Below are 72,089 nucleotides of genomic sequence, written 5' to 3'. Positions count from 1 at the left end.
AACAACCCTAGAGTTCGTACTAGAATAACACCTTAAGACACAAATCAACCAAAACCCTAATGTCACCTAGATACTCCAATGTCACCTCAAGTATCCGTGGGTATGATTATACAATATGCATCACACAATCTTAGATTCATCTATGCAACCAACACATAGAACCTCAAAGAGTGCCCCAAAGTTTCTACCGGAGGATCACGACGAAAACGTGTGCCAACCCCTATGCATAGGTTCATGGGCGGAACCCGCAAGTTGATCACCAAAACATACATCAAGTGAATCACATGGTATCCCATTGTCACCACAGATACGCACGACAATACATACATCAATTGTTCTCAAATCTTTAAAGACTCAATCCGATAAGATAACTTCAAAGGGAAAACTCAATGCATTACAAGAGAGAAGAGGGGGGAAGAAACATCATAGGATCCAACTATAATAGCAAAGCTCGCGATACATCAAGATCGTATCACCTCAAGAACACAAGAGAGAGAGAGAGAGATCAAACAAATAGCTACTTCTACATACCCTCAGCCCCGAGGGAGAACTACTCCCTCCTCGTCATGGAGATCACCGGGATGATGAAGATGGCCACCGGAGAGGGATTCCCCCTCCGGCAGGGTGCCGGAATGGGTCTAGATTGGCTTTCGGTGGCTACGGAGGCTTCTAGCGGTGGAACTCCCGATCTATTGTGCTCCCCCATCTTTTTAGGGTATATGGAGATATATATAGGCGGAAGAAGTACGTCAGGGGAGCCATGCGGGGCACACGAGGGTGAAGGGCACGCCCAAGGGGGGTGGGCACGCCCCCCTACCTCGTGGCCTCCTTGAAGCTTCCCTTATGTGGACTCCAAGTCTTCTGGGCTTCTTCTGATCCAAAAATAAGTTTCGTGAAGTTTCAGGTCAATTGGACTCACTTTGATTTTCTTTTTCTGCGATACTCTAAAACAAGGAAAAAATAAGAAACTGGCACTGGGCTCTGGGTCAATAGGTTAGTCCCAAAAATCATATAAAATAGCATATTATAAAACATCCAAGGTTGATAATATAATAGCATGGAACAATAAAAAATTAGAGATACATTGGAGACGTATCAGCATCCCAAAGCTTAATTCCTGCTCGTCCTCGAGTAGGTAAATGATAAAAACAGAATTTTTGATATGGAATGCAACCTAACATAATTTTAATGTAATTCTTCTTAATTGTGGCAAGAATATTCAGATCCATAAGATTCAAGACAAAAGTTTAATATTGACATAAGAATAATAATACTTCAAGCATACTAACAAAGCAATCATGTCTTCTCAAAATAACATGGCCAAAGAAAGCTATCCGTACAAAACCATATAGTCTGGCTATGCTCCATCTTCACCACACAAAATATTTAAATCATGCATAACCCTGATGACAAGCCAAGCAATTGTTTCATACTTTTGATGTTCTCAAACTTTTTCAATCTTCATGCAATACATGAGCGTGAGCCATGGACATAGCACTATAGGTGGAATAGAATGGTGGTTGTGGAGAAGACAAAAAGGAGAAGATAGTCTCACATCAACTAGGCATATCAATGGTCTATGGAGATGCCCATCAATAGATATCAATGTGAGTGAGTAGGGATTGCCATGCAACGGATGCACTAGAGGTATAAATGTATGAAAGCTCAACAAAAGAAACTAGTGGGTGTGCATCCAACTCGCTTGCTCACGAAGACCTAGGGCATTTTGAGGAAGCCCATGTTCTATAATGAAAGATTCCCACTAGTATATGAAAGTGACAACATAGGAGACTCTCTATCATGAAGATCATGGTGCTACTTTGAAGCACAAGTGTGGTAAAAGGATAGTAGCATTGCCCCTTCTCTCTTTTTCTCTCATCATTTTTTTATTTGGGCCTTCTTATTTTTATGGCCTCTTTTTTCTCTCTTTTTTATTTGGGCTTCTTTGGCCTCTTTTATTTTTCGTCCGGAGTCTCATCCCGACTTGTGGGGGAATCATAGTCTCCATCATCCTTTCCTCACTGGGACAATGCTCTAATAATGATGATCATCACACTTTTATTTTTCTTACAACTCCGCAATTACAACTCGATACTTAGAACAAGATATGACTCTATATGAATGCCTCCGGCGGTGTACCGGGATATGCAATGATGCATGAGTGACACGTATGAAATAATTATGAATGGTGGTTTTGCCACAAATACGATGTCAACTACATGATCATGCAAAGCAATATGACAATGATGGAGCGTGTCATAATAAATGGAACGGTGGTATGATAGGTAGGTATGGTGGCTGTTTTGAGGAAGGTATATGGTGGGTTTATGGTACCGATGAAAGTTGCGCGGTACTAGAGAGGCTAGCAATGGTGGAAGGGTGAGAGTGCGTATAATCCATGTACTCAACATTAGTCATAAAGAACTCACATACTTATTGCAAAAATCTATTAGTTATCAAAACAAATTACTACGCGCATGCTCCTAGGGGGATAGATTGGTAGGAAAAGACCAACGCTCGTCCCCGACCGCCACTCATAAGGAGGACAATCAATAAATACATCATGCTCCGACTTCTTAACATAACGGTTCACCATACGTGCATGCTACGGGAATCATAAACTTCAACACAAGCATTTCTCAAATTCACAACTACTCAACTAGCATTACTTTAATATCACCATCTTCATATCTCAAAACAATCATCAAGTATCATACTTCTCATAGTCTTCAATGCACTTTATATGAAAGTTTTTATTATATCCCTCTTGGATGCCCATCATATTAGGACTAGTTTCACAACCAGAGCAAACTACCATGCTGTTCTAAAGACTCTCAAAATAATATAATTGAAGCATGATAGATCTATTATTTCTATAAAATAAAACCATCACCGTGCTCTAAAAAGATATAAGTGAAGCACTAGAGCAAATGACAAACTACTCCGAAAGATATAAGTGAAGATTAATGAGTAGTCAAATAATTATGCAACTATGTGAAGACTCTCTAACATTTAAGAATTTCATATCTTGGTATTTTATTCAAACAGCAAGCAAAACAAAAGTAAATAAAATGACGCTCCAAGCAAAACACATATCATGTGGTAAATAAAAATATAGCTCCAAGTAAAGTTACCGATGAACGAAGATGAAAGAGGGGATGCCTTCCGGGGAATTCCCAAGCTTAGTCTCTTGGTTGTACTTGAATATTACCTTGGGGTGCCTTTGGAATCCCCAAGCTTAGGCTCTTGTCACTCCTTATTCCATAGTCCATCGAATGTTTACCCAAAACTTGAAAACTTCACAACACAAAACTTAACAGAAAACTCGTAAGCTCCGTTAGCGAAAGAAAACAAAGCACCACTTCAAGTTACTGTAATGAACTCATTCTTTATTTATATTGGTCTTAAACCTACTGTATTCCAACTTGTCTATGGTTTATAAACTATTTTACTAGCCATAGATTCATCAAAATGAGCAAACAACACACGGAAAATAGAATCTGTCAAAAACAGAACAATCTGTAGTAATCTGGATCAAACGTATACATCTGGAACTCATAAAATTATCAAATAAATTTCTGGACGTGAGTAATTTATCTATTAATCATCTTCAAAAAGAATTAACTAAATATCACTCTCCAATAAAAAATGGCAGCAATTCTCGTGAGCGCTAAAGTTTCTGTTTTTACAGCATGATCGCAAAGACTTTCCCCAAGTCTTCCCAAATGTTCTACTTGGCACAAACACTAATTAAAAGGATAAAACCACATCTAAACAGAGGCTAGATGAATTATTTATTACTAAACACGAGCAAAAAGCAAGGGACAAAAATAAAATTGGGTTGCCTCCCAACAAGCGCTATCGTTTAACGCCCCTAGCTAGGCATGATGATTTCAATGATGCTCACATAAAAGATAAGAATTGAAACATAAAGAGAGCTTCATGAAGAATATGACTATCACATTTAAGTCTAACCCACTTCCTATGCATAGGGATTTTGTGAGCAAACAACTTATGGGAACAATAATCAACTAGCATAGGAAGGTAAAACAAGCATAACTTCAAAACTTTAAGCACATAGAGAGGAAACTTGATATTATTGCAGTTCCTACAAACATATGTTCCTCCCTCATAATAATTTTCAGTAGCATCATGAATGAATTCAAGAATATAACCATCATCTAAAGCATTCTTTTCATGATCTACAAGCATAGAATTTTTATTAATCTCCACATAAGCAAATTTCTTCTCATGAATAATAGTGGGAATATCATAAGAAACTCGAATACTATAAATTGTTTCTACATTAAAAGAGTAATGTTCAGAAAAGGGGTAACCATAATCATGACAAGTTTTATAAATATAATCACTACTTTTTATAGCATAGTATCATCACAATAATCATCATAAGTAGGAGGCATGCTATCATCATTATAAATTTGCATATCAAAACTTGGGAGACTAAAAATATCATCTTCATTAAACATAGCCCCCAAGCTTGGGACTGACATTAATTGCAGCAAATACATTCTCAAAAACATCATCTTCATCAAACATAAAATCCCCAAGCTTGGGTCTTTTCATATCATAAACATAATCACTCTCATAATTAATAGTATGGATAGCACCAATAGTATAGCAATTATCATACTCTTCCAAGCAAGTGCCAAAAAGATTTTTTCAAGATCATAAGAAGTATCATTATCTTCCACAATTATATTTTCATGAGGCACAATAGTAATAGGAGCAGCATTATTTGGGGGAGATATCTTCTTACCTCTCTCCCTTTTTCTTTTCTTCTTCTTCACCACATCATGTGTGGGTTCAATCCTCTTTTTGGAGCTCCTTATTAATGAGATTGGTTGAATAGGAGTCTCCTCCTCGTTACCTGACTCATCATAATAAATAATAGGAGGGTATTGGGAAGTCTCTTCCCTTTCATTAGTATTCTCTTCATCTTCTATTTGTTTTCTTTTCTTTATGTAATTGGCAATATAAAGGTTTTCAATGCAATTCACCGCGCAATACATATAAATTTCCTCTAGATCAAAGCCAAGAAATGTATAACGGGCAAATTCTGGGAGATCCCCAGTTATGTGTTTCATTTCTTCGCAACCCATAAGCAAGATAAGTTCATTATAATGTGCAAGGGAAATCAAATCATCACAATTTTTGGATAGGATTAGATCGTGAAACAATTTGCATCGGATAGCTAAATGACCACTTTCATTGCAAAGTCCACAAGTACGGCTAAGAAAACTTAAATTTTCAGCACAATCATCTAGTATTTCTTGCAACAATTTAGTTTCTATGTACTTATGCTTCTTGCAATATCTATCTTCCCTTTTTGGTGTGTACTTACAAACCCAATGCACTCCACAAAAATTGACATGTTTATAAGAGACATTTTCATCATAACTAGTGCAATCATCATTAGTATCATGGATATTCAAAGAATTCGTACTAACAACATTGCAATCATGCTCATCATTCAAATATTTAGTGCCAAACATTTTAATGCATTCTTCTTCTAACATTTTGGAACAATTTTCCTTTCCATCATACTCACGAAAGACATTAAAAAGATGAAGCGTATGAGACAAACTCAATTCCATTTTTTCTATAGTTTTCTTTTATAAACTAAACTAGTATTAAAACAAGAAACTAAAAGACTCGGTTGCAAGATCTAAAGATATGCCTTCAAGCGCTAACCTCCCCGGCAATGGCGCCGGAAAAGAGCTTGATGTCTACTACAGAACCTTCTTCTTGTAGACGTTGTTGGGCCTCCAAGTGCAGAGGTTTATAGGACAGTAGCAAATTTCCCTCAGGTGGATGTCCTAAGGTTTATCAATCCGTAGGAGGCGTAGGATGAAGATGGTCTCTCTCAAGCAACCCTGCAACCAAATAACAAAGAGTCTCTTGTGTCCCCAACACACCCAATACAATGGTAAATTGTATAGGTGCACTAGTTCGGCGAAGAGATGGTGATACAAGTGGTATATGGATGGTAGATAATAGCTTTTGTAATCTGAAAATATAAAAACAGCAAGGTAACGAATGGTAAAAGTGAGCGTAAACGGTATTGCAATGCTAGGAAACAAGGCCTAGGGTTCATACTTTCACTAGTGCAAGTCCTCTCAACAATAATAACATAATTGGATCACATAACTATCCCTCAACATGCAACAAAGAGACACTCCAAAGTCACTAATAGCGGAGAACAAACGAAGAGATTATGGTAGGGTACGAAACCACCTCAAAGTTATTCTTTCCAATCAATCCGTTGGGCAATTCCTATAAGTGTCACAAAAAGCCCTAGAGTTCGTACTAGAATAACACCTTAAGACACAAATCAACCAAAACCCTAATGTCACCTAGATACTCCAATGTCACCTCAAGTATCCATGGGTATGATTATACAATATGCATCACACAATCTTAGATTCATCTATTCAACCAACACATAGAACCTCAGAGAGTGCCCCAAAGTTTCTACTGGAGAATCACGACGAAAACGTGTGCCAAACCCTATGCATAGGTTCATGGGTGGAACCCACAAGTTGACCACCAAAACATACATCAAGTGAATCACGTGGTATCCCATTGTCACCACAGATACGCACGACAAGACATACATCAAGTGTTCTCAAATCTTTAAAGACTCAATCCGATAAGATAACTTCTAAGGGAAAACTCAATCCATTACAAGAGAGTAGAGGGGGAAGAAACATCATAGGATTCAACTATAATAGCAAAGCTCACGATACATCAAGATCGTATCACCTCAAGAACACGAGAGAGAGAGAGAGATCAAACACATAGCTACTGGTACATACCCTCAGCCCCGAGGGAGAACTACTCCCTCCTCATCATGGAGAGCACCGGGATGATGAAGATGGCTGCCGGAGAGGGATTCCCCCTCCGGCAGGGTGCCGGAACGGGTCTAGATGGGCTTTCGGTGGCTATGAAGGCTTCTGGCGACGGAACTCCCGATCTATTGTGCTCCCTGATCTTTTTAGGGTATATGGAGATACATAGGTGGAAGAAGTACGTCAGGGGAGCCACGAGGGGCCCACGAGGGTGGAGGGCGCGCCCCCCCTACCTTGTGGCCTCCTTGAAGCTTCCCTTATGTGGACTCCAAGTCTTCTGGGCTTGTTCTGATCCAAAAATAAGTTCCGTGAAGTTTCAGGTCAATTGGACTCCGTTTGATTTTCTTTTTCTACAATACTCTAAAACAAGGAAAAAACAGAAACTCGCACTGGGCTCTGGGTTAATAGGTTAGTCCCAAAAATCATATAAAATAGCATATAAATGCATATAAAACATCCAAGGTTGATAATATAATAGCATGGAACAATAAAAAATTATAGATACGTTGGAGACTTATCATGGACTATTCACTTTGATGATCCAAGCAGTTGGAGGGCTCGGGGGCTGGAGTTGTTTTGACATCCCGATGAGGTGATAAATTTTGTTATGTTTTAAGGTCGATGTTCCCTTGTAATAACAATGCAGCTGAGTATGAAGCCTTACTCCATGGTCTTCATATGGCTAAAGAGATGAATCTAAGCCGGGTGAGGTGTTTTGGTGACTCAGATTTGGTGGCTCAGCAAGTTTCACGCACTTGGGATTCTAAGGATCCACTCATGAAGGCTTACCGCCGCGAGGTTGATGCTATTGCTGGTCATTTCAAAGGTTACCAAGTGGAACATGTTGATCATAGGAAGAATGAGGCGGCTGATGCTTTGAGCTGGTTAGGGTCCCAGCGTAAGCCGGTGCCACCTAACATTTTCCTTGATATTCTGCATAACCCTTCAGTCAAATTTCCTACGGAGGAAGATCTTGCTATTCCCGACCCGGAGGCACAATTGGTGGCGGCTCTTCATGCCATTCCTAACTAGATAGTTCCATATTTGGCTTCTATGACCCGGGGCGAGTTACCTGAAAATGAAACTTTAGCTAGGCAGATAACCCAGCGATCTAAGTCAATGACTGTTGTCAATGGAGAGTTGCATCATTGTAGTGCCTCAGGGGCGTTTCAATGTTGTGTTTCTCCTGAAGAAGGCCATGAGATCCTATGGGAGATTCATGAAGGAGATTGTGGTCATCATGTCGGCTCTAAGTCTCTTGTAGCCAAGGCTTTCCGTCATGGGTTTTATTGGCTGGCAGCTCATGCTGATGCGATGGACTTGGTCAGTAAATGTGATGGCTATCAGAAATTTTCAAGGCGAGCTCATGTGCCGGCTCAAGAATTGAGGATGATTCCAATTACTTGGCCGTTTGCAGTCTGGGGGCTAGATACGGTTGGACCTTTCGAAATATCCAAAGACAAAAAGACTCACCTTTTGGTGGTGGTTGAAAAATTCACAAAGTGTGTTGAGGCAGAGCCGGTCAGTAAGTGTGACTCCATAACATCGGTTCAGTTCATCAAAAAAGTGATTTTTCGATTTGGCTTTCCTCACAACATTATAACTGATAATGGCACTAATCTGTCCAAGGGTGTTATGAAAGAATTTTGTCAACGAGAGCATATTCGTCTTGATGTCTCATCAGTGGCTCACCCCCAGTCCAATGGTCAAGCTAAAAGAGCCAATCAAGAAATTTTGAGAGGCATCAAGCCCCGGCTTATGGTTCCTTTGCAGAGGACGCCGGGTTGTTTGGTGGAGGAATTGCCCTTAGTGCTATGGAGTATCAATACTAACCCAACAGATCTATGGGTTAGACGCCTTTCTTCATGGTTTACGGAGGAGAGGCGGTTCTCCCTAGTGACATCCGTCATGATTCGCCCCGTGTGGCGGATTATGTTGAAGATAATAATGAAATAGCACGTTAGGATGCTCTTGACCTGTTGGATGAGGAGTGCGATTATTCGGCGGCTCGTTCATCAATTTACTAGCAAGATTTGTGTCGTTATCATAGTTGCCAGGTTAAAACCAGGACCTTTCAAGAAGGAGATATGGTGCTCCGGCTCATCCAGGATCAAACTAACATGCACAAGCTATCCCCACCTTGGGAAGGGCCCTTTGTGGTCAGCAAAAATATGAACAATGGGTCATACTACCTTATCGATGTTTGAGACCACAAGGACTCACACACGTAGGAGGAGGAGACCCACATGCCATGGAATATTGCTCATCTTCGGCCTTATTACACCTGAGCCACCGACTCTTGTGATGTACATACTTTGTCCATGTATATATTATGACGAATATAATAAAGCCGACATCCTTGAGAATTCAAGGCCTCTGTCGTCTCATCTTTGAGAATATGAGTCTTTATTGCCCCTTCATACGATCACTTGGGGGCTTCCTGCTTATTGAGCATAGCTATGACTACCCTCTTAATCCGGCTTGTACGCCATAATTACAAAATATTTGGGGGTTTCCTGCTCATTGAGCATAGCTATGATTACCCTATGATCCAGCTTATACGCCTGGAATGAAATATTACTTGTGGGATCCTTGTTAATGAATAGAGCTTTGTTGTCCCAGGTAATAGGCTTGGACGCCAGGTGTATTCACCAAAAAAAATTTGGGTTATTCTACCTTTGTTTGCCTGCCACTCCGACCAGGTAATCCTGGAATGACTCATCGTACTCTTGACAATCAATCTTATACAGACCCTAAAATTGTCAAAGTTAAAATGGTGATTGGTCATGTGAGGTCCGGTTTAGGGGTTTTAATTAAGGTTTAACTCAGCAGCTGCATGGCCCTATGAATGCCTTGGTTTTTGTTTTTTCTGATTTATATTTGATTTGAACATTTTTTGACATTGATCTTTTGTACCGTGTTGATACAAGGTCGAAAACTGATAAAGGCCATGTTGCCTTATGGTTCATATATGAATCTATCAGGAAAAAGAGCTTGATGTCTACTACGGAACCTTCTTCTTGTAGACGTTGTTGGGCCTCCAAGTGCAGAGGTTTATAGGACAGTAGCAAATTTCCCTCAGGTGGATGACCTAAGGTTTATCAATCCGTAGGAGGCGTAGGATGAAGATGGTCTCTCTCAAGCAACCCTGCAACCAAATAACAAAGAGTCTCTTGTGTCCCCAACACACCCAATACAATGGTAAATTGTATAGGTGCACTAGTTTGGCTAAGAGATGGTGATACAAGTGGTATATGGATGGTAGATAATAGCTTTTGTAATCTGAAAATATAAAAACAGCAAGGTAACGAATGGTAAAAGTGAGCGTAAACGGTATTGCAATGCTAAGAAACAAGGCCTAGGGTTCATACTTTCACTAGTGCAAGTCCTCTCAACAATAATAACATAATTGGATCACATAACTATCCCTCAACATGCAACAAAGAGACACTCCAAAGTCACTAATAGCGGAGAACAAACGAAGAGATTATGGTAGGGTACGAAACCACCTCAAAGTTATTCTTTCCAATCAATCCGTTGGGCAATTCCTATAAGTGTCACAAAAAGCCCTAGAGTTCGTACTAGAATAACACCTTAAGACACAAATCAACCAAAACCCTAATGTCACCTAGATACTCCAATGTCACCTCAAGTATCCATGGGTATGATTATACGATATGCATCACACAATCTTAGATTCATCTATTCAACCAACACATAGAACCTCAGAGAGTGCCCCAAAGTTTCTACCGGAGAATCACGACGAAAACGTGTGCGAAACCCTATGCATAGGTTCATGGGTGGAACCCACAAGTTGACCACCAAAACATACATCAAGTGAATCACGTGGTATCCCATTGTCACCACAGATACGCACGACAAGACATACAACAAGTGTTCTCAAATCTTTAAAGACTCAATCCGATAAGATAACTTCTAAGGGAAAACTGAATCCATTACAAGAGAGTAGAGGGGGGAAGAAACATCATAGGATTCAACTATAATAGCAAAGCTCACGATACATCAAGATCGTATCACCTCAAGAACACGAGAGAGAGAGAGAGAGATCAAACACATAGCTACTGGTACATACCCTCAGCCCCGAGGGAGAACTACTCCCTCCTCATCATGGATAGCACCGGGATGATGAAGATGGCCGCCAGAGAGGGATTCCCCCTCCGGCAGGGTGCCAGAACGGGTCTAGATGGGCTTTCGGTGGCTACGAAGGCTTCTGGCGACAGAACTCCGATCTATTGTGCTCCCTGATCTTTTTAGGGTATATGGAGATATATAGGTGGAAGAAGTACGTCAGGGGAGCCACGAGGGGCCCACGAGGGTGGAGGGCGCGCCCCCCCCTACCTTGTGGCCTCCTTGAAGCTTCCCTTATGTGGGCTCCAAGTCTTCTGGGCTTGTTCTGATCCAAAAATAAGTTCCGTGAAGTTTCAGGTCAATTGGACTCCGTTTGATTTTCTTTTTCTACAATACTCTAAAACAAGGAAAAAACAGAAACTCGCACTGGGCTCTAGGTTAATAGGTTAGTCCCAAAAATCATATAAAATAGCATATAAATGCATATAAAACATCCAAGGTTGATAATATAATAGCATGGAACAATAAAAAATTATAGATACGTTGGAGACTTATCATGGACTATTCACTTTGATGATCCAAGCAGTTGGAGGGCTCGGGGGCTGGAGTTGTTTTGACATCCCGACGAGGTGATAAATTTTGTTATGTTTTAAGGTCGATGTTCCCTTGTAATAACAATGCAGCTGAGTATGAAGCCTTACTCCATGGTCTTCATATGGCTAAAGAGATGAATCTAAGCCGGGTGAGGTGTTTTGGTGACTCAGATTTGGTGGCTCAGCAAGTTTCACGCACTTGGGATTCTAAGGATCCACTCATGAAGGCTTACCGCCACGAGGTTGATGCTATTGCTGGTCATTTCAAAGGTTACCAAGTGGAACATGTTGATCATAGGAAGAATGAGGCGGCTGATGCTTTGAGCTGGTTAGGGTCCCAGCGTAAGCCGGTGCCACCTAACATTTTCCTTGATATTCTGCATAACCCTTCAGTCAAATTGCCTACGGAGGAAGATCTTGCTATTCCCGACCCGGAGGCACAATTGGTGGCGGCTCTTCATGCCATTCCTAACTAGATAGTTCCATATTTGGCTTCTATGACCCGGGGCGAGTTACCTGAAAATGAAACTTTAGCTAGGCAGATAACCCAGCGATCTAAGTCAATGACTGTTGTCAATGGAGAGTTGCATCATTGTAGTGTCTCAGGGGCGTTTCAATGTTGTGTTTCTCCTGAAGAAGGCCATGAGATCCTATGGGAGATTCATGAAGGAGATTGTGGTCATCATGTCGGCTCTAAGTCTCTTGTAGCCAAGGCTTTCCGTCATGGGTTTTATTGGCTGACCGCTCATGCTGATGCGATGGACTTGGTCAGTAAATGTGATGGCTATCAGAAATTTCCAAGGCGAGCTCATGTGCCGGCTCAAGAATTGAGGATGATTCCAATTACTTGGCTGTTTGCAGTCTGGGGGCTAGATATGGTTGGACCTTTCGAAAGATCCAAAGACAAAAAGACTCGCCTTTTGGTGGTGGTTGAAAAATTCACAAAGTGTGTTGAGGCAGAGCCAGTCAATAAGTGTGACGCCATAACATCGGTTCAGTTCATCAAAAAAGTGATTTTCCGGTTTGGCTTTCCTCACAACATTATAACTGATAATGGCACTAATCTGTCCAAGGGTGTTATGAAAGAATTTTGTCAACGAGAGCATATTCGTCTTGACGTCTCATCAGTGGCTCACCCCCAGTCCAATGGTCAAGCTAAAAGAGCCAATCAAGAAATCTTGAGAGGCATCAAGCCCCGGCTTATGGTTCCTTTGCAGAGGACACCGGGTTGTTTGGTGGAGGAATTGCCCTCAGTGCTATGGAGTATCAATACTAACCCAACAGATCTATGGGTTAGACGCCTTTCTTCATGGTTTACGGAGCAGAGGCGGTTCTCCCTAGTGACATCCGTCATGATTCGCCCCGTGTGGCGGCTTATGTTGAAGATAATAATGAAATAGCATGTTAGGATGCTCTTGACCTGTTGGATGAGGAGTGCGATTGTTCGGCGGCTCGTTCATCGATTTACTAGCAAGATTTGTGTCGTTATCATAGCCGCCAGGTTAAAACCAGGACCTTTCAAGAAGGAGATATGGTGCTCCGACTCATCCAGGATCAAACTAACATGCACAAGCTATCCCCACCTTGGGAAGGGCCCTTTGTGGTCAGCAAAAATATGAACAATGGGTCATACTACCTTATCGATGTTTGAGACCACAAGGACTCACACACGTCGGAGGAGGAGACCCACATGCCATGGAATATTGCTCATCTTCGGCCTTATTACACCTGAGCCACCGGCTCTTGTGATGTACATACTTTGTCCATGTATATATTATGACGAATATAATAAAGCCGACGTCCCTGAGAATTCAAGGCCTCTGTCGTTTCATCTTTGAGAATATGAGTCTTTATTGCCCCTTCATACGATCACTTGGGGGCTTCCTGCTTATTGAGCATAGCTATGACTACCCTCTTAATCCAGCTTGTACGCCATAATTACAAAATATTTGGGGGTTTCCTGCTCATTGAGCAAAGCTATGATTACCCTATGATCCGGCTTATACGCCTGGAATGAAATATCACTTGGGGGATCCTTGTTAATGAATAGAGCTTTGTTGTCCCAGGTAATAGGCTTGGACGCCAGGTGTATTCACCAAAAAAATTTGGGTTATTCTACCTTTGTTTGCCTGGCACTCCGACCAGGTAATCCTGGAATGACTCATCGTACTCTTGACAATCAATCTTATACAGACCCTAAAATTGTCAAAGTTAAAATGGTGATTGGTCATGTGAGGTCCGGTTTAGGGGTTTTAATTAAGGTTTAACTCAGCAGCTGCATGGCCCTATGAATGCCTTGGTTTTTTTTCTGATTTATATTTGATTTGAACATTTTTTGACATTGATCTTTTGTACCGTGTTGATACAAGGTCTAAAACTGATAAAGGCCATGTTGCCTTATGGTTCATATAGGAATCTATCAGGAGTTTTGTTAACCCGGCATGGCTTTGGACTTTAAGTCGCCAGTGTATGATGATTATGTGCTTGGAGTTCTGGCTCTAAGCTTTGGGATGTTACCCCTTGTTGCATATGGCGTGAGAAGCCGGCGGTATGAATAAAGTTAAGAGGGCGTTGTGCCCTCATCTTTGGCATGTAACCCTTACTACACGGTGTATGATAAGCCGGCAGTATGAAACAAATATCACATGTATGATATTTATTTTGTTATGATTATATGAGGTTTTGATAAACCGACCCTAGTTATGGACTATTTATTCATCAGTGGTTTTCATATGGGGTATTGTGACCCGCCTTGGGGTAAGCATGGTCTGCATAATTGATGATATTAATCAGCATAAGTGGTAGATCTTCAAATGATGGATCGACAGTGTTATGCAAATAAAGCATGCACGATGGTACACCAGATCCTTGTTTTTTGGCTAGCCTATTACAAGGCATCTGACGGCCCAAAGGATAACTGTTTTCGAAAACATAGCATCCATATGCTATGGCTGGTAAACCGGCTCATGAATTAAGATTTCTATTCCTGGCGGGTTGAAACTTCTGGATCATCCTGCGTTTCTTCTTCTTCAGCTCCTTGATTATCCATTGGCTGGAAGTCAGGTGTAGCATAGTTGATACTGGTCACAGCTCTAAATAAAGCTTCATCATCAATAAGGTTGGATGGATCAATGTCAGGAGCGAAGGTGTGCTTACACGTTGGTGGGATGAGGTCCACTTCTTAATGAACCAGCGCCTTCATCTTCTTGTTCACAGCATCATAAGTCACCTTGTATTGGGATAGATTTGTCTCTTCAACCAGCTTGCTCGCTAACAGACGCATTTCTCTTGCTATTTCTGCAAATTCATCAACGCTAAAGGGAGACCTGTCTTCTTTTACACTCGGGCAACCATTAGCCAAGTCTTCTGGATCAAGATCTGCTTGCCACGCCTTTCCCCGGCTTAAGGCCATCAAGGCGCCGGCTCGGGCAGGTGCTCGCTTTAAATCATCAATCCTTTGGGGCAGCACTGATAATATCTCCAATGTTTCCTTGATGCGGGTGGGCGGATGTTTCTTATGAATAGCAGCAGCAATGGTTCATTGAGTGCCAGTGTATAGTTGTTCTACAAGGGTATAGATAGCCTTAAGCTTGATGCGCATATCTGAGCCCAACTTGACGCTCCGGGAGCGTCTATCAGTAAAGTTATTGATAAACCGACACATGATTATGATATTCCTGCTGGGGTAAAGGAGTCATTTTTACTACTTACCGAAGATGGCTGATGTCATCATGCTATTGATCTGATGCTTTAAACCAGACAACTCGTCAGTCACCGGTTTAAGAGCTGCCTCAGCATCCTCTACTCTCTTTAATAGAGCCGCTTTCTCTGTCTCCCAGCTGATTTTATCAGCGCTGAAGCTTTGTTTGAACTGCTCAATGTTTTCCAATGCTATCTTCAGTTCTGACTTGGCCTTGGACATCTCAGATTGCTAAGTTTTAATATTGGCCCTCAGATCGTTGATTTGTGAATCCTTCTTAGTTAATTCAGCCTGCAACATGAACAAGCATGGAAGGTATTATGATCATGATTATTTTTGATGTCCCAAGCACAATACAAGTATTTTCCTTGGCACTTGGGGGCTAATGCCTATTGCTCTTTTCAAGACAAGTTTATCTGATGACCCAGACAAAATGATATGATCCGGTTTATAAAGGCTACATATTGGGATATTGGTTTCAACCATGGTGATAAGTCCCGGTTTATTCATACTGATTAAGCCAACCCTTGGGGGCTATAGATGCAAAGTTGATCACTGCTAATTGAAGTCCTGGCTTAGCTTGATAGTTTAATCCGGCCCTTGGGGGCTACTAGTGATGATGTTCATCTATTTGTGGCTATCTGAAAGTCTATAGTATATTCGATTCTATCATATTCTATAGACTTGGCAGCTGATAGTAATATATTTATGAAGAGGATCGTGCTGGATTACATTGAATCACTCCTTCATCAAGTTGACCAAGCCGGCTTTGAAATCACGGCTGGTGTGAAGGCGGTTTAGATAACCAGAGTGAATCTCTTGAGCGCTAAATTGAGAATAGCCTTCCAAATCAACCTTCCATTTGTCTTTGTCAACATTAGAGAACTCCTCCTTGGCGTTGTGTTTCGACGGGGCAATGGGATTGCCTGGGGCTTGATAAGCCATCCCAGTAATCATTATATCATCATATTAATGAGCTGGTTGAGCAGGACTGGCTGGCTTATCATTTTTTGGATCAGTGTACATGGCGTCTTAAGTGACGTGATGATCTTCTGGAGGGGGATCATCCATACTAGCTTCTGATTCTTGATGCAAGGTCTCAGTGGTGGCATATTGTGCCAGTTCCACAGTCTTGGGCTCTTCAACTGGTTTTGGCCATAGCACTGAAAAGGAAGCATGAGACAGAGTTAGTATGACAATTAAGTGCATAATTCAAAAGTGGGTAAGATTTAATGTTCTCACCCAGGCACAGTTTTGAAGGCCGGTTTTTGAGTCCCAGTTGAGTCACGGGAGGGGGAATGGATCGTTCCTCGATAGTTTGAATCAGACAGGTTAAGATGGTGTTGAAAAAGACACGCCTTTGGATAAGATATGTCAGAAATGGTTGAAACCTCTGGTCATCGTTTGCGAGGTGCTGGGGTGTTCGGTAAGCCGGAGGATAAAACCGCACCGCCACTGTTCCGGGTTGTGCGGTGAGATTCATGTTGCTGCTTCTTCAAAAGAAAGTTGGGATCCAAGTAAGCTAAAGGATGAGAAAATCTTACTTTTTGGCTTGCTTGCCGGGTTTTCTGTGTTGGCAGAGGGTCTGAGCCGGAGGAAAGAGTAATCACCTCTTCATCATCTGCACGACTGGCCTCCATGTCATCCTAATAATGGTCATTGTCAATAAGATGTACAAAGAATGACACAAGGGAATCAAGTTCTACCTCCGAATCATCATCTTCATGATCGTCCAAGTTAAATAACTCGGCAGGGTTGGCTTTCTTCTTGGCAGCTTTTTGATAGCCTTGCTCTTTGTCTGGGTCTTCTTGACCGCTTTATCCTACAGCTTCTTGGTCCAAAAAGGTGAATCGGCCTGCAAAATTGAATGGGTGTGAAAAGGCAGTATAAGTGAAAAACATGATTCAAGTGTGAACCTCATTAAGAGCTTACAGCTGGCGGTTTGTTCAGAACACAGAGAGGACTTAATCCAACTTTACTACAATCTTCCAAGCTCTCATTTAACAGAGACTTGGTCATCTCATTGTTGTCTTCATCAGTCTATTCAATTTGATAGTGGCGTTGAGGATCTGATAACTCGCCAGTATATTCATGCATTAAACTGGGATGGTGGCTTAGAGGTAATACTCTCCAGGCGACCCAACATCGAACCATATCAATTCCAGTCATGCCATTGGCCATCAAGGCTTGGATCTTTGAAAAATCGTCATGTACTTCTTTCGTGTTGCTGTACTGATGCGATCTAGAATGGGATGCCTGTTGCTAAGTCGGTTGGGGCGATAACCCGACAGAGGATTTTCCTCTTCGTGAGAAGTGTCCTTGCAATAAAACTAATTCTGGTTCCAGTCTTTGGGATGACTGGCCAAGGTGGTGGATGGGAAAGTGGCTTATTTTCGTCGCTGTATGGAAATGCAGCCTAGCTCTAGGCTAGGCCCATCCATGAATTAGTTGTGCCAGATTAAATAATAAAACTCCCTGAATAATTCTATGGTGGGCTCCTGTTGAAGGTAGAACTCGCAGAATACTTGGAAGTTGCAAATGTTTGAAACGAAGTTTGGGCCGATATCTTGTGGATGGATCTTGAAGAAATGCAACACATCACAAAAGAATTTTGAGCCAGGAGGGCTGAAGCCCTGAAGCATATGATCAATAAAGACAACTACCTCCCCATCCTTGGGCTCAGGAGGAGTTTCGGTGCCTGGGACCCTCCAATGGATGACATCCTTTTTTGCCAGGACACTTGTCTGAATATATTCGTTCAAGTCTTCCTCGGTGACCTGGGAAATGACCCAATTGCAAGCAGTGAAAGTTTTGCCCATTTGGAGATTGAAAGCCTAAAAGAAAAAACATTACCGATTTAAAACTGTATTGTCAAACTGGACCATAAAATCAAAGGTAAGGTGCTATAAATGACTGACATGTTAAGCCGGACGATGAACATTGAAGTACGCGGATATTCATATTGGCGGCTTAAAAGGGGACTAATGGTACCTACCGGGTTAAGTTTTCTACTGTTAAGCCGGAGAAAGTTTAAAAATCAAATGTGTTGTGTAGAGCCAAATTATGAGGATAAATAAGCAAGCATGGTTAAACCGGAGAAGTATTTCCATTTTATGAAGCTATGAAGCATATGATGGCTATGAAGCATATGATGGCGGTTCAAACAGGGCTTAGTGTTGCATGGTGGGTAACAGTTTATGATATAAGCCATCATGGCAGTTATGGTACTTCAAATCTATCAGTGAAAATTTTACTAAGTGCTGGACAAATAGATATCATAGATGGAGGCTATGATTTTGGATCTATTGCCATTCAGAAAAGACAGTAAAATTCTAAAGCCTAAGGTGGCAACAATAGGAAGTTTGGGTGCTCCGATGAGATCTTCTATGGAAAGAAGTTATTCTGATGATAAAAATGAATGCTAAACTACTACCACACAAGGTTCATGACCTGTTCAGTTTAAAAGCTGCTTAAGTTGAAGGAGAGAATGAAGAATGGCGAAGAACACCGATGAACAGCGGAAACCCTAATGTAGATCTGAGGTAAAACTAGAGAAGCACTTACAGGCGACGAGGGGCAGTGGTCACACCCCAGAGTTCTTTGGTCAGATCAGGTCGATGCTGCGGCTTGAGTTGGTGCATCGGTCGGAGTTCGCTGCAGCGGAGCTCGGGCTACAGAGGAAGACGAAGGCGATGAGGCAAGGGGGAAAAATGAAAAAGAACCCCGTCCCTATTTATAAGAGGATGGATACAAGGCATGCATGGGAATCGAGGAAGCCAAAATTGTCATATGGTTACATGGACGCCTCGATTTTCGGGATGGTCATTAAGATAAGGACCAGTTAAAGATATTCTAGGCCTCGTGTGAAACTAATGTGAAATGACGTCATGGCGGGTTACAGCAAGTTTATCAAACAAGCGATGCATGATTTTGACAAGTCAGGTATTGAAGATTGATATTCAGAAGTTCAAATCAATCCGGGGCCTAATGTTTGGGATATAACTACTGGGTACGAACCGCCCAGGTGGGGCCAGGTTATACCACATGTTATTTATCAATGAAGATGGTGGGTCATAGAAGCCCATTGATAGGCCAAGACCCAGAGGCGACCTGAGGCCCAAGAGGATGAACTGCCATATGTATATAACTTGTTTTGTAAGGCAAGCGTAGTTAGTCACCGAGCCGGACACGTTGTGTATGAGCCGTCCGAGACTCCATGAGCCACTGGGCGTCTTCCTGTGTATATAAAGGGATGACCCGGCGGCGATTTAGGGATAGTAACAAACAATCAAGAGCTAGGTCAAGCATATTCACTCCCTGGTAATCGAAACCCTAGCAATACAACACAAAGCAGGAGCAGGCTTTTACCTCGTTGAGAGGGGCTGAACCTGGGTAAACTCTCTATGTCCTTTGTCCCGCTTAACCCCTTCAAGCTAACCTCGTTGCGATGGCTCCACGACTAAGTCATTGCGCTAGGACATCTTCCCTGTCATGTCCACGACATATACTCTCAGCCCCAAGGGTGAACTACTCCCTCCTCGTCATGGAGACCACCGGGATGATGAAGATGGCCTCCAGTGACGATTTCCCCCTCCGGCAGGGTGCCGGAATGGGCTCCCGATTGGTTTTTTCATGGCTATAGAGGCTTACGATGGCGAAACTTCTGACCTGGTGTTCCTTCTGGAGGTTATGGGATTTATAAGAATTTTTGGCGTCGGCAAGCCAGGGGCACACCCTAGGGGGGTGGGTGGGCACACCCCCTAGGCTTGTGGCCTCCTCAGCCACTCCCTGGCCCAGCTCCGGTGCTCTTGGGGTCTCTTTTGGTCCATAAAAATCACCATAAATCTTCAGCCCATTCTGAAAACTTTTATTTTTGCACAAAAAATGACACCACGGTTGTTCTACTGAAAACAACGCCAGTCCTGTTAGTTCTAATAAAATCATACCAAATGTTGGGGAACGTAGTAATTTCAAAAAAATTCCTACACACACGCAAGATCATGGTGATGCACAACAATGAAAGGGAAGAGTGTTGTCCACGTACCCTCGTAGACCGAAAGCAGAAGCATTATGACAACGCGGTTGGTGTAGTCGCACGTCTTCACGATCCGACCGATCGAAGTACTGAACGTACGGCACCACCGAGTTCTGCACACGTTCAGCCCGATGACGTCCCTCGAACTCGGATCCAGCCGAGTGTTGAGGGAGAGTTTCGTCAGCACGACGGCGTGGTGAGGATGATGATGTTCTACCGACACAGGGCTTCACCTAAGCACCGCTACGATATTATCGAGGTGGATTATGGTGGAGGGGGGCACCGCACACGGCTAAGAGATCCAAGGGATCAATTGTTGTGTCTATGGGGTGCCCCCCTCCTCAATATATAAAGGGGGAAGGAGGAGGGGCCGGCCAAGAGGAGGAGGCGCGCCCAAGGGGGGCAATCCTACTCCAAGTAGGTTTTGCCCCCCTTTCCTATACCAACTAGGAGAAGGGGGAAGGAGGAGGTGGAGATAAGGAAGGAGAAGGGGGGCCGTGCCCCCTCCCCTTTCCCAATTCGGATTGAGGCAAGGGGGGCCACGCGCCACCTCCTGCTGCCTCTCCTCTTCCACCACTTTGGGCCCATGAGGCCCAATAACCCCCGGGGGGGTTCCGGTAACCCCCCGGTATCCGGTATATATCCGATAACCCCCGGAACCATTCCGGTGTCCGAATATAGTCGTCCAATATATCAATCTTCATGTCTCGACCATTTTGAGACTCCTCGTCATGTCTGTGATCGCAGCCGGGACTCCGAACAACCTTCGGTACATCAAAACTCATAAACTCATAATATAATCGTCATCGAAACATTAAGCATGCGGACCCTACGGGTTCGAGAACTATGTAGACATGACCGAGACACGTCTCCAGTCAATAACCAATAGCGGAACCTGGATGCTCATATTGGCTCCTACATATTCTACGAAGATCTTTATCGGTCAAACCGCATAACAACATACGTTGTTCCCTTTGTCATCGGTATGTTACTTGCCCGAGATTCGATCGTCGGTATCTCAATACCTAGTTCAATCTCGTTACCGGCAAGTCTCTTTACTCGTTCCATAATACATCATCCCGCAACTAAATAATTAGTTGCAATGCTTGCAAGGCTTAAGTGATGTGCATTACCGAGAGGGCCTAGAGATACCTCTCTGACAATCGGAGTGAGAAATCCTAATCTCGAAATACGCCAACCCAACAAGTACCTTTGGACACACCCAGTTACGTTGTGATGTTTGGTAGTACACAAAGTGTTCCTCCGGTAAACGGGAGTTGCATAATCTCATAGTCATAGGAACATGTAGAAGTCATGGAGAAAGCAATAGCAACAAAATAAACGATCAAGTGCTAAGATAACAGAATGGGTCAAGTCAATCACATCATTCTCCTAATGATGTGACCCCGTTAATCAAATGACAACCCATGTCAATGGTTAGGAAACTTAATCATCTTTGATCAACGACCTAGTCAAGTAGAGGCATACTAGTGACACTCTATTTGTCTATGTAGTCAAACATGTATTATGTTTCCGGTTAATACAATTCTAGCATGAATAATAAACATTTATCATGATATAAGGAAATAAATAATAACTTTATTATTGCCTCTAGGGCATATTTCCTTTAGTCTCCCACTTGCACTAGAGTCAATAATCTAGATTACACAGTAATGATACTAACACCCATGGAGCCTTGGTGCTGATCATGTTTTGCTCGGGGAAGAGGCTTAGTCAATGGGTCTGCAACATTCAGATCCGTATGTATCTTGCAAATTTCTATGTCTCCCACATGGACTAAATCCCGTATGGAATTGAAGCGTCTCTTGATGTGCTTGGTTCTCTTGTGAAATCTGGATTCCTTCGCCAAGGCAATTGCACCAGTATTATCACAAAAGATTTTCATTGCACCCGATGCACTAGGATATGAACTCATTCAACCAGACTCCTTCATTTTCTGCTTCCGAAGAAGCTATGTACTCCGCTTCACACGTAGATCCCGCCACGACGCTTTGTTTAGAACTGCACCAATTGACAGCTCCACCGTTTGATATAAACATGTATCCAGTTTGCGATTTAGAATCATCCGGATCAGTGTCAAAGCTTGCGTCAACGTAACCATTTACAATGAGCTCTTTGTCACCTCCATAAATGAGAAACATATCCTTAGTCCATTTCAGGTATTTCAGGTTGTTCTTGACCGCTATCCAGTGATCCACTCCTGGATTACTTTGGTACCTCCCTGCTAGACTTATAGCAAGGCACACATCAGGCCTGGTACACAGCATTGCATACATGATAGAGCCTATGGCTGAAGCATAGGGAACATCTTTCATCTTCTCTCTATCTTCTGAAGTGGTCGGCCATTGAGTCTTACTCAACTTCACACCTTGTAACACAGGCAAGAACCCTTTCTTTGCTTGATCCATTTTGAACTTTTTCAAAACTTTGTCAAGGTATGTGCTTTGTGAAAGTCCAATTAAGCGTCTAGATCTATCTCTATAGATCTTGATGCCCAATATGTAAGCAGCTTCACCGAGGTCATCCATAGAAAAAATCTTATTCAAGTATCCCTTTATGCTATCCAGAAATTCTATATCATTTCCAAACAGCAATATGTCTTCCACATATAATATCAGAAATGCTATAGAGCTCCCACTCACTTTTTTGTAAATACAGTCTTCTTCAAAAGTCTGTATAAAACCAAATGCTTTGATCACACTATCAAAGCATTTATTCCAACTCCGAGAGGCTTGCACCAGTCCATAAATGGATCACTGGAGCTTGCACACTTTGTTAGCTCCCTTTGGATCGACAAAACCTTCTGGTTGCATCATATACAACTCTTCTTCCAGAAGTCCATTCAGGAATGCAGTTTTGACATCCATTTGCCAAATTTCATAATCATAAAATGTGGCAATTGCTAAAATGATTTGGACAGACTTAAGCATCGCTACGGGTGAGAAGGTCTCGTCATAGTGAATCCCTTGAACTTGTCAAAAACCTTTTGCAACAAGTCGAGCTTTATAGAGAGTAACATTACCGTAAGCGTCAGTCTTCTTCTTGAAGATCCATTTATTCTCAATTGCTTGCTGATCAACGGGCAAGTCAACCAAGGTCCACACTTTGTTCTCATACATGGATCCCATCTCAGATTTCATGGCCTCAAGCCATTTTGCGGAATCTGGGCTCACCATCACTTCTTCATAGTTCGTAGGTTCGTCATGGTCTAGTAACATAACTTCCAGAACAGGATTACCATACCACTCCGGTGCAGATCTTACTCTGGTTGACCTACGAGGTTCAGTAACAACTTGATCTAAAGTTTCATGATCATCATCATTAACTTCCTCGCTAATTGGTGTAGGTGTCACAGAAACCATTTTATGTGATGAACTACTTTCCAATAAGGGAGCAGGTACAGTTACCTCATCAAGTTCTACTTTCCTCCCACTCACTTCTTTCGAGAGAAACTCCTTCTCTAGAAAAACTCCGAATTTAGCAACAAAAGTCTTGCCTTCGGATCTGTGATAGAAGGTGTACCCAACAGTCTCCTTTGGGTATCCTATGAAGACACATTTCTCCGATTTGGGTTCGAGCTTATCAGGTTGAAGCTTTTTCACATAAGGATCGCAGCCACAAACTTTAAGAAACGACAACTTTGGTTTCTTACCAAACCATAGTTCATAAGGCGTCGTCTCAACGGATTTCGATGGTGCCCTATTTAAGGTGAATGCAGCCGTCTCTAAAGCATAACCCCAAAACAATAGCGGTAAATCCGTAAGAGACATCATAGATCGCACCATATCTAGTAAAGTACGATTATGACGTTCGGACACACCATTACGCTGTGGTGTTTCGGGTGGCGTGAGTTGCAAAACTATTCCGCATTGTTTCAAATGAAGACCAAACTCATAAGTCAAATATTCTCCTCGACGATCAGATCGTAGATACTTTATTTTCTTGTTACGATGATTTTCAACTTCACTCTGAAATTCTTTGAACTTTTCAAATGTTTCAGACTTATGTTTCATTAAGTAGATATACCAATATTTGCTTAAATCATCTGTGAAGGTGAGAAAATAACAATATCCACCACGAGCCTCAACATTCATTGGACCACATACATTTGTATGTATGATCTCCAACAAAGTCGTTGCTCTCTCCGTAGTTCCGGAGAACGGCGTTTTAGTCATCTTTCCCATGAGGCACGGTTCGCAAGTACCAAGTGATTTATAATCAAGTGGTTCCAAAAGTCCATCAGTATGGAGTTTCTTCATGCGCTTTACTCCGATATGACCTAAACGGCAGTGCCACAAATAAGTTGCACTATCATTATCAACTCTGCATCTTTTGGCTTCAATATTATGAATATGTGTATCACCACTATCGAGATTTAGTAAAAATAGACCACTCTTCAAGGGTGCATGATCATAAAAGATATTACTCATATAAATAGAACAACCATTATTCTCTGATTTAAATGAATGACCGTCTCGCATCAAACAAGATCCAGATATAATGTTCATGCTCAACGCTGGCACCAAAAAACAATTATTTAGGTCTAATACTAATCCCGAAGGTAGATGTAGAGGTAGTGTGCCGACCGCGATCACATCGACTTTGGAACCATTTCCCACGCACATCGTCACCTCGTCGTTAGCCAATCTTTGCTTAATCTGTAGCCCCTGTTTCGAGTTGCAAATGTTAGCAACAGAACCAGTACCAAATACCCAGGTGCTACTGCGAGCATTAGTAAGGTACACATCAATAACATGTATATCACATATACCTTTGTTCACTTTGCCATCCTTATTATCCGCCAAATACATGGGGCAGTTCCGCTTCCAGTGACCAGTCTGCTTGAAGTAGAAGCACTCAGTCTCAGGCTTAGGTCCAGACTTGGGTTTCTTCTCTTGAGCAGCAACTTGTTTGCTGTTCTTCTTGAAGTTCCCCTTCTTCTTCCCTTTGCCCTTTTTCTTGAAACTGTCGGTCTTATTGACCATCAACACTTGATGCTCCTTCTTGATTTCTACCTCCGCAGCCTTTAGCATCGTGAAGAGCGCAGGAATAGTCTTATTCATCCCTTTCATACTATAGTTCATCACGAAGCTTTTGTAGCTTGGTGGCAGTGATTGAAGAACTCTGTCGATGACACTATCAACATGATGATTAACTCCCAGTTGAGTCAAGTGATTGTGATACCCAGACATTTTGAGTATATGTTCACTGACAGAACTATTCTCCTCCATCTTGCAGCTATAGAACTTATTGGAGACTTCATATCTCTCAATCCGGACATTTGCTTGAAATATTAACTTCAACTCCTGGAACATCTCATATGCTCCATGACCTTCAAAACGTCGTTGAAGACCCGGTTCTAAGTCGTAAAGCATGGCACACTGAACTATCGAGTAGTCATCAGATTTGCTCTGTCAGATGTTCATAACATCTGGTGTTGCTCCTGCAGAAGGCTTGGCACTTAGCGGTGCTTCCAGGACGTAATTCTTCTGTGCAGCAATGAGGATAATCCTCAAGTTACGGACCCAGTCCGTGCAATTGCTACCATCATATTTCAACTTTGTTTTCTTAAGGAACACATTAAAATTCAACGGAACAACAACACGGGCCATCTATCTACAATCAACATAGACAAGCAAGATACTATCAGGTACTAAGTTCATGATAAATTTAAGTTCAATAAATCATATTATTTAAGAACTCCCACTTAGATAGACATACCTCTAATCCTCTAAGTGATCACGTGATCCATATCAACTAAACCATGTCCGATCATCACGTGAGATGGAGTAGTAACAACGGTGAACATCACTATGTTGATCATATCTACTATATGATTCACGCTCGACCTTTCGGTCTCCGGGTTCCGAGGCCATATATGTTATATGCTAGGCTCGTCAAGTTTAACCTGAGTATTCCGCGTGTGCAACGTTTCGCACCCGTTGTATTTGAACGTAGAGCCTATCACACCCGATCATCACATGGTGTCTCAGCACGAAGAACTTTCGCAACGGTGCATACTCAGGGAGAACACTTATACTTTGATAATTTAGTGAGGGGTCATCTTATAATGCTACCGTCAATCAAAGCAAGATAAGATGCATAAAAGATAAACATCACATGCAATCAATATAAGTGATATGATATCAGCATCGTCACCGGCGCGACACCTTGATCTCCATCGTAGCATCGTTGTCGTCTCGCCAATCTTATGCTTCCACGACTATCGCTACCACTTAGTGATAAAGTAAAGCATTACAGGGCGATTGCATTGCATACAATAAAGCAACAGCCATATGGCTCCTGCCAGTTGCCGATAACTCGGTTACAAAACATGATCATCTCATATAATAAAATTTAGCATCATGTCTTGACCATATCACATCACAACATGCCCTGCAAAAACAAGTTAGACGTCCTCTACTTTGTTGTTGCAAATTTTACATGGCTGCTACGGGCTTAGCAAGAACCATTCTTACCTACGCATCAAAACCACAACGATAGTTTGTCAAGTTGGTGCTGTTTTAACCTTTGCAAGGACCGTGCGTAGCCACACTCAGTTCAACTAAAGTTGGAGAAACTGACACCCACCAACCACCTGTTTGCAAAGCACATCAGTAGAACGAGTCTCGTGTAAGCGTACGCATAATGTCGGTCCGGACCGCTTCATCCAACAATACCGCCGAACCAAAGTATGACATGCTGGTAAGCAGTATGACTTATATCGCCCACAACTCACTTGTGTCCTAATCGTGCATATGGCATCTACGCATAAAACCAGGCTCGGATGCCACTACTGGGGAACGTAGTAATTTCAAAAAATTTCCTATGCACACGCAAATCATGGTGATGCACAACAACGAGAGGGGAGAGTGTTGTCCACGTACTCTCGTAGACCAAAAGCGGAAGCATTATGACAACGCGGTTGATGTAGTTGTACGTCTTCACATTCCAACCGATCCAAGTACCGAACGTACGGCACCTCCGAGTACTGCACACGTTCAGCCAGATGACGTCCCTCGAACTCCGATCCAGCCGAGTGTTGAGGGAGAGTTTCGTCAGCACGACGGCGTGGTGATGATGATGATGTTCTACCGACACAGGGCTTCGCCTAAGCACCACTACGATATTATCGAGGTGGATTATGTTGGAGGGGGGCACCGCACATGGCTAAGAGATCCAAGGGATCAATTGTTGTGTCTATGGGGTGGCCCCTCCTCCGTATATAAAGGGGGGAGGAGGAGGGGGCCGGCCAAGAGGAGGAAGCGCGCCCAAGGGGGGGCAATCCTACTCCAAGTAAGTTTTGCCCCCCTTTCCTATTCCAACTAGGAGAAGGGGGCAGGAGGAGGTGGAGAGAAGGAAGAAGAAGGGGGGTCGCGCCCCCTCCCCTTTCCTAATTCGGATTGGGGCAAGGGGGGCCGCGCGCCACCTCCCGCTGCCTCTCCTCTTCCACCACTTTGGGCCCATGAGGCCCAATAACCCCCCCCCCCCGGGGGGGGGGTCCGGTAACCCCCCGGTACTCTGGTATATATCCGATAACCCCCGAAACCATTTCGGTGTACGAATATAGTCGTCCATTATATCAATCTTCATGTCTCGACCATTTCGAGACTCCTCATCGTGTCCGTGATCACATCCGGTACTCCGAACAACCTTCGGTACATCAAATCTCATAAACTGATAATATAACCGTCATCGAAATGTTAAGCGTGCCGACCCAACAGGTTCGAGAACTATGTAGACATGACTGAGACACGTCTCTGGTCAATAACCAATAGCAGAACCTGGATGCTCATATTGGCTCCTACATATTCTACGAAGATCTTTATCGGTCAAACCGCATAACAACATACGTTGTTCCCTTTGTCATTGGTATGTTACTTGCCCAACATTCGATCGTCGGTATCTCAATACCTAGTTCAATCTCATTACCGGCAAGTCTCTTTACTTGTTCCGTAATACAGCATCCCACAACTAACTCATTAGTTGCAATGCTTGCAAGGCTTAAGTGATGTGCATTACCGAGAGTGCCCAGAGATACCTCTCCGGCAATTGGAGTGACAAATCCTAATCTCGAAATACGCCAACCCAACAAGTACCTTTGGAGACACCTCTAGAGCACCTTTATAATCACCCAGTTACGTTGTGACGTTTGGTGGCACACAAAGTGTTCCTCCGGTAAACGGGAGTTGCATAATCTCAGTCATAGGAACATGTATAAGTCATGAAGAAAGCAATAGCAACAAACTAAATGATCAAGTGCTAAGCTAACGGAATGGGTCAAGTCAATCACATCATTCTCCTAATGATGTGATCCCGTTAATCAAATGACAACCCATGTCAATGGTTAGGAAACTTAATCATCTTTGATCAACGAGCTAGTCAAGTAGAGGCATACTAGTGACACTCTGTTTGTCTATGTATTCACACATGTATTATGTTTCCGGTTAATAAATTCTAGCATGAATTATAAACATTTATCATGATATAAGGAAATAAATAATAAATTTATTATTTCCTCTAGGGCATATTTCCTTCACCAAAACCGTATAATTTTTTTGTAAACAAGGCATGAATACTTCATAAATTATAGATATGTTGGAGACGTATCAGTAGTGATCCTGAAAGAAAATTATTACAAAATAGTTTTGTATAAATGGAAAAGTTGATCTTGTAAAATCTTCTTGTTAGTAACAATACTAAAAGTATATATGGATTACAATTGTGAGTGTTGTATATTATTGATATATAACAGATGAGTAACAAAACTATTTTGAAATTAATTTGAAGCACAATGTATATAAGATACAACCAAAAGGTTTTTTTTAGGAATACCGAAGTGATAAAAATATTTCAAGTTATGTGTATGATATGAAATAAATTATCAAGTACCTGGAATTTGATGAAGTAATTGGAGTATTTAAATTTTATCAAGAAAGCTTGTGAATACAAAAAGTTTAGTGGGAGCTCTATGATCTTTCTGATATTACATATGTATGACATCTCACTTGATCAGAAATAATATAAAGTATATTAGCACAAAAGGTTAAAATTATGTTTCTAAAAAGGGACTTAGAATTATTGGATGAAAATCCAAATGATAGATTGGAACATTTGATTAAGCTAAGACATGTACTGTGACAAAGTTTTAAATAAGTTTAAAAGGGGAAAATGTTTTCTCAAAATGTCACATAGCATAACACTATGCAGAAACCAATAGTTGATAAGCATGTATGGATGAATAGAGTTCAATTTAGTTCAGAGATTGAATTCATCATGTGTGTTATCAAATGTACAAAGCCATATGTTTCATATAAAGTAATTGTTGGTACCATAGTAACTGTAGAGAGGTTCACTAGGGTGATTGTTTAAAAGATTAAGGATCTTAGTTGGACAAAGTTTTGCTTCTGGTCTATAGAGGAGATGAAGAGAGATTGTTGTAAATAGTTATACAAATTGATTGTTGTAAAGGTTACAATAGACAACTTCGTGATTAATTACCGGTCAATAAATTTTGGAATAGTTTCAGAAAACAAACATGATTGCGGATTTTATAAATGATTTGGATTGAGGCTTGAAAGTCTTCAATAGAATATAACCTGGATCAATAAATTTTTATTGATAAGACTATGGTGTATGATACGTGTCCAACATATCTATAATTTTTGCTTGTTCCATGCTATTACATTATCATTCTTGGATGCTTTACAATCATTTAATAGCAACTTTATATCATTTTTTGGGACTGGCCTATTGAAATAGTGCCAAGTTCCAGTTGTTGGTTTTTTGCTTGTTTTTTTACTTCGCAGAAAATCAATACCAAATGGAGTCCAAACGCAGTGAAACTTTTTTGAGATTTTTTCTGGACCAGAAGGGACAAGTTGGGCCAGAGAAGTACCAGAGGGGTGCCTCGAGGGGGCATAATCCACCTGGGCGCGCCCCAGGGCCCAGGCGCGCCCTGGTTGGTTGTGCCCACCTCCATGGCCTCCCACACCGCCTCTTTGCTTTATAAATACCTTGAAAATCCAAAAACCCCAGGGGAGTCGACAAAACACAATTCCAGCCGCCACAAGTTCTAGAACCACCAGATCCAATCTAGACACCATCACAAAGTGGTTCAACATCCTCATTGGTGCCTCTCCGAGTATGCATGAGTAGCTCATTGTAGACCTACGGGTACGTAGGTACTAGCTAGATGGCTTCCTCTCCCTCTCTTTTGATTCTCAATACGATGGTCTCTTGGAGATCTATTTGATGTAACTCTTTTTTCGGTGTGTTTGTCGGGATTCGATGAACTTTGAGTTTATGATAAGACCTATTTTATCCATGAAAGTAATTTGATTTTTGATCTCTTATATGCATGATTACTTATAGCCTCATATTTCTTCTTTGAATATTTCATTTAGTTAGGCCAACTAGATAGATTTTTCCTGCCATGAGGAGAGGTGCTTTGTGATGGATTCGGTCTTGCAGAGTTCTTTCCTAGTGACAGAAGGGGCAACAAGACACGTATTGATCGTTGCCATTAAGGATAACAAGATGGGGTCTATTCCTACATGAATAGATATTGTCTACATCATGTCATCGTTCTTATTGCATTACTTCATTTTCCATGAACTTAATACACTAGATGCATGCTGGATAGTGGTCGATGTGTGGAGTAATAGTAGTAGATGCATGTAGGAGTTGGTCTACTAATCTTGGATGTGGTGCCTATATAATGATCATTTCCTAGATATCATCATAATTATTTGAAGTTTTATCAATTGCCCAACGGTAATTTGTTTACCCGCCATATGCTATTATTCTCGAGAGAAGCCACTAGTGAAATCTCCAGCCCCCATGTCTCCTCTTTATCATATTTGCTTTCCGATATATTATTTGCCTCTTTTGTTTTTCAGATCTTTGAATCCAAAAACCCAAAAATACCTTGCTGCATTTTTTTGTGATTTATTTTATCTCACGTTCCCGCGAGAACTATTTATCCAATGTACTACAGTTTAATCTATCTTTTACCCGGGAGGGATTGACAACCCCTCTTATGTGTTAGGTTGCAAGTATTTCTTATTTGTGTGCAGGTACCATTTACATAGTGTTGTGTGGTTCTCCTACTAGTTCGATAACCTTGGTCTCATCACTGAGGTAAATACCTATCGTAGTTGTGCTGCATCACCCCTTCCTCTTTGGGGAAAATACTGTCGCGAACATGAGCCATCAAGAAAGGATTTCTGGCGTTGTTGCCGGGGAGACATATCATCAACATCTATCAGGTTCCTAACCACAAATCTCATCTCCTTGCAATTTACATTATTTCCCATTTGCCTCTCATTTTCAACTTCTTCACTCACAAAAATTTGTTGTTTTATTCGCCCTCTTTTTCGTTCGACCTTTTCTCGTTCAATCTTATGTTTTCTTGTGTTTCCATGTGCCTTCTATTTTGCTTGCATCTTTTCTTGCTAAAAATCTGTTGATATGGATCCACTAAAAGTTTTCTACTTGGATCATCTTCAATCCATACGTGCTCATGCCAAAACCCCAACTAGTTTAGTTGTGGGAAAATCTTTAGATGAGCATGCTCATTTTGTGTGTCGTCATTTGTCTGAAAAAGGGAAGCTCTTATGGAATCAAATAAATTGTTTGCTATGTTATGCTTGGAATAAATTTGTTATTTTACTTGTTGCTCTAAGAACCCTAAAAAACGCCTCCCCTATCTATGCGAGTTTAATGACAATGAAATCTTATCTTCTTATGGCAAGGAGGTTTATAGTTACTATGATATCGAACAAATTGAAGAATTTGTTGCTTTTAAGGGTGCTTATAAATTTGCTTCTTTGATTGAAAAGTATGATATTACTCTCTACAAAATCTAATAATTTTGACATACTTAAATATTGCTATGAAAACTATGCTCATAATGCCTATGTTAAAGAATTTATTGAGGGAATGCCCGCTGCTTTGGAAGAAAATAATGATATGCATGACACTATGGATAATTATGATTCCGTTGATTTGATTGAATTATCCCTCTTTATGAACATGATGCTTTCTATTCTTGTGGCAATGATGCCAATATTAGTGATGCTTATGGAGATGAACTTGCTATAGTTCCTTATGTTAAACATGAAATTATTGCTATTGCACCCACACTTGATAGCTCCTTCAATGAAAAGCATGATTGCAATGATATTGTTATAAATTCTATTAATATCAATTGTGTTAGTGATGTGCAAAACCGCGATATTGGGGATGCTTGTTTTGTTATGTCCGCTAATTATTGCAATGATCATGATTGGGGTGATGATGATTCTTATGATCTTGATAGCTTATTTAAGCCTCATGATGAATATGTTTGCAATAGTATTAAAAGTGGGTTCAGAAGAGTGTCAACTCTTGGTAAAAATAACCCCACATATTTGGAGAGTGTTCAATCTTATGAATTTTTTGATAAAAGTGGGTTGGAGAGGTCATGCCTTTATTTGATCATAATCCCACTATTTTGGAACAGTGTCAACTTTCATGCATGTGAATTTTATATGATAGCTGCATTGTTGAATTTTATCATGAGCCTACATGTAATTATTATGAGAGACAAAAATATGGTTGTAGAAAACTTCATGTTACTAAATTACCTCTCGTTATGTTGAGATCGTCGATGTTTTATTCCACTTCTTTGCATATGTTAGATGTTTCTTGTCTTGATAATTGGTTTCCTTATAAAATTCCTATGCATAGGAAGTATGTTAGACTTAAATGTGTTTGTTATATATTTCATGATGCTCTCTTTGTGTTTCAATTCTTATCTTTCGTGTGAGCATCGTTGGAATCTTATGCCTAGCTAGGGGCATAAAATGATAGCGTTTGTTGGGAGGCAATCTAAGGAATAAATTTTATTTTTACCTTTTTCTTTCTGTTCTTGAGTGTTTGCACAATTATGCCTCTGTTATGATTGTGTTTTTTTATGTTTTGGTTAGTGTTTGGTCCAAACAAAGCCTTTGGGATCATGTTGGGTGATAGTTGATTTGATCTTGTTCGAAAATAGAAATTTTTGCGTCCAGTAAAATAATTTTCAAAAATCACATATGTGACGAAAAATTCTGAATTCTTTTACAGAAGATTGATATACAAATTGCCTACGTTGTCCTATTTCTTCAGAATTTTTGTAGTTACAGAAGTATACAAAGTTTTCAGATTGCTATAGACTATTCTATTTTTGACAGGTTTTGTTTTCTTTGCAGTGTGTGCTTATTTTAATGAATTTATGGACTTCTTGGGGAGGGCGGTATAAGCCATAGAAAAGTTGGACTATAGTAGATATAATGCAAAAATAAAATATGAATGGGTTTGCAACAGTACTTAGAGTAGTGATTTGCTTTCTTATACTAACGGATCTCACAAAGGTTTTGTTGAGTTTTGCGTGATTGAAGTTTTCATGTTTTGGGTGAGATCACGATGGATGAAGGAATAAGGAGTAAGAAGAGCCTAAGATTGGGGATGCCCCATGGCACCCCAAGTAATTATCCAAAGAGAAGCAAGAAACTAACCTTGGGGATGCCCCCAAGTGGCATCCCCTCTTTCTTCTAACGACCATCGGTATTTTACTTGGAGCTATATTTTTATTCGTCACATATCATGAGTTTTCCTTGGAGCGTCTTGTATTATATCAGTCTTTGCTTGTTTTGCTTTTTAGTTTGTGTCATCTATCTTTTCTAGACACACCTATTTGAGAGAGCCAAAATTATGCTATGATTTGTTAGAATTGCTCTTTATGCTTCACTCAAATTTTTTGAGCTATGGAATTGCTCTAGTGCTTCACTTATATCTTTTTTAGCACGGCATGCTTTAGTATTTTTGAAGAAATGCTCTCATGCCTCACTTAGATTTATTTGATAGTTAGTAAAATTTTGAAGAAATTCTCTCTTGCTTCACTTATATTATTTTGAGAGAATAAATTTTTTATGCTCATGTTCTTTACTTAGATTTGTTTGAGCTATCAAAAGAAACATTCGAAACTAGTCCCAAAGTGATAGATATTCAAGAGGGATATAATAAAAAAATACATGAAGATCATTGGACAAAATAAACTTGATTCTTTTAATAGTTTTGCCATATGATGATATAATATGTGAGTCATGTTGATGAGTAATTTTGCTTTAGTAAGAATATTGGTGTTAAGGTTTGTGATTCCCTATGCAAGCACGAAAGTCAATAGTTATGCAATGAAATTACATCCTAATTGTGGTGCATTATTTTGTGTTAGTTATGCTTAATGCTCGATTATGTGATTTTTTGTTTCTTGGTTGGATGCTTCTCAATCTATTTGCTAGCCTTCTCTTGTACTAAGTGGGATTACTACTTGTGCATCTAAAATCCTTAAACCCAGTTTTGCCATATGAGTCCATGATACCTACCTATATGCGGTATTATCTTGTCGTTCTAAGAAAATTTGTATGTGCCATCTCTAATTTTCGAAATAATTTCTCTTTTGTGTGCTCGTACCGCTCATGAAATGGTAGGGGGTGGCTGATACTTTTCCATGTTAGATATGTTATTATCAAGATGAGTGTTTATTCACTTGTCGTTGCAAGAGAGTACGACAAATGTATTAGGGATGCCCAGTCCCGAAATGAAAAATGAATTTACTTTATGTTGTCAAATAATAAATTCCTTGGGAAGTATTGGTACGGACGGCACCAGTGGATACAGTTAACCGTGGAATGTGAAAGTATGGTGGAAAAAGGAATAAACTTTAATTTCTGTTAGGGAACTGCCTATGATATATCTAGCATGGAAATTATTAGGAACTACTCGATCATTTTTGTTGACAAGAAAAGCATGCCACCCAAAATGTTTTATCTCTATCTTTTTCCCTTTGAGCTCTGGCACCTCTACAAATCCCTACTTCCCTCTGCGAAGGGCATTTCTATTTACTTTATGCAATTTTTTATTTTTATTTTGAGTCTTCATCTTCTCTTATAAATCACGAACTAAGGGGTACTATGATCGTAATTGATCATTGGGTGTAGCTAATATGCGAGTGTGTTTAATGAATGGATCAATGATTGAGCATGATGTGCTAGGGATAACTTGCATTAGTGTTGATATTTTGAAAGACATGGTTGCTTGTTGATATGCTTGAGTATTGAAATCTTCGTGTCGAAACTAGACTATTTCTTTGAATCAAATAAAAGTCCAAATGCCCATGCTACAAAAGAAAAGAATATTTGAAGAACATGTTAAGCAGTATTCCACATCAAAAATTCTGTTTTTATCAATTACCTACTTGCGACGAGTTGGAATTAAGCTTGGGGATGCTGATATGTCTCCAACGTATCTATAATATTTGCTTGTTCCATGCTGTTATATTATCATTCTTGGATGTTTTACAATCATTTTATAGCAACTTTATATCATTTTTTGGGACTAACCTATTGAACTAGTGCCTAGTGCCAGTTGTTGTTTTGTTTGTTTTTTACTTCGCAGAAAATCAATACCACATGGATTCCAAACGCAGCAAAACATTTTGGAGATTTTTTCTAGACCAAAAGAGACAAGTTGGGACAAATAAGTACCAGATGGGTGCCACGAGGGGGCACAACCCACCTGGGTGAGCATGGGAGCCCAGGCGCAACCCCGTGGGTTGTTCCCACCTTGGAGGCCTCCTGCACCGCCTCTTTGCTCGATAAATACCCTGAAAATACAAAAACCCTAGGGGAGTCATTGAAACACAATTCCAGGCGCCACAACTTCCAGAACCACTAGATCCAATCTAGACACCATCACGGAGGGGTTCATCATCCTCACTGGTGCCTCTCTCATGATGCGTGAGTAGTTCACGGAGGGGTTCTTGTAAATACAGTCTTCTTCAAAAGTCTGTATAAAACCAAATGCTTTGATCACACTATCAAAGCATTTATTCCAACTCCGAGAGGCTTGCACCAGTCCATAAATGGATCGCTGGAGCTTGCACGCTTTGTTAGCTCCCTTTGGATCGATAAAACCTTCTGGTTGCATCATATACAACTCTTCTTCCAGAAATCCATTCAGGAATGCAATTTTGACATCCATTTGCCAAATTTCATATTCATAAAATGCGGCAATTGCTAACATGATTCGGACAGACTTAAGCATCGCTACGGGTGAGAAGGTCTCGTCATAGTGAATCCCTTGAACTTGTTGAAAACCTTTTGCAACAAGTCGAGCTTTATAGACAGTAACATTACCGTCAGCGTCAGTCTTCTTCTTGAAGATCCATTTATTCTCAATTGCTTGCCGATCAACGAGCAAGTCAACCAAAGTCCACACTTTGTTCTCATACATGGATCCCATCTCAGATTTCATGGCCTCAAGCCATTTTGCAGAATCTGGGCTCACCATTGCTTCTTCATAGTTCGTAGGTTCGTCATGGTCTAGTAACATAACTTCCAGAACTGGATTACCGTACCACTCTAGTGCGGATCTTACTCTGGTTGACCTACGAGGTTCAGTAACAACTTGATCTAAAGTTTCATGATCATCATCATTAACTTCCTCACTAATTGGTGTAGGTGTCACAGAAACCGTTTTATGTGATGAACTACTTTCCAATAAGGGAGCAGGTACAGTTACCTCATCAAGTTCTACTTTCCTCCCACTCACTTCTTTCGAGAGAAACTCCTTCTCTAGAAAAACTCCGAATTTAGCAACAAAAGTCTTGCCTTCGGATCTGTGATAGAAGGTGTACCCAACAGTCTCCTTTGGGTATCCTATGAAGACACATTTCTCTGATTTGGGTTCGAGCTTATCAGGTTGAAGCTTTTTCACATAAGGATCGCAGCCCCAAACTTTCAGAAACGACAACTTTGGTTTCTTACCAAACCATAGTTCATAAGGCGTCGTCTCAACGGATTTCGATGGTGCCCTATTTAAGGTGAATGCGGCCGTCTCTAAAGCATAACCCCAAAACGATAGCGGTAAATCCGTAAGAGACATCATAGATCGCACCATATCTAGTAAAGTATGATTACGACGTTCGGACACACCATTACGCTATGGTGTTTCGGGTGGCGTGAGTTGCAAAACTATTCCGCATTGTTTCAAATGAAGACCAAACTCATAACTCAAATATTCTCCTCGACGATCAGATCATAGATACTTTATTTTCTTGTTACGATGATTTTCAACTTCACTCTGAAATTCTTTGAACTTTTCAAATGTTTCAGACTTATGTTTCATTAAGTAGATATACCCATATTTGCTTAAATCATCTGTGAAGGTGAGAAAATAACAATATCCACCACGAGCCTCAACATTCATTGGACCACATACATCTGTATGTATGATCTCCAACAAAGTCGTTGCTCTCTCCGTAGTTCCGGAGAACGGCGTTTTAGTCATCTTGCCCATGAGGCACGGTTCGCAAGTACCAAGTGATTTATAATCAAGTGGTTCCAAAAGTCCATCAGTATGGAGTTTCTTCATGCGCTTTACTCCGATATGACCTAAACGGTAGTGCCACAAATAAGTTGCACTATCATTATCAACTCTGCATCTTTTGGCTTATGAATATGTGTATCACCACTATCGAGATTTAGTAAAAATAGACCACTCTTTAAGGGTGCATGACCATAAAAGATATTACTCATATAAATAGAACAACCATTATTCTCTGATTTAAATGAATGACCGTCTCGCATCAAACAAGATCCAGATATAATGTTCATGCTCAACGCTGGCACAAAAAAACAATTATTTAGGTCTAATACTAATCCCGAAGGTAGATGTAGAGGTAGTGTGCCGACCGCGATCACATCGACTTTGGAACCATTTCCCACGCGCATCGTCACCTCGTCCTTAGCCAATCTTTGCTTAATCTGTAGCCCCTGTTTCGAGTTGCAAATGTTAGCAACAGAACCAGTACCAAATACCCAGGTGCTACTGCGAGCATTAGTAAGGTACACATCAATAACATGTATATCACATATACCTTTGTTCACTTTGCCATCCTTATTATCCGCCAAATACATGGGGCAGTTCCGCTTCCAGTGACCAGTCTGCTTGAAGTAGAAGCACTCAGTCTCAGGCTTAGGTCCAGACTTGGGTTTCTACTCTTGAGCAGCAACTTGTTTGCTGTTCTTCTTGAAGTTCCCCTTCTTCTTCCCTTTGCCCTTTTTCTTGAAACTGGTGGTCTTATTGACCATCAACACTTGATGCTCCTTCTTGATTTCTACCTCCGCGGCCTTTAGCATCGTAAGAGCGCAGGAATAGTCTTATTCATCCCTTTCATATTATAGTTCATCATGAAGCTTTTGTAGCTTGGTGGAAGTGATTGAAGAACTCTGTCGATGACACTATCAACATGATGATTAACTCCGAGTTGAGTCAAGTGATTGTGATTCCCAGACATTTTGAGTATATGTTCACTGACAGAACTATTCTCCTCCATCTTGCAGCTATAGAAATTATTGGAGACTTCATATCTCTCAATCCGGGCATTTGCTTGAAATATTAACTTCAACTCCTGGAACATCTCATATGCTCCATGACGTTCAAAACATCGTTGAAGACCCAGTTCTAAGTCGTAAAGCATGGCACACTGAACTATCGAGTAGTCATCAGCTTTGCTCTGCCAGATGTTCATAACATCTGGTGTTGCTCATGCAGCAGGCTTGGCACTTAGCGGTGCTTCCAGGATGTAATTCTTCTGTGCAGCAATGAGGATAATCCTCAAGTTACGGACCCAGTCCGTGTAATTGCTACCATCATATTTCAACTTTGTTTTCTTAAGGAACACATTAAAATTCAACGGAACAACAACACGGGCCATCTATCTACAATCAACATAGACAAGTAAGATACTATCAGTTACTAAGTTCATGATAAATTTAAGTTCAATAAATCATATTATTTAAGAACTCCCACTTAGATAGACATCCCTCTAATCCTCTAAGTGATCACGTGATCCATATAACCTAAACCATGTCCGATCATCACGTGAGATGGAGTAGTAACAACGGTGAACATCACTATGTTGATCATATCTACTATATGATTCACGCTCGACCTTTTGGTCTCCGGGTTCCGAGGCCATATTTGTTATATGCTAGGCTCGTCAAGCTTAACCTGAGTATTCCGCGTGTGCAACTGTTTTGCACCCGTTGTATTTGAACATAGAGCCTATCACACCCGATCATCACGTGGTGTCTCGGCACGAAGAACTTTCGCAACAGTGCATACTTAGGGAGAACACTTATACTTTGATAATTTAGTGAGGGGTCATCTTATAATGCTACCGTCAATCAAAGCAAGATAAGATGCATAAAAGATAAACATCACATGCAATCAATATAAGTGATATGATATGGCCATCATCATCTTGTGCTTGTGATCTCCATCTCCGAAGCACCTTCATGATCAGCATCGTCACCAGCGCGACACCTTGATCTCCATCGTAGCATCGTTGTCGTCTCGCCAATCTTATGCTTCCATGACTATCGCTACCGCTTAGTGATAAAGTAAAGCATTACAGGGCGATTGCATTGCATACAATAAAGCAACAACCATATGGCTCCTGCCAGTTGCCGATAACTCGGTTACAAAACATGATCATCTCATACAATAAAATTTAGCATCATGTCTTGACCATATCACATCACAACATGCCCTGCAAAAACAAGTTAGATGTCCTCTACTTTGTTGTTGCAAATTTTACGTGGCTGCTACGGGCTTAGCAAGAACCGTTCTTACCTACGCATCAAAACCACAACGATAGTTTGTCAAGTTGGTGTTGTTTTAACCTTCGCAAGGACCGGGCGTAGCCACACTCGGTTCAACTAAAGTTGGAGAAACTAACACCCGCCAACCACCTGTTTGCAAAGCACGTCAGTAGAACGAGTCTCGCGTAAGCGTACGCATAATGTCGGTCCGGGCCACATCATCCAACAATACCGCCGAACCAAAGTATGACATGCTGGTAAGCAGTATGACTTATATCGCCCATAACTCACTTGTGTTCTAATCGTGCATATGGCATCTACGCATAAAACCAGGCTCGGATGCCACTGCTGGGGAATGTAGTAATTTAAAAAATTTCCTATGCACACGCAAATCATGGTGATGCACAGCAACGAGAGGGGAGAGTGTTGTCCATGTACCCTCATAGACCAAAAGAGGAGGCGTTATGACAACGCGGTTGATGTAGTCGTACGTCGTCATGTTCCGACCGATCCAAGTACCGAATGTACGGCACCTCCGAGTTCTGCACACGTTCAGCCAGATGACGTCCCTCGAACTCCGATCCAGCCGAGTGTTGAGGGAGAGTTTCGTCAGCACGACGGTGTGGTGATGATGATGATGTTCTACCGACACAGGGCTTCGCCTAAGCACCGCTACGATATTATCGAGGTGGATTATGTTGGAGGGGGGCACCGCACACGGCTAAGAGATCCAAGGGATCAATTGTTGTGTCTATGGGGTTCCCCCTCCTCCGTATATAAAGGGGGGAGGAGGAGGGGGCCGGCCAAGAGGAGGAAGCGCGCCCAAGGGGGGGCAATCCTACTCCAAGTAAGTTTTGCCCCCCTTTCCTATTCCAACTAGGAGAAGGGGGCAGGAGGAGGTGGAGAGAAGGAAGGAGAAGGGGGGTCGCGCCCCCTCCGCTTTCCTAATTCGGATTGGGGCAAGGGGGGCCGCGCGCCACCTCCTGCTGCCTCTCCTCTTCCACCACTTTGGGCCCATGAGGCCCAATAACCTCCCCGGGGGGGGGGATGTCCGGTAACCCCCCGGTACCCCGGTATATATCCGATAACCCCCGAAACAATTCCGGTGTCCGAATATAGTCATCCATTATATCAATCTTCATGTCTCGACCATTTCGAGACTCCTCATCATGTCCGTGATCACATCCGGGACTCCGAACAACCTTCGGTACATCAAATCTCATAAACTCATAATATAACCGTCATCGAAATGTTAAGCATGCGGACCCTACGGGTTCGAGAACTATGTAGACATGACCGAGACACGTCTCCGGTCAATAACCAATAGCGGAACCTGGATGCTCATATTGGCTCCTACATATTCTACGAAGATCTTTATCGGTCAAACCGCATAACAACATACGTTGTTCCCTTTGTCATCGGTATGTTACTTGCCCGAGATTCGATCGTCGGTATCTCAATACCTAGTTCAATCTCATTACCGGCAAGTCTCTTTACTTGTTGCGTAATATAGCATCCCGCAACTAACTCAGTAGTTGCAATGCTTGCAAGGCTTAAGTGATGTGCATTACCGAGAGTGCCCAGAGATACCTCTCCGACAATTGGAGTGACAAATCCTAATCTCGAAATACGCCAACCCAACAATTACCTTTGGAGACACCTCTAGAGCACCTTTATAATCACCCAGTTACGTTGTGACGTTTGGTGGCACACAAAGTGTTCCTCCGGTAAACGGGAGTTGCATAATCTCATAGTCATAGGAACATGTATAAGTCATGAAGAAAGCAATAGCAACAAACTAAACGATCAAGTGCTAAGCTAACGGAATGGGTCAAGTCAATCACATCATTCTCCTAATGATGTGATCCCGTTAATCAAATGACAACCCATGTCAATGGTTAGGAAACTTAATCATCTTTGATCAACGAGCTAGTCAAGTAGAGGCATACTAGTGACACTCTGTTTGTCTATGTATTCACACATGTATTATGTTTCCGGTTAATAAATTCTAGCATGAATTATAAACATTTATCATGATATAAGGAAAAAAATAATAAATTTATTATTTCCTCTAGGGCATATTTCCTTCACCAAAACCGTATAATTTTTTTGTAAACATGGCATGAATACTTCATAAATTATAGATACGTTGGAGACGTATCAGTAGTGATCCTGAAAGAAAAGTTTTTACAAAATAGTTTGGTATAAATGGAAAAGTTGATCTTGTAAAATCTTCTTGTTAGTAACAATACTAAAAGTATATATGGATTACAACTGTGAGTGTTGTATATTATTGATATATAACAGATGGGTAACAAAACTATTTGGAAAGTAATTTGAAGCACAATATATATAAGATACAACCAAAAGGTTTTTTTAGGAATACCGAAGTGATAAAAATATTTCAAGTCATGTGTATGATATGAAATAAATTATCAAGTACCTGGAATTTGATGAAGTAATTGGAGTATTTAAATTTTATCAAGAAAGCTTGTGAATACAAAGAGTTTAGTGGGAGCTCTATGATCTTTCTGATATTACATATGTATGACATCTCACTTGATCAGAAATAATATAAAGTATATTAGCACAAAAGGTTAAAATTATGTTTCTAAAAAGGGACTTAGAATTATTGGATGAAAATCCATATGATAGATTGGAACATCTGATTAAGCTAAGACATGTACTGTGACAAAGTTTTAAAAAAGTTTAAAAGGGGAAAATGTTTTCTCAAAATGTCACATAACATAACACTGTGCAGAAACCAATAGTTGATAAGCATGTATGGATGAATAGAGTTCAATTTAATTCAGAGATTGAATTCATCATGTGTGCTATCAAATGTACAAAGCCATATGTTTCATATAAAGTAATTGTTGGTACCATAGTAACTGTAGAGAGGTTCACTAGGGTGATTGTTTAAAAGATTAAGGATCTCAGTAGGAGAAAGTTTTGCTTCTTGTCTATAGAGGAGATGAAGAGAGATTTTTGTAAATAGTTATACAAATTGATTGTTGTAAAGGTTACAATAGACAACATCGTGATTAATTACCGGTGAATAAATTTTGAAATAGTTTCAGAAAACAAACATGATTGCGGATTTTATAAATGATTTGGATTGAGGCTTGAAAGTCTTCAATAGAATATAATCTGGATCAATAAATTTTTATTGATAAGACTATGGTGTATGATACATGTCCAACATATCTATAATTTTTGCTTGTTCCATGCTGTTAAATTATCATTCTTGGATGCTTTACAATCATTTAATAGCAACTTTATATCATTTTTTGGGACTGGCTTATTGAAATAGTGCCAAGTTCCAGTTGTTGTTTTTTGCTTGTTTTTTTACTTCGCAGAAAATCAATACCAAATGGAGTCCAACCGCAGTGAAACTTTTTGGAGATTTTTTCTGGACCAGAAGGGACAAGTTGGGCCTGAGAAGTACCAGAGGGGTGCCTCGAGGGGGCATAATCCACCTGGGCGCGCCCAGGGCCCAGGCGCGCCCTAGTTGGTTGTGCCCACCTCCGTGGCCTCCCACACCGCCTCTTTGCTTTATAAATACCTTGAAAATCCAAAAACCCCAGGGGAGTCGACGAAACACAATTCCAGCCACCACAAGTTCTAGAACCACCAGATCCAATCTAGACACCATCACAAAGGGGTTCAACATCCTCATTGGTTCCTCTCCCTCTCTTTTGATTCTCAATACGATGGTCTCTTGGATATCTATTTGATGTAACTCTTTTTGCGGTGTGTTTGTCGGGATTCGATGAACTTTGAGTCTATGATAAGACCTATTTTATCCATGAAAGTAATTTGAGTTTTGATCTCTTATATGCATGATTACTTATAGCCTCATATTTCTTCTTCGAATATTTCATTTAGTTAGGCCAACTAGATATATTTTTCTTGCCATGAGGAGAGGTGCTTTGTGATGGGTTCGGTCTTGCGGCGTTCTTTCCTAGTGACAGAAGGGGCAACAAGACACGTATTGATCGTTGCCATTAAGGATAACAAGATGGGGTCTATTCCTACATGAATAGATATTGTCTACATCATGTCATCGTTCTTATTGCATTACTTCATTTTTCCATGAACTTAATACACTAGATGCATGCTGGATAGTGGTCGATGTGTGGAGTAATAGTAGTATATGCATGTAGGAGTTGGTCTACTAATCTTGGATGTGGTGCCTATATAATGATCATTTCCTAGATATCATCATAATTATTTGAAGTTTTGTCAATTGCCCAACGGTAATTTGTTTACCCGACGTATGCTATTATTCTCGAGAGAAGCCACTAGTGAAATCTCCGGCCCCCATGTCTCTTCTTTATCATATTTGCTTTCCGATATATTATTTGCCTCTTTTGTTTTTAGATCTTTGAATCCAAAAACCCAAAAATACCTTGCTGCATTTTTTTGTTATTTATTTTATCTCACGTTCCCGCGAGATCTATTTATCCAATGTACTACAGTTTAATCTATCTTTTACCCGGCAGGTATTGACAACCCCTCTTAGGTGTTCGGTTGCAAGTATTTGTTATTTGTGTGCAGGTACCATTTACATAGTGTTGTGTGGTTCTCCTACTAGTTCGATAACCTTGATCTCATCACTGAGGTAAATACCTATCGTAGTTGTGCTGCATCACCCCTTCCTCTTTGGGGAAAATACTGTCGCGAACATGAGCCATCAAGAAAGGATTTCTGGCGCTGTTGCCGGGGAGACATATCATCAACATCTATCAGGTTCCTAACCACAAATCTCATCTCCTTGCAATTTACATTATTTGCCATTTGCCTCTCATTTTCAACTTCTTCACTCACAAAAATTTGTTGTTTTATTCGCCCTCTTTTTCGTTCGCCCTTTTCTCATTCAATCTTATGTTTGCTTGTGTTTCCATGTGCCTTCTATTTTGCTTGCATCTTTGCTTGCTAAAAATCTATTGATATGGATCCACTAAAAGTTTTCTACCTGGATCATCTTCAATCCATACGTGCTCATGCTAAAACCCCAACTAGTTTAGTTGAGGGAAAATCTTTAGATGACCATGCTCATTTTGTGTGTCATCATTTGTCTGAAAAAGGGAAGCTCTTATGGAATCAAATAAATTGTTTGCTATGTTATGCTTGGAAGAAATTTGTTATTTTACTTGTTGCTCTAAGAACCCTAAAAACGCCTCCCCTATCTATGCGAGTTTAATGACAATGAAATCTTATCTTCTTATGGCAAGGAGGTTTATAGTTACTATGATATCAAACAAATTGAAGAATTTGTTGCTTTTAAGGGTGCTTATAAATTTGCTTCTTTGATTGAAAAGTATGATATTACTCTCTACAAATCTGATAATTTTGACATACTTAAATATTGCTATGAAAACTATGCTCATAATGCCTATGTTAAAGAATTTATTGAGGGAATGCCCACTGCTTTGGAAGAAAATAATGATATGCATGACACTATGGATAATTATGATTCCGTTGATTTGATTGAATTATCCCTCTTTATGAACATGATGCTTTCTATTCTTGTGGCAATGATGCCAATATTAGTGATGCTTATGGAGATGAACTTGCTATAGTTCCTTATGTTAAACATGAAATTATTGCTATTGCACCCACACTTGATAGCTCCTTCAATGAAAAGCATGATTGCAATGATATTGTTATAAATTCTATTAATATCAATTGTGTTAGTGATGTGCAAAACCGCGAGATTGGGGATGCTTGTTTTGTTATGTCCGCTAATTATTGCAATGATCATGATTGGGGTGATGATGATTCTTATGATCTTGATAGCTTATTTAAGCCTCATGATGAATATGTTTGCAATAGTATTAAAAGTGGGTTCAGAAGAGTGTCAACTCTTGGTAAAAATAACCCCACATATTTGGAGAGTGTTCAATCTTATGAAATTTTTGATAAAAGTGGGTTGGAGAGGTCATGCCTTTATTTGATCATAATCCCACTATTTTGGAAGAGTGTCAACTTTCATGCATGTGAATTTTATATGATAGCTGCATTGTTGAATTTTATCATGAGCCTACATGTAATTATTATGAGAGACAAAAATATGGTTGTAGAAAACTTCATGTTACTAAATTACCTCTCGTTATGTTGAGATCGTCAATGTTTTATTCCTCTTCTTTGCATATGTTAGATGTTTCTTGTCTTGATAATTTGTTTCCTTATAAAATTCCTATGCATAGGAAGTATGTTAGACTTAAATGTGTTTGTTATATATTTCATGATGCTCTCTTTGTGTTTCAATTCTTATCTTTCGTGTGAGCATCATTGAAATCTTATGCCTAGCTAGGGGCATAAAATGATAGCGTTTGTTGGGAGGCAATCTAAGAAATAAATTTTATTTTTACCTTTTTCTTTCTTTTCTTGAGTGTTTGCACAATTATGCCTCTGTTATGATTGTGTTTTTTATGTTTTGGTTAGTGTTTGGTCCAAACAAAGCCTTTGGGATCATGTTGGGTGATAGTTGATTTGATCTTGTTGGAAAATAGAAATTTTTGTGTCCAGTAAAATAATTTTCAAAAATCACATATGTGACAAAAAATTCTGATTTTTTTTACAGAAGATTGATATACAAATTGCCTATGTTGTCCTATTTCTTCAGAATTTTTGTAGTTACAGAAGTATACAAAGTTTTCAGATTGCTATAGACTATTCTGTTTTTGACAGGTTTGGTTTTCTTTGCAGTGTGTGCTTATTTTAATGAATTTATGGACTTCTTGGGGAGGGGGGTATAAGCCATAGAAAAGTTGGACTATAGTAGATATAATGCAAAAATAAAATATGATTGGGTTTGCAACAGTACTTAGAGTAGTGATTTGCTTTGTTATACTAACGGATCTCACAAAGGTTTTGTTGAGTTTTGCGTGATTGAAGTTTTCATGTTTTGGGTGAGATCACGATGGATGAAGGAATAAGGAGTAAGAAGAGCCTAAGATTGGGGATGCCCCATGGCACCCCAAGTAATTATTCAAAGAGAAGCAAGCAACTAACCTTGGGGATGCCCCCGAGTGGCATCCCCTCTTTCTTCTAACGACCATCGGTATTTTACTTGGAGCTATATTTTTATTCGTCACATATCATGAGTTTTGCTTGGAGCGTCTTGTATTATATCAGTCTTTGCTTGTTTTGCTTTTTAGTTTGTGTCATCTATCTTTTCTAGACACACCTATTTGAGAGAGCCAAAATTATGCTATGATTTGTTAGAATTGCTCTTTATGCTTCACTTAAATTTTTTGAGCTATGGAATTGCTCTAGTGCCTCACTTATATCTTTTTGAGCACGACATGCTTTAGTATTTTTGAAGAAATGCTCTCATGCCTCACTTAGATTTATTTGATAGTTAGTAAAATTTTGAAGAAATTCTCTCTTGCTTCACTTATATTATTTTGAGAGAATAAAAATTTTATGCTCATGTTCTTTACTTAGATTTGTTTGAGCTATCAAAAGAAACATTCGAAACTAGTCCCAAAGTGATAGATATTCAAGAGGGATATAATAAAAAAATTCATGAAGATCATTGGACAAAATAAACTTGATTCTTTTAATAGTTTTGCCATATGATGATATAATATGTGAGTCATGCTGATGAGTAATTTTGCTTTAGTAAGAATATTGGTGTTAAGGTTTGTGATTCCCTATGCAAGCACGAAAGTCAATAGTTATGCAATGAAATTACATCCTAATTGTGGTGCATTATTTTGTGTTAGTTATGCTTAATGCTCGATTATGTGATTTTTTGTTTCTTGGTTGGATGCTTCTCAATCTATTTGCTAGCCTTCTCTTGTACTAAGTGGGATTACTACTTGTGCATCTAAAATCCTTAAACCCAGTTTTGCCATATGAGTCCACGATACCTACCTATATGCAGTATTATCTTGTCGTTCTAAGATAATTTGTATGTGCGATCTTTAATTTTCGAAATAATTTCTCTTTTGTGTGCTCGTACCGCTCATGAAATGGTAGGGGGTGGCTGATACTTTTCCATGCTAGATATGTTATTATCAAGATGAGTGTTTATTCACTTGTCATTGCAAGAGAGTACGACAAATGTATTAGGGATGCCCAGTCCCAAAATGAAAAATGAATTTACTTTATGTTGTCAAATAATAAATTCCTTGGGAAGTATTGGTACGGACGGCACCAGTGGATATAGTTAACCGTGGAATGTGAAAGTACGGTGGAAAAAGGAATAAACTTTAATTTCTGTTTGGGAACCGCCTGTGATATATCTAGCATGGAAAGTATTAGGAACTGCTCGATCATTTTTGTTGACAGGAAAAGCATGCCACCCAAAATGTTTTATCTCTATCTTTTTCCCTTTGACCTCTAGCACCTCTACAAATCCCTACTTCCCTCTGCGAAGGGCATTTCTATTTACTTTATGCAATTTTTTATTTTTATTTTGAGTCTTCATCTTCTCTTATAAATCACGAACTAAGGGGCACTATGATCGTAATTGATCATTGGGTGTAGCTAATATGCGAGTGTGTTTAATGAATGGATCAATGATTGAGCATGATGTGCTAGGGATAACTTGCATTAGTGTTGATATTTTGAAAGACATGGTTGCTTGTTGATATGCTTGAGTATTGAAATCTTTGTGTCGAAACTAGACTATTGCTTTGAATCAAATAAAAGTCCAAATGCCCATGCTACAAAAGAAAAGAATATGTGAAGAACATGTTAAGCAGTATTCCACGTCAAAAATTCTGTTTTTATCATTTACCTACTCGACGACGAGTAGGAATTAAGCTTGGGGATCCTGATATGTCTCCAACGTATCTATATATTTGCTTGTTCCATGCTGTTATATTATCATTCTTGGATGGTTTACAATCATTTTATAGCAACTTTATATCATTTTTTGGGACTAACCTATTGACATAGTGCCTAGTGCCAGTTGTTGTTTTGTTTGTTTTTTACTTCGCAGAAAATCAATACCACATGGATTCCAAACGCAGCAAAACATTTTGGAGATTTTTTCTAGACCAAAAGAGACAAGTTGGGACAAATAAGTACCAGATGGGTGCCGCGAGGGGGCACAACCCACCTAGGCGAGCATGGGAGCCCAGGTGCAACCCCGTGGGTTATTCCCACCTTGGTGGCCTCCTGCACCGCTTCTTTGCTCGATAAATACCCTGAAAATACAAAAACCCTAGGGGAGTCATTAAAACACAATTCCAGGCGCCGCAACTTCCAGAACCACTAGATCCAATCTAGACACCATCACGGAGGGGTTCATCATCCTCACTGGTGCCTCTCTCATGATGCGTGAGTAGTTCATTGTAGACCTATGGGTCCGTAGGCAGTAGCTAGATGGCTTCCGCTCTCTCTTTTGATTCTCAATACAATGGTTCTCTGAAAATCTACTTGATGTAACTCTTTATGCGGTGTGTTTGTTGGGATCCGATGAACTTTGAGTTTATGATCATACCTATTTTATCCATGGAAGTTATTTGAGTTTGATCTCTTATATGCATGATTACTCGTATTTCTTCTTCGAATCTTTGGTTTGGTTAGACCAACTAGATCGATTTTTCTTACCATGGGAAGAGGTGCTTTGTGATGGGTTCGGTCATGTGGTGTTCTTTCCCAGTGACAGAATGGGTAGCACGACATGTATTGACCATTGCCATTAAGGATAACAAGATGGGGTCTATTCCTACATGAATAGATCTTGTCTATGTCATGTCATCGTTCTTATTGCATTACTCCATTTTTCCATGAACTTATTACACTAGATGCATGCTGGATAGCTGTCAGGACCCCGATTCCAAGTCACATCGATCTAGCCGGTAACACCTCATATCACTTTGTGGCCTCATGCACGGTATTCCCACAGGTGTCGCCTTACCATGGCCCGGGACCGTTTGCGCCTTTTGGCTCACGTATATGATAGTGTCGCTAGCATCCATATGACAGAGAACCCGGGCCGACATGGCTAGTCGTTAACCCAAAGCGGCACTAACCTATGGGGACAGGCATACATGAATCACATCGAGCATGTCGGTCAGCAGCGTGTGAATCCGGGATGTAGCACTGGGCTAGCAGGACTCCCGGAACCCGGGCTATAGCAGGCTAGGCAGGACTCCGGATGTCACCGCGTGACATTTCCTCGAAAGGACAGACATAGGAACGAAGTGAAACACATGCCTGCCAGTCAAGTGTCCTAAGCAGTAGTATTGGGCTAGCAGGACTCCGGTGAACCAGGCTGTAGCGGACTACTATGGCTCATGGAAGCACTAGACTACATTTCCCCATAAGAGAGGCTGCCAAGGATAAACAACTAGATTGTCGGATCCCACACATACCAAGCATTTCAATCATACACACAATATGCTCGATATGTGTAAATACAACATGGCATCACAACATAACTCTACAACTCAAGTATTTATTCATTGGGCTCCGAGGAGCGAGATATTACAAACATGGGTCTCATGACCCAACAATCATAGCATACAATGCAAAGCACATGCGGAAGCTTAACATGTCTGAGTACAGACATCTACAAATGAAAAAGGCTAAGAAGCATGACTATCTACCATATCCTGCCGAGGGCACAAGATCGTAGCTGAGGTAGCAAGCTAAACGTCGAAGCCCACACGGAACTACTAGCGAGACTAGCATCTCTCTTCAAAACATAAATTAAGCAAATGTGAGTACAATTGTACTCAGCAAGACTTACATCAGAACTAAGTACATATGCATCGGTATCAACAAAGGGGTAGTGGAGTTTAACTACAGCAAGCCAGCTTTGACCTAGTGGCTAACCTGAACTACAACTACAAGCAACTCTTTTGAGGTGGCGCACACGAGTCCACATATTCACCATTCAAAACACCACTATGGATCCACTCCCGTCTCCCTACGAGAAGGCCATCCATAGCACTCACACTTAGCTTGCGAGTTTTAGAGTATCCACTTCAAGTTATCTATGAACTATGCAAGGAGTCCAAGTTTCCATATCCGAGGAATCTGGCTATTCGAATAGATATTGATAACCCTGCAGGGGTGTACTTCTTCACACACGCTCCCACCACTTACCATCGTTTACACGACATGTACTCGGCAACCTTCAAGCGGAAGCCCAACGAGGGTGTCGGCCACGGCCTACCTAAACACTTAAGTCTCTAGTCCAGGTTTATCGCCTATCCAGGTTCCATCCGCAGGGAGTCCGGCCGAGGTTTCCACATACGGCCCCGAACGATGTGAACAGGGTTCCCGAGAAACCAAACGGGCGCCCGGTACACCGTGCCATGGTGTATCTACCGCATCATAGCCCACCCCTAGGGTCAGCGCTACGCACGGCCACCAACACATAACCTACAAACACCAGAAACTAGTTGCAACTCCTGGACAGAGTACTAGGGTGATTAGAAGCCGAGAGGGTCAATTAAGGATCCCAATGAGTGGTAGTAGCTGTTCATGGATCACAGACATAGAACTCAGTTCCTGAGGACGGTTTCAATGAGACAACCCACCATGTACTCCTACATGGCCTCTCACCGCTACCTTTACTAAAACGTGTTCACACACTTATCTCACACATAGTAGGACATGTTCACACACCTCCGATTCATTCCCGATGAATCAGACCTGACACAACTCTATGCAATAGCAGGCATGACAAACAAGCATGAATGAGTAGGCACATCAAGGCTCAAACAACTCCTACTCATGCTAGTGGGTTTCATCTATTTACTGTGGCAATGACAGGTCATGCAGAGGATAAGGGGTTCAACTACCGCAACAAGTAACAGATGAATCGTTGTTGTCCTAATGCAGTAAAAGAGAGCAGGAGCGAGAGAGTGGGATTGTATCAGAATGAACAAGGGGGTTGTGCTTGCCTGGCACTTCTGAAGATATCATTGGGTCTTCATCAGTGTCAACGATCACAGAGTTGGTACAACATCTACCGAGAGGGGACAACCACCGGCAACAGAGAAGGAACACGATCAATGCAATGCACACCATGATGCATGATAGTGACATGGAAATATGTTGTTGATTGAGCTAATGCAACTAGCAACACAATTAAATGAAGTTGGTTTGAATACAAGATTCAAATTCAAACTCCATATATGATTAGTTAAATGCCATTTATTTGTTTTGTCCAAAACAGAGGACAAACATTGTTCAAACATGCATGAAAATGCCATAAACAGATTCCTTGAATTTTTCTGATAATTTTTCATATATAAATTACTTGATTTGGAGTTACGGTTGAATTTCTATGATTTTTGGAAGTTTTGGACATTTTCTTAATTAAATAAATCATTTCTAATTTATTTAAAATCCAGAAAGCATTACTGCGTCAGCCTGACGTCAGAATGATGTCATCAAGTCAACAGCATCAGCCCAGGTCAAACCTGACGTTGGGACCCACTGGTCAGTGACTAGGCTAATTAACAGAGACAGTTAGTGCTAATTTAATCCTAACTAAAGTGTCAGTGGGGCATGGGCCCACATGTCAGTAGCTAAGCTAAATTAGCTAGGATTAGTTAATCCTATTCTAGGTTAGTTAGCAGGGTGGCCCCACCTGTCATTGAGCCAGGGGAGGTCAAACCCCTTGGTCAACTGGGCTAACGCGCCGGCGTTTAGCCGCGGGCGGCAGCAGATGCGGCGGACGGCGCGGGATTGCTTCTCCAGCGCCCAAACGAGCAGCGGAGGGCACACGCGGGGAGCTGGGGCTCGCCCGCATCCAGGGCGGCATGCGGCAGCAGCAGGGACGGCCAGAGCTCGCCGGAAACGAGCTCGGGGCGGCGCCGGTGTTCGGGTGTTTGTGGCTATGGGGCTGTAGTGCGCGAGCTAGCGAGCTGAGGCACTAGCGGGGGCCTACGTGATGCGGTGAGTGGGTTGGACATGTCGGGCGTTCCATTTGGTCGCCGGAGTCACGTCGGCGGCGAGTGCAGGCGGCGGCGTGTTCGGGCGTAGGCGGTCCGGTGGCTACGGAGGCCTACGGGGAAGAAGAGAGGGATGGGCAGGGTTGGAGGCTCACGACGAGTCGGACGAGGGGGTCAGCGAATTCGGAGACGGTCCGGAGCAGTCGGGGAGGGGGGGCAAGGAGGATCTCTGGCGACCGGTGAGGAAGAAGATGATGTTGGCAGCATCACAGGGCTTCCGGCGCCTTCCGCCTTGGTTAGGAGGAAGAGGGGAACGAGGCGGGGCTTCTTGGCGCGTCGGCGAGGCGTGGGGTGGCCGGTGGCCGTGGTAGAGCACGGCGCCGCCCTCTGGTGCGCTCGGGAAGAGAGGGAGAGGGACCCAGAGGAGGGGAAGAGCTGCGGGCGTGAGAGAGAGAGGTTGGGGGGGCGTGGTGACGCATGGAGGCGTCCAGGGCGAAACGGCAAGCAGGAGGTGGCCATCGGTGGCCGTGCGCGTGCTGGCGCACTGCGGGCACACGCCCATCCTCCTGGCAAAGGAGGAAGACGACAGGGGAGGGGGGGCAGGTGGGCTGGGCCGCCAGCTACAGTACTGGGCCTATTGGTGGGCGCCAGGTAAGTCCCTCTCTCTCTTTTTATTTTTATTTTCTATTTTTCTTTTCTGTTTTTGATTTAGTAATAATACTAAACCATTTTTAAAACTCCTGAGAAAATTTGTGGGCACTTTTTAAATGTTTACTAGCAGCCCTCAAATGCTTTCAGAATTATTGAAGCATTTAAAATATTTATAGCCATTAAATGCTCCAATTCAAATACTTATGATTTCTCCAATAACCTGAAATGACCTAGGGAAAATATGCACCCATTTTTGTCAGAGGTTTTCACCATTTTCAAAAATGATAGACTTTTCCTGAAGTCACTTTGGGTTTATTGGAAGTGATTTTATTTGAGCCTATTCGAATTCATTTGGTGCTAGGGTTTGGTCAGTCCCCATTTCAAGTTTCTGAGAAATTTAGACATGATGCAAGACAAGACTAGCTAACCCAGAGCAGACCAGAAGTAGGGATGTGACAATAGTGGTCGATGTGTGGAGTAATAGTAGTAGATGCAGGCAAGAGTCGGTCTACTAATCTTGGAAGTGATTTCTATATAATGATCATTGCCTGGATATCATTATAATTATTTTATGTTCTATCAATTGCCCAACAGTAATTTGTTTATCCGCCTTATGCTATTTTTCTCGAGAGAAACCACTAGTGAAATCTACGCCCCCGGTTCTCTTCTTTATCATATTTTCTTTCCGATCTATTATTTGCCTCTTTTATTTTCAGATCTATTGATCCAAAACCCAAAAATACCTTCGTGCATTTTTTGTTATTTGTTTTATCTCGCGTTCCCACAAGATCTATTTATCCAATCTACAACAATTTTCTCTATCTTTTACCCGGGAGGGATTGACAACCCCTCTTACGCGTCGGGTTGCAAGTATTTGTTCTTTGTGTGAAGGTACCACTTACATAGTGTTGCATGGTTCTCCTACTTGTTCAATAACCTTGGTCTCATAACCAAGGGAAATACCTACCGTAGCTGTGCTGCATCATCCCTTCCTCTTCGGGGAAAATACTGACGCGAACACGAGCCAGCAGCGTAGTTTCAAATATATATTGACTATATGAAGATATAGTAAATGGACTATATGCATATATAATGTTACTATAAAATGGACTATATGGGGATATAATATTACCATTAATGTAACATAAGAATTACGCATGAAATACTAAATATTACTGACACAACTAATAATAGGATTTGAAGAGTATCCAATCCGGTGACGAAGGCTCTACCACTAGCATAGCATTAGCAACACTGGATATGCATGGGTGTTAAAAACATGCAACAAGATTATTGACTCTAGTGCAAGTGGGAGACTGTTGGAAATATGCCCTCGGGGCAATAATATTTGTATTGTTACATTTCCATATTGATAATTGCAGAGTTTATATTCTATGCTTTAACTATTATGATCTTGGAATATGCAATTAAGTGGAAAAATCATATGCACATGTGGAATGATAAACAGTAAAATAAAATGTTCCTAATTTTGCCTCTAGGACTAGCTCAAGTGTTGTTGGTGATCTCGTTCTCTCAATCTTAGGATATCGATAGCTGTAACAATAGTACTAAAACGACATTGAGATTATGATGCCGAAAGAACGATCATATTGAATCGACCCAAAATTGTCTGTTATGAATTGAGTTAATATTGTCCGTATCCAATTGTAATATCACAGAGTGTTAAAGTGTGATTTTGCTCCTTAGACCATGAGAGTATCGTAGTCACTTCATACCATACTGTGGACTTTGGGGTTGCTCAAATGTTACCTGTAACACGGTGATCGTAACTACAACTTACAAGCTCATCGAAAAGTTTGACAAGGGACTAGATAGCTGGAGAGTGGGATTTGCTCCTATGATGATGGAGAGATATTCTTAGGGCCCTCTTAGTGTGAAGGCATCCATCATCATCTGTCCAAACACATGTGACTAAGTCACGGGGATGCAAGAGCACAACAACGAGAAAGAAAAACAAAACCCGTAACGAGGATAATGGTATAGTGAGCATGTGATGACTCAAGAGGATACCGATACATCCCAAGTTTCGTGAAGTGTTGCAAAAAGCAAAGGGAACATCACATGATAACCAAGTAGAGTTTTTATCTCCTCTAATGCGGCGGTTTCCTCATCGGTCCATTCGAAATTTTTGGTCTTTTTGAGTAATTTATAGAGCGGCATGTCGTTTTCACCGAGGCGAGAGATGAAACGACTCAGGGCTGCGACGCATCCAGCCAGCATCTGGACATGTTTGGGATCTGTGGGTATTGCCATCTGGGACAAAGCTTGGATTTTAGCTGGATTGGCTTCTATCCCTCTATGGGAGACAATGAATCCGAGCAGTTTTCCAATGGGAATTCGGAAAACACATTTATGCAGGTTAAGTCTGAAAGTGCATTATATCGACTAGAGGGGGGTGAATAGGCGATTTTTATGAATTCTTCACTCGGGAATTTGCAGGTGAGGAAATTCCTTAGCGAAGAACTACTTGCAACGGAGACAGTACTCAGAAGTAAACATAACAGAACACAAGCATAGTCATCATGAAGAAATGAAGACAAGCACAGAGTACAGAAAGCGTAAACACAGGATAACACAGGAAGAAGAGAGACAGACTGAAGAAATTGAACTGAGGAAATTGAGAAAGTCTTCAGTCAAAGTCTTCAAACACAGATATGAGGAAATGAAAGAGTTGAGGAAATAGGACCAGTGAGCTTGGTGAAGACAATGATTTGGTTGACCAGTTCCAACTGCTGTCTCAGTTGTACATCTGGTTGGAGCGGCTAGGTATTTAAACTTGAGGACACACAGTCCCGGACACACAGTCCTCACTGTATTCTCCTTGAGCTAAGGTCACACAGACCTCGCCCAATCACTCGTGGTAAGTCTTCAGGTGACTTCCGAACCTTCACAGACTCAGTCACTCGGCGATCCACAATTTCCTCTTGGATGGTCTAAACCTTGACGCCTAACCGTTTGGAAGAAGCATAGTCTTCAAAGGTAACAAGCGTCAGATCCACATAGGATCAATCTCTTCAGTGATGCTCAATCACTTTGGGTTTGTAGGTGTTTGGGTTTGGGTTTTCCTCACTTGATGATTTTCACTCAAAGTCCTTGGAGGATGGGATGCTCTCAAATGACAAGTGTCAATTTCTCTCAGAGCAGCCAACCAGCTAGTGGTTGTAGGGGGCGGCTATTTATATCCTAGGGAGCATCTCGACATGATAATACATAAATGCCCTTCAATGATATGACCGTTAGGTGGGTAGATATTTTGGGACATCTGGCGCATAGCACAGCAACGGTCGGAATTTTGAGTATCAAATTCCTCAGGGCTATCATGTTCCTCACTGTGTAGGCAATCCGCACTGGCGAATTCCTAACTCCTCAGTCAGAACAAATTCCTCAGAGACCAGAAGAACTTCGCCTCTGTTACTGAAGAATATGACTGAACTGTATGAGATTTCCAATGGCTTCACTCGAAGGGATTGGTAGGTGTAGGATTTTTCCTTAGTATTTCCTTGACCCCCTTTAACAGTACGATGTTTCCTATGACTCAAGAAAGAGAAAATGAAACTACGAAAACAAAAGTCTTCACGCTTCATGTTCCTCGAATGAATGCCAAGTCTTCAAGGTCACACCAATTTCTTCACTTTCAAAGTCTTTCACATGTCCTCATTTCAAATTCATTGAAATTTAAACATGATGCACACATGACTGGCTAGTCTAGGTCATACTAGAACTAGGGATGTGACAACTCACCCCTACTAAACATGAATCTCGTCCCAAGATTCATGCGTAGGGTAAGATGAAGGGGAACGCAAACTAACACAGTTTTCACGATTCGGGTCGCATTTTGTAAGAATGTTGATTCGTCACCATCTTTGTCTTGTCGTCTTGCTCTGAGAACTCCAGTCAACATGGCAACAAGATGAAAAGGAAACTCTAGAAGGATCGTTCTTCTCGAAGACCGAACAACTCAGAATCAACTCACGAAATGAGACATAGCAACATCTCTTGAGCTGAGACATTCAAACACACCTCGGAAGGGATGGAAGAATAGATGACGGGGTTCAATTTGGTAGGCAACAATTCCACGCTTGAGAAGATGGTGAATGGGGTCAAGTAGCGAGGAGATAATTGCCATGATTCCATAACGGGACACCTCGTGGGAGGTGACTCATAGAATTATTCCCTTAAGTGGCAAAAAGAATTACTTTTTATATCTAGATCATTGAAAATTTTCATACCAGCCTAGGGAAACTCACAATTGATCGTTTCGGAGAGTTCAAAGAATTGACAAACTCAGAATAGGATGGATGATGTGGACTACCTTGTTGAAGACAATGCAATGGATGATTTTTGCTTATCATCGGAAATGGATGGGACCCATGGTAAGTCCACTTTTGAAGATGATCCTAGACATCAATTACTGAGAGGGGCAGCCCATGGGAAATTTGCACAATGGCGGTGCAAGCTGGGAACAAAATGCAAAAGTTGGGGATTTTCCGACCATCATATCTGCATGAGATTCAGATCTAGTTGTTAACAGGATACTTCAGACTCGGCATGTCTGAAAAGAAAGTTTGCAACACAAACCAACGAGATTACATTGCGAGATTCTCGGGAAATGAACTACGATAGAAAGCACCAAAACATGAGTTGGTTCTGCTACATACATGTGAACACGCTATTCCAGACAAGCATGACCACAAAGTAGTCTTACAATGAAACACTATCGAGTTCTGATTGGGAACCATCATTGAGGATATCGAAGTCCTAACATAATTCATGATTCTTAAGAAGGAACTTCTTCTCCTTGAACAAATCAACCAGTGGCTTGGTGTGCTAGGGATACATACAAAAGGAAGGTTGCAAGTCTCCAAACCACAGAATACTTTGCACATATGCATGACTGACTTGGGCTGATTCGAGAGGAAGCAAAAACAAACTTTATCGAATTCACGACGGCAACTTGCTTCAAATGCACATGAATTAGAGGAAGTCTATTCTTTCATCGAACATATTCTTCATGAACGTGGCACAAAGATAATGCTTACAAAAGTTTCCAACACTGGCTTAATGTTCAACATGAATCATGTAGAAGATAAAATGTTGCTGATGGGCTCAACAACAAATCATAAAGATTTCCATGAAGATGGAATTCCACAACTATGTGAACAAAGCAATAACATTGGTCAGAACAAAAGATATAATGGTGTATGCTCGAGGATCAACCACAAGTAAGACAACACTACGAACATCGTTGGTTCTGATTTGATTTGACGATAGACCACAGTCAAATCAAAGATTGGATAAGATAATAGCACCGACAACTAATCACGAGGATCAATCAACGAAGATATCAACTTTCTTCAATACACACACACACACAAGGATATCCCTTAGAGATGAACTAAGTCGGACAAGCTTTCATCTTCCGACTCTCCAAGTTGTTGTTTAGCTTAACCAACTAGCTCAGGGGCATCCAACACAGATTCTTGGAGAAGGGGTGGTTTATAAGAAACCAACTTGATCACGAACTCAACCTAGTGGTTAGGTGGCAACCTGGTAATACTTCTGAGAAGATATCCGGAAAATCATGAACCACCGATATGTTGCTAAGCTCGAGAGCAACCTTACTTTCGAGGCAAGATGATATGATCAAAAGAGCAAGGGATTGACACAATCCTAACTCATTGATCAAAGAGTGCACCTGAAATATGGACTAGGTAGCACGATCAATCTTAAGATGATGATTCAATAACCAGCAGTATCGTCCATTAACTACTAAGCAACGAGGTTGCTAGGAGTATTGATTTCACACATCACAGTTCACTTGTTGGCATTCCGGTTACAACAACACGGGACCAAGGAATGAATAATGAAGGCAAGAAGTATCATTGCGTCAAGAATTCATAAGAGGTGGTGCAATTCTGATAAAATTCTTGACATAAAGATGGTAACACTCCAAGGTAGAATAGAGCGAAAGCTGGATTGGCATTTTGATCCACAGAATACAACTACTTTGACTCAATCCCCGAAATGGAGAAGGTACGGGAGTTTGTTTCTCCTAGTCATTCCAGAATAGAATGGCTTGACAAACCACACGAATAATAGGCATCGACGAATGAATGCACACATACTCTAGACTATCGATTGATAGACAATGGACGGAATACAAGTGAAGAGTAACAACTCAAGGAACATATATCTTTATGAGTTGTGGATGCATAGATTAGTCTGTCGAGCAAAGCTCAAAACTTCTTCCGGATAACCCATGCAGAAAGGTAGAACTGACAGATTCACAATGTAGAACAAAGAACTCATCAAGAGCACTCTTATGGTGATCTTTTGGTTCAAAAGAACTTCTGCCATAAACAGTTCATGGTATTTGGAAGAAGGAAATACCACGGACCTCGAGGACTATCGCAAAGGTTGCTAATATCCTAAAGGTACGAGCAACACTATCAACACGAAGTAAGTATAGTGAATCTTGGGTCAAGAACCCAGGAGTAGAATACCTACTACTAAATGGCATCACGGGATGCTTTCGAGAATGATGGCCAGAATCATCACATTCGGAATGCTAATCATGGCTAGATTACTAGGTGGTTCTCTAAGAAACCTAGGGTCATAATATTAGCTCCAACATATATGTCGAGGAAACAGAGTACCTCAACTCACCGACTGGTGTGGTTAAACTGGCCCAAGAAACATCGGGAACGGAAAGAAGGGATTCGCAAATGCATCAGACTATTTAGAAACCTGGGATGACTCAAATAGCATAACGGCTGTAAATGCACAAAAAGACTTGAGACATCCTGCAAAATGGTGGCATAACCACTCAACAACACAATATTAAGGTTCTCATATCAACTGTCAACACACGGAAGTAGTAGGAACTGAACTGGGGCTTGAAACCATCAATCTTATAAGTCTACGGATTAGTAACACGTGATCCTGATAGAAAGATGAGAAGCCTAGTTCTTAATCCCCGTAGAAAAGATGAGGGTGACTCGGATCAGAAGGGCATAAGGTAAAGGAGTAAAAAGAGCCTTACATTCCCTTCCACAATCAATTCCCTTACAAAACTAAAGCATTTCTAGACACAACTTCGACCAATTTGGCTTGGTAATCCTACAGGCAGTTAGGCTCTAATACCAAAGCTGTCAGGACCCCGATTCTAAGTCACACCGATCAAGCCTGTAACACCTCATATCACATTGCGGCCTCACGCACGGTATTCTCATGGGTGTTGCCTTACCATGGCCGGGACGGTTTGCGCCTTTTGGCTCACGTATATGATAGTGTCGCTCGCATCCATATGACAGAGAACCCAGGTCGACATGACTAGTTGTGAACCCAAAGTGGCACTAACTTACGGGGACATGCATACATGAATCAACATCGAGCATGTCGGTTAGCAGCTTATGAATCCGGGCTGTAGCAACTGGGCTAACAGGACTCCGGGAACCCGGGCTGTAGCAGGCTAGCAGGACTGTGGATGTAGCAGACTACCATGGCTCAGTGGAAGCACCATACTACATTTCCCCATAAGAGAGGCTACCAAGGATAGACAACTAGGTTGTCGGATCCCACACATACCAAGCATTTCAATCATACACACAATATGCTCGATATATGTAAATACAACATGGCATCACAACAAAACTCTACGACTCAAAGTATTTATTCATTAGGCTCCGAGGAGCGAGATATTACAAACATGCGTCTCATGACCCAACATTCATAGCATACAAGTCAAAGCACATGCAGAAGCTTAACATGTCTGAGTACAGACTTCCACAAATGAAAAAGGCTGAGAGGCCTGACTATCTAAAAGATCCTGCCGAGGGCACAAGATCATAGCTGAGGTATCAAGCTAAACGTCGAAGTCCACACGGAACCACTAGCGTGACTGAAGTCTCTCTGCAAAAACATAAATTAAGCAAATGTGAGTACAAATGTACCCAACAAGACTTACATCAGAACTAACTACATATGCATCTTCATCAACAAAGGGATGGTGGGGTTTAACTGCAGCAAGCCAGCTTTGACTCATTGGCTATCCTAAACTATAAATGCAAGTAACTCTTTTGAGGTGGCGCACATGAGTCCACATATTCACCATATCAATACACCACTATGGATCTGCTCATGTCTCCCTAAGAGAACGTCATCCATAGCACCCACACTTATCTTGCGCATTTTAGAGTATCCACTTTCACTTGTCTATGAACTGTACAGGCAACCAAGTTGTCCTTTACCGCGGACGCAGCTATTCAAATAGATGATGTTAACCCTGCAGGGGTGTACTTCTTCATACGCGCTCTCACCACTTACCGTCGTTTACATGACATGTACTCGGCAACCTTCAAGCGGAAGCCCAACGAGGGTGTCGGCCACGGCCTACCTAAACACTCAAGTCTCTAGTCTAGTTTATCGCCTATCCAGGTTCCATCCGTAGGGAGTCCGGCCGAGGTTTCCACATACGGCCCCGAACGATGTGTACAGGGTTTCGAGACACCAAACGAGCGCCCGGCATACCCGGCCACGGTATATCTACCGTATAATAGGCCACCCCTAGGGTCAGCGCTATGCACGGCTGCCGACACATATCCTATAAACACCAGAAACTAGTTGCAACTCCTGGACAGAGGACTAGGTTGGTTAAGAAGCCGAGAGGGTCCATTTGTTTCGGGCCCAATGCATGGTAATAGCTGGTTCTTAAATCACACATACAGGTCCCGGTGCTTAAGGACGGTTTTAATGAGACAACCCACCATGTATTCCTACATGGCCTCTCACCGCTACCTTTACCAAATCATGTTCACACACTTAGCTCACACACAGTAGGACATGTTCACAACTTTCCAATTCATCCCCGATGAATCAGACCTGACACAACTCTAAGCAATAGCAGGCATGACAAACAAGCATGAATGAGTAGGCACATCAAGGCTCAAACAACTCCTACTCATACTATTTGGGCTAATGTAGCTAAGAACAGAAGGGTTTGAGTTTATTTGAACCAAAGGTTCAAATTCAAATTCAAACTAAGAACTTATAAAGTGCATTATGATGTTTTGATCTAAACATCAAGGTTAAGTTGTTTAAACATGTATGAAACCAGTACAGATGGATAGATTGGATTTTCTGATCATTTGTCATATATAAATCTTTGCATTTGGAGTTACAGATTAATTTCTATGATTTTTTTGAAGTTTATAGCATTTTTTGGAATTTCCTGAATAAACTTAAATCCAGAAAATGCTTTACTGCGTCAGCATTGCACAAGGCTGATGTCAGCAGGTCAACTAGGGCGGTCCAGGTCAAACCTGACCAGTGGGACCCGCCTGTTGGTGGTTAACCCAACTAACAGAGTTAATTAGCATTAAACTAATCTTAATCTAGATTAGTTAAGGCCTAGCCCACATGTCAGTGTCTGGTCTAGTTAACATTGTTAATTAACGTTAATTGAAATCTAACCAGGGTTAGTCAGGGGCTCGCCCCACCTGTCATTGACCCAGGGGAGGTCAAACCCCTCGTCAGCAGGGTTAAACCACCGGCGTTTGAACACCGACGATGAACAGACATGGCGGGGCAAAGCGGGATTCGCGCTCCGGTGACCAAATGGACGGCGGAGGCCATCTACGTGAAGCTGGGGACGAGCCGCATCCATGGGTGGACGTGGTTCGAGCGGGGGTGGACGGGGTCAACAGCGGCGACCAAAATGGCGGCGGCCAGAGCACGGTGGGTTGGGTTCGGCGCTACGGCATGCAAAAGGATGAACCGAAGCGACCGCGAGGCTCTATGTGTGGTTGCGAAGCGTTTGGACGCACTGGCCTGAACAAATGGTCACCGGAGCTACGTCGGCAACGAACTCCTGTGGCGGACCATCTCAGCTTTGAAGGAGAAGGCGGCTAGAGGACCAAACGAGCTCGGGAGAAGGGGGAAAAGACGGCGGAGCTCACAGCGAGTGCAGTGGTGGCCTTGGCGAGCTCGGGGAGGCAACAAAGTGGGCGCACGGTCGCCGGCGATCTCGGTGAACCGAGGTTGAAGGAGACGATGATGGCGGCATTCCAGAGCTTCCGGCGTAGCTTGGCTCGGTGCAGAAGACGAGGATGTTGAGGCTGAGCTCTCGGGCACGTCAGAGGGGCGAGGAGGAGGCGGTGGTCGTGGCAACGATGAGCAGCAGCGACAGTTGCGCTCGGGCGCGAGAGGTAGAGAGAGCAGAGGAGGGGAGAAGCACGGGAGAGAGTGAGAGAAGTCCAGGAGGGTGCGTGGCTGCACCAGGGAAGGCCAGGGCGAAGCGGCAACTAGGTGGTGGTCGTCGGTGGTCGTGCGCGTGCTGGCGTGCGGCAGGCACATGCCCTTCGTCCTCCTGGCAAGAGGAGGAAGACGATAGGGGAGGTAGAGATGGGTTGGGCCGGCTAGGTACACTGCTGGGCCGGTTGGTGGGCTGCACAGGTGACGCCAGGTACAATTCCCTCTCTCTCTTTTATTTTATGTTTCCTATTTTCTTTAACTATGTTTTGATTTGATTTTTATCCCAAATCATTTTCTAAGCTTCTGTAATTGTTGTATGGACTAGTGACATTAATATAAAGCCCCACAACAATTTCCAGAATTATTTGATCATATTTGAAGCAATTTTTATCTTGGTCATTTTCAGAAATGATTTCTGAGGCTTTCACATGTCCCCATTTCAAATTCATTGAAATTTAAACATGATGCACACATGACTAGCTAGTCTAGGTCATACCAAAACTAGGGATGTGACAACCTGGCATCTCCGAAGGGTGCCAGACAAATATGTCCCAATTCTCGTGCAGGAATGCATGCAACGCCTCGTCGACCACCGGATCTAGTTGGGCTCCGATGGTTGTTGTTTTATTGCGGTCCGTCGGATGCATTTGGAATTTGATGGTTTTCTCAGCTGATTTGAAGGATGGAGATTTAGGTCTTTCACTGGGGTTGACATCATTCGCGCGCACTATTGCATGGAGTGTGGTTAACTCCTCGGCTGCGATAGCCTTGGATAATACTTCTATCTAGTATATTTCAGATAAGTTCAACAGTGGAGTGGCTTGGACAAGAGGATGTGGAACCCCTTCAAAATGCTCAGGACAGAAGATTGGCAAAAGCTCAAGACTCTACATTTTTCATTTTAGTGACCGAAGATCAAATTGAGTCCATAGGAAAAGCCAATACTATTAAAAGGGGATGAGGTGTTGCTTAATGGCTTTCTTGCTCTAGGTGCTTAGTGATATGCTCCAAAGCCCTCAACCAATTTCTCATTTCAATATGTCCCAAACCAAAAGTCCAACTCAGCCCCACTGATTTGATCTATCTAGCGCCATCGAGTTCATTTGACGTAGCCACTGCCAGAAACACTAATCAGTTTGGTCTCACCGATGGGATCTTGGTCTCACCGATATGGGCTTGCAAACTCTCTGTTACCTGTTGCAATAATTTCGGTCTCATCGAGATATGGAATCGGCCCCACTGAGTTTGGTTGACCAACTCTCTATTTTTCGTATTACCAAAATCGGTCTCACCGAGTTTGTGTAACCAGTCAAACCGAGTTAAAGTTTTAAACTAACCCTAGCACATTGGTCCCACCGAGTTGATCATATCGATCCCACCGAAAATCCTAACGTTCACATTTTGAACTAAATCGGTCTGATCGAGTTTCTTGATTCGGTCCCACCGAGTTTGGTGAATTGTGTGTAATGGCTAGATTTTGTGTGGAGGCTATATATAACCGTCCACCCATCCTTCATTCATTGAGAAAGCAATAAGAATGTGCCTACACTTCTACCATACATTTTCTGAGAGAGAACCACCTACTCATGTCTTGAGACCAAGATATTCCATTCCAACCACAAGAATCTTGATCTCTAGCCTTCCCTAAGTTGCTTTCCACTCAAATCATCTTTCCACCAAATCAAAATCTGTGAGAGAGAGTTGAGTGTTGGGGAGACTATCATTTGAGGCACAAGGGCAAGGAGTTCATCACCAACACACCATATATTACCTTTTGGAAAGTGGTGTCTCCTAGATTGGTTAGGTGTCACTTGGGTGCCTCTGTCAAGATTATGGAGTTGAACCAAGGAGTTTGTAAGGGCAAGGAGATCGCCTACTTCGTGAAGATCTACCCAAGTGAGGCAAGTCCATCGTGGGCGATGGCCATGGTGGGACAGACAAGGTTGCTTCTTCATGGACCCTGAGGGAGTCCTGGATTAAGGGGTCCTCGGGCATCCGGCCGTGTGTGACGTGGGCCGGACTATTGGGCCATGAAGATACAAGATAGAAGACTTCCTCCCGTGTCCAGAAGGGACTCTCCTTTGCGTGGAAGGCAAGCTAGGTGGCTGGATGTATTATTTCCTTTCTATGTAACTAACTTTGTACAACCCTAGGCCCCTCCGGTGTCTATATAAACCAGAGGGTTTAGTCCGTAGAGGCAATCATAATCATACAAGCTAGACTTGTAGGGTTTAGCTACAACGATCTCGTGGTCGACCAACTCTTGTAATGTTCATACTCATCAATATCAATCAAGCGGGACGTAGGGTATTACCTCCATCAAGAGGGCCCGAACCGGGGTAAACATAGTGTCCCCTGTCTCCTGTTACCTTCGATCCTAGACACACAGTTCGGGACCTTGATAACCCAAAAGTATAGGGGATCGCAATAGTTATCAAGGGTAGAGTATTCAACCCAAATTTGTTGATTCGATGCAAGGGGAGCCAATGAATATTCTCAAGTATTAGCAGCTGAGTTGTCAATTCAACCACACCTGGAAACTTAGTATCTACAACAAAGTGTTTAGCAGGAAAGTAATATGATAATAGTGGTAACGATAGCAAAAGTAACGGTAGCAAAAGTAATATTTTTGGTATTTTGTAGTGATGATAACAATAGCAACTGAAAATTAAATAAGCGAAGAACAATACATGGAAAGCTCGTAGGCATTGGATCGATGATGGAGAATTATGCCGGATGCAATCGATCATGTAACAGTCATAACCTAGGGTGACACAGAACTAGCTCCAATTCATCAATGTAATGTAGGCATGTATCCCGAATATAGTCATACGTGTTTATGGAAAAGAACTTGCATGACATATTTTGTCCTACCCTCCCGTGGTAGCGGGGTCCTTTTGCAAACCAAGGGATATTAAGGCCTCCTTTTAATAGAGTACCGGATCAAAGAATTAACACATAGTGAATACATGAACTCCTCAAACTACGGTCATCACTGGGAGTGGTCCCGATTATTGTCCCTTCGGGGTTGCCGGATCATAACACATAGTAGGTGACTATAGACTTGCAAGATAGGATCAAGAAGTTTCATATATTGATGAAAACATAATAGGTTCAGATCTGAAATCATGGCACTCGGGCCCTAGTGACAAGCATTAAGCATAGCAAAGTCATAGCAACAGCAATCTCAGAACATAGTGGATACTAGGGATCAAACCCTAACAAATCTAACTCGACTACATGATAAATCTCATCCAACCCATCACCGTCCAGCAAGCCTGTGATGGAATTACTCACGCACATCGGTGAGCATCATGAAATTGGTGACGGAGGAATATTGATGATGACGATGGCGAGGAATTCCCCTCTCCGGATCCCCGAACGAACTCCAAATCAGCCCTCCCGAGAGAGTTCAGGGCTTGGCGGCGGCTCCATATCGTAAAACACGATGAATCTTCTCCTTGGTTTTTTTCTCCCCGAAAGTGAATATATGGAGTCAAGGTTGAGGTCGGTGGAGCGTCAGGGGGCCCACGAGGCAGGGGGCACGCCCAGGGGGTAGGGCGTGCCCCCACCCTCGTGGACAGGTGGAGGCCCCCCTGACGTGGATCTTCCTTCTAGTATTTTATATATATTCCAAAATAATTCTCCGTTGATTTTCTGGTCATTCCGAGAACTTTTATTTCTGCACAAAAATAACACCATGGCAATTCTGGTGAAAATAATGCTAGTCCGGGTTAGTTCCATTCAAATCATGCAAGTTAGAGTCCAGAACAAGGGCAAACGTGTTTGGAAAAGTAGATACGACAAAGACGTATCAACTCCCCCAAGCTTAAACCTTTGCTTGTCCTCAAGCAATTCAGTTGATAAACTGAAAGTGATAAAGAAAAACTTTTACAAACTCGGTTTGCTCTTGTTGTTGTAAATATGTAAAGCCAGCATTCAAGTTTTCAGCAAAGATTATCAACTAACCATATTCGCAATAACATTTAGGTCTAATGTTTACTCATATCAATGGCATAATCAAGTAGCGATCAATAATAATAAATCTCGGATGACAACACTTTCTCAAAACAATCATGATATGATATAACAAGATGGTATCTCGCTAGCCCTTTCTGAGACCGCAAAACATAAATGCAGAGCACCTTTAAAGATCAAGGACTGACTAGACATTATAATTCATGATAAAAGAGATCCAGTCAAGTCATACTCAACGTAAACTAATAGTAATGGATGCAAATGATAGCGGTGCTCTCCAACTGGTGCTTTTTAATAAGAGGGTGATGACTCAACGTAAAAGTAAATCGATAGGCCCTTCGTAGAGGGAAGCATGGATTTGTAGAGGTGCCCGAGCTCGGTTTGAAATAGATATGAATAATATTTTGAGAAGTATACTTTCATTGTCAACAAAGCAACAAAGAGATGGCGATATCTTCCATGCTACACACATTATAGGTGGTTCCCAAACAGAATGGTAAAGTTTATACCCCCTCCACCAACAAGCATCAATCCATGGCTTGCTCGAAACAATGAGTGCCTCCACTTAAAACAATCCCGGGGGAGTTTTGTTTGCAGTTATTTTGATATGATTTGTAAAGCATGGGACTGGGCATCCCGGTGACCAGCCATTTTCTCGTGAGTGAGGAGTGGAGTCCACTCCTCTTGAGAATAACCCACCTAACATGGAAGATATGGACATCCCTAGTTGATACATGAGCTATTCGAGCATACAAAACAGAATGTTTATTTCAAGGTTTAGAGTTTGGCACATACAAATTTACTTGGAACGGCAGGTAGATACTGTATCTAGGTAGGTATGGTGGACTAATATGGAACAACTTTGGGGTTTATGGAATTGGATGCAAAAGCAGTATTCCCGCTTAGTACAAGTGAAGGCTAGCAAAAGACTGGTAAGCGACCAGCTAGAGAGCGACAACAGTCATGAACATGCATTAAAATTAATCAACACCGAATGCAAGCATGAGTAGAATATAATGGACCATGAACATAAATATCGTAGAGGCTATGTTGATTTTGTTTCAACAACATGCGTGAATATGTGCCAAGTCAAGCCACTCGAATTGTTCAAAAGAGGATAACATCCTATCATACCACATCACAACCATTTTAATAGCATGTTGGCACGCAAGGTAAACCATTATATGCTCCTATCTAATTAAGCATGGCATAAGCAACTAAAATCTCTAATTGTCATTGCAAACTTGTTTATTCATAATAGGCTGAATCAGGAACGATGAACTAATCATATTTACATAAACAAGAGAGGTCGAGTTCATACCAGCTTTTATCATCTCAATAAGTTCATCATATAATCATCATTATTGCCTTTCACTTCCACGACCGAATAGTGTGGATAATAATAATAGTGCACGTGCATTGGACTAAGCTGGAATCTGCAAGCATTCAATTCAAGAGAGAAGACAAGGTAATATGGGCTCTTTGTTAGATCAACAATAATGCATATAAGAGCCACTTTAACATTTTCATTATGGTCTTCTCCTCTCAACCCCAAAGGAAAGAAAAGAAATAAACGTATTTACATGGGAAAGCTCCCAACAAGCAAAAGAAGAACGATAAATATTTTTGGGTTTTCTTTTTAGTTACTACTACAAGCATGTAAAGTAGACTAATTAAAAGCTACAACTATTTTTTTTTGTTTTTCTTAAGGTTTATTAAACACACAAGAAGAGAGCATAAAAAGGAAAATAAACTAGCATGGATGCTACAATCAAAAATTATGAGCACCGACAACTAGCATGAGTGTGTGAACATGAATGTAATGTCGGTGAGAAATACGTACTTCCCCAAGCTTAGGCTTTTGGCCTAAGTTGGTCTAAGGCCACGGCTGGCCTGGCGGATATCCAAAGTAATAGTTGGGATCGTACTGTGAAGAAGCCTCAAATTGCCACTGGTTGGCAATCACCTCTAGATCCCACTGGTAATCAGACTATCGTGGAGGATCAAATTGTGGTTCTGGCTCTGGCTCTGTAGCTGATGTAGGGTTCTGGTAGGCATGAATGGCCTCCAAAGGAACAAGGTACTTGCCTGCAGATAAATCAAACAAGGAAGGAGCGGGCAAGGTAATAGTCTCATGACGATTTTTACCAAATATTAATTTGTACTTAAGCGCCTTTTCCCTATTCTTAACAATAAAATCATGTGATACCATACTCTTATAATCTAGAAAAATAGGAAGCAACAACTTCTCTTCCTTCTCATAATGCCTAATAGGTATGTTAAAGTGTGCAGCGAGGCGCGAGGCGAAGATGCCTCCAAGGACGAGGCCCTTAGTACGGTTAAGATTTAATCGCTTTGCAACAATAGCGCCCATACTAAATATGTCATCACGAAATAAGGCATGGACCAAAATAACAATATCAGGGGCACTCAGGTTTCCACAGTTTCTGCGCCCAATTAAGCATCTACTAGCAAATATAGCAAAGTAACGTAGAACAGGAAAGTGTATGCTAGTAATTCGTGTGTCGGAAACCTTCCTCGTTTCCCCTACAGAAATGGTATCAATAAACCCATCCACATCATCAAATGTGGTTCCTCTACGCTGCCCTCGAAAGGGATCAAACAAACCCGACAAAAATCACGAAGTGACATCTCCTTATGCTCATCATATAAATAAAATTCCACTTTAGGTGGTGAGCTCCTAGCATGGAAATGAAAGTTTTGCACAAAGATATTGGTGAGTAAGAGATACAGTTCGCGTTGGTCGTGGAGGAAGGCGATGAGGCCTGCATTCTCAGCCAGCTCATAAAAATCATCATAAATCCCGCTGCTCTCAAGAAATTATCACAAGGCCATTCACACGGCCAAACTTCCACGGTGCAAGGGAGATTGTATTTGGGCCTCTTATCCTCCTCACTTTGCTTATCCTTTGAGCTTCGGCTCGATGAGCCCCTCAAATATCTCTTCATATTTTTCTGAAAATTTCTGAAATTTTTAGTAACTTCAAAATAAAAGTGAACCAAACTCAACAATATTGATAGCAACTACTCTTACAAGTGCCTAGACGCAATATCATGCATCAAAACTACTTTTGACCACATAAATTCGACATGCAAGCTCAAGAACAGGGTCACCTAAGCAGCAAAAATATGCAATGAATAAAGCACTAGAACAAAAACTAATTGGACCATTGGAGGAGTTACATACCAAAGAACAATCCCCCAAAGAAGCTTTTTGGATGGAGCTTTGAGCAAGGAGATCAAAAATGGCAGCAAAATGAGCTTGGACTCGGGTTTGAGCTAGTTGGTAATTTTTGTGGGAGGAAGAAGGAGTGTGTGGTAGCTGGAATAAGTGAAGGGGAGCCACTTTGGGCCTACGAGGCAGGGGGGCGCGCCCAGGGGGGGTAGGGCGCGCCCTGGACCCTCATGGCCAGGTGCTTGCTCCCCCTGCTGTGTTCTCAGTGCCAGATATTCTCAAATATTCTAGGAAAAATCATATTTTAATTTCAGGGCATTTGGAGAACTTTTATTTTTGGGGTATTTTTTATTGCACGGATAATTTAGAAAACAGACAGAATATACTATTTTTTCTTTATTTCAACTAAATAACAGAAAGTAAAAAGAGGGTACAGAGAGTTGTGTTTTCTAAATTCATCCATCTCATGCTCATCAAAAGGAATCCACTAACAAGGTTGATCAGGTCTTGTTAACAAACTCATTCTGAATGACATGGAACCGGAGAATTTTCGAATAACACTAGGTTACCTCAACGGGGATATGCATGCCCCCAACAATAAGAATATCATATTTCTTCTTGACAGTAGGAAGAGGAAATTCAAAACCTCCAAAAATAATCGATGGAATTTTTGCAATAGAATTGATACTATGGACTTGAGGTTGTTTCGTTGGAAAGTGTATCGTATGCTCATTACCACTAACATGAAAAGTGACATTGCCTTTAGTGCAATCAATAACATCCCTTGCAGTATTCAAAAAGGGTCTTCCAAGAATAATAGACATAGTATCATCCTCGGGAATATCAAGAATAACAAAGTTTGTTAAATTAGTAACGTTTGCAACCACAATAGGCACATCCTCACAAATACCGACTTGTATAGCAGGTGATTTATCAGCCATTTGCAAAGATATTTCAGTAGGTGTCAACTTATTCAAATCAAATCTACGATATAAAGTGAGAAGCATAACACTAACACCGGCTCCAAGATCACATAAAGCAGTTTTAACATAGTTTCTTTTAATGGAGCATGGTATAGTTGGTACTTCGGGATCTCCTAGTTTCTTAGGTATTGCACCCT

The sequence above is a fragment of the Triticum aestivum genome, chromosome 2A (assembly GCF_018294505.1).
Source record: "Triticum aestivum cultivar Chinese Spring chromosome 2A, IWGSC CS RefSeq v2.1, whole genome shotgun sequence".
NCBI classification, from domain to species: Eukaryota; Viridiplantae; Streptophyta; class Magnoliopsida; order Poales; family Poaceae; genus Triticum; species Triticum aestivum.
Note: the sequence above shows the minus strand (reverse complement) of the source record.